The following is a 71,684-nucleotide window of genomic DNA, read 5'->3' as shown; positions in this document are numbered from 1 at the left end:
TGACAAGAAAACCATCTGAGAAAGAGCTGAAAGCATTCATGAGTAATGCCCACAATAAACAATCCTTGACTTGCAGCCCGTCTGCCTAAGCTTGGATTCTCTCAGTCTCTCCAAGAAAAGGAATCATTGGATTCTCTCAGTCTCTCCAAGAAAAGGAATCATTCTCCAAGAAAAGTAATCATTCTCCAAGAAAAGGAATCATTGGATTCTCTCAGTCTCTCCAGGAAAAGGAAATGGAGAAGCAGCACAAAGGTCATTGAATTGACAACTGAATGAGGTTTGAAATTGAGACCAGACATCTTGGCTGCCCACCTACACCTCACCCACCATTTGCCCTTCCACCCCATTTACCTCTCCCTCCAGCATACAGGGATTTAAATTGTTGCTCATCTAATTATTTCATAGCCTGAGGTAAAGGAAAGACTTTACTGCCTTCATCTGCATGTGCTGTATAATGAAGGCAATTAGCACTAGGTGATGACGCTGATATACACACTCTGATGCTAGAGAAAGGACCACATGGGTAACAATTCCCTACTTTTGCAGTTAGCAGATTACTGTGTCCTGATATCTTTGGTGAGACAAAGCAATCATCACCAGAAACAGTTAGAATAGAATCATAGAAAGAGTTAGAACAGAATCATAGAATCATGGGATCAAGCAGGTTGGAAGAGACCCCCCAGCCCAACCTAGCACAACCTGCCCTGGCACAGCCTAAGACTGTGTCCCCTTCTTCTGTTGTTGGTTGCCTGGCAGAAAAGCCCAACCCCACCTGGCTACAGCCTCCCTTCAGGTAATCGTAAACAGCAGTGAGGTCTGCCCTGAGCCTCCTCTTCTGCAGGCTGCACACCCCCAGCTCCCTCAGCCTCTCCTCATAGAGCTGTGCTCCAGGACCTTCACCAGCTTCATTGCTTTTCTCTGGACACCTTCCAGCACCTCAACATCTCTCTTGAATTGAGGAGCCCAGAACTGGACATAGTACTCAAGGTGTGGCCTGAACAGTGCTGACTACAAGGGAAGCATAACTTCCCTTGTCCTGCTGCCCACACTGCTCCTGAGCCAGCCCAGGATGCCATTGGCTCTGCTGCCCACCTGGGCACTGCTGGCTCATGTTCAGCTACTCTCTACCAGCATCCTCAGCTCCCTCTCTGCCTGGCTGCTCTCAGCCACTCTGTCCCCAGCCTGTAGTGCTGCTTGGGGTTGTTGTGGCCAAAGGGCAGAACCCTGCACTTGGCCTTGGCCTTTAGTCTCATCCCATTGGCCTCTGCCCACCCATCCAGCCTGGCCAGGTCCCTCTGCAGGGCTCTCCTACCCTCCAACAGCTCCACAGCTGCTCCTAGCTTGGTGTCATCTGCAAACTTCCTGATACTGGACTCAATCCTCTCATCCAGATCATCAGTAAAGATATTGAACCAGACCGGGCCCAGCTCTGATCCCTGGGAGGCAGCACTAGTGACTGGGTTGCTCCACTAGTCCTATATTCACAGGGTGAATGGTCCTGTCTATCCCACTCCTCAGCAATCAAGGAAGAAGTGATCATGCTCAGTGAGAAACTGCTTCAAGACCTGCTGAAATCCCATTTGTTTCTCAGTGCATTCTTTAAATTACTGTACTGTTTGCTGAGCTGTTTGGATTCAGTCATCTAGCAGTCCAAAATACTTCAAGCAAGCATCTTTAATGATGAGAAAAGGGTGGTAACATGGGAAATACTATCAACATGATTTCAGCCTTTGATAGAGGCAAAATGTGGGCATTGACAAGATGTCTCTAAGTCATCAATTCGCATTTATTCCTTTGAAATACAATTAATACTTTTTAAGCTCACTAAATTAGTCTTGCAACCTGGAGCAGTTTGAGACTGTAAAAAGCAATCTGAAAACTTCCATTTGTGCCTTAGAAAATTGCCATTGAGCCTTTTAATGACTAATGATTTCTTGTAATGTCTGACATTAATGGAGCTGCCAGTTAGAACCATAAAAATACATGTGACCAATTAAATCTTTCTTTGCACCAGCAAAGTCTGAATCCCAATGAAATTACCTACTGAATGCTGAGGAAGTGTGGTGATATAAACAAGGTTGTTAAAGGCTGTTGAAATATTCAGCCCTGTAGTTCTTGTATGTGTAAGAGGAAGCATTTGGGTGTGTGGATGCTATTCACTTTTTGCCCACCATCTAGAAGGCTCAACAAGCCTGTGTGCAGGCATTAGACAAATTAAACATCCATTGGCTTTTGGACAGTGGGACCACTGCATACATAGCCTGAAACTTAAGTGCAAGTGGTGCTAATTGTCTAAGTTTACCTTTCAGTGTGCCCAGGTGGCCAAGAGAGCCAATGGCATCCTGGCCTGGCTCAGGAGCAGTGTGGCCAGTAGGACAAGGGAGATTATTCTGCCCCTGTGCTCAACATTGGTCAGGCCACACCTTGAGTGCTGTGTCCAGTTCTGGGCTCCTCAATTCAAGAGAAATGTTGAGATACTGGAATGTGTCCAGAGAAGGGCAACAAAGCTGGTGAGGGGCCTGGAGCACAGCCCTGTGAGGAGAGGCTGAGGGAGCTGGGGGTGTGCAGCCTGCAGAAGAGGAGGCTCAGGGCAGAGCTCATTGCTGTCTACAGCTACCTGAAGGGAGGCTGTAGCCAGGTGGGGGGTGGACTCTTCTGCCAGGCACCCAGCAACAGAACAAGGGGACACAGTCTCAAGTTGTGCCAAGAGAAGTATAGGCTGGATGTTAGGAGGAAGTTCTTCACAGAGAGAGTGATTGGCATTGGAATGGGCTGCCCAGGGAGGTGGTGGAGTCACCGTCCCTGGAGGTCTTCAAGAAGAGACTGGATGAGGCACTTAGTGCCATGGTCTGGTTCACTGGCTAGGGCTGGGTGCTAGGTTGGACTGGATGATCTTGGAGGTCTCTTCCAACCTGGTTGATTCTATGATTCCCCTGGCACAACTTGAGTCTGTGTCCCCTTGTTCTGTTGCTGGTTGCCTGGCAGAAGAGACAAACCCCCAAGAGAAATGGAATGTGAGACATCTGTGATGAGGTTAAGAGTAAATTAGCACTTTCCAGTTAAGTGTGAAGAGAGAGGTGAGGAACATTGTTAATTCCCTGTCTCTCTAAAAAAGTCCTAAGGAAGCTACTCTGGGATCTTGCAACTTAACATCTCACAATACTGCTTAAGATTCAGCTCAGTGAGGGGGAGCCAGCTCTGGCTACTGTGCTGTACTTACTAAAGCTAACAGAGCATTGCAGGGCAAGATTTATGGTTAGTGGCAAGGAAGGAGGGAAAGTTTCCAACGAGAAGGAAAAGAAAATAACTCACAGTGCAAATGTTGCTTTTATTTAGTTTGCAGATACACTTTACTGTTTGCCTAGTGCCCCTCACTCAAAATATAAGTGTCCCTGAACAAAGGGAACCCTTTCATTAATGAAACACATGGACAAGACTTAGCACAAATAAAGTTCTGTATCACTGACAAATCATATCAGGATGGAAGACACTTCCATAGATTTAAACACTTGAGAATATGAACTTCTCTAAGCTACAGGGAGTAATTGCCCTACAGCTGGTGAAGCTGTTTAGTGTCCACATCTGCATGAGGGAGATTTGTGTTGCCTCTAAATCCCTGTGTATTCAGGTGATGCTGTTGACTGTTACATGATAGTTTGCTCACTTTCAGGATAAAGGAGGAGGAAGCATGGACCTATTGAACAATGACATTTCTTTAGGGATGTATCCTGCATATTGGGCTTTGTCAAAAAGGCATTCATCAAAAAACAGCATCTTTAGTTCTCCAGAATAATTGTGTATTGAGGTGTTACAGAAGGCAAGGGTTATGCTTGTGCATGATAACATTAAAAAGGGACAATCTGGGTGGTTTGTGCATTGGAGGAAGCAAGAGAGGTGTTGAGGTTCTGGAACATGTCCAGAGAAGGACAATGAAGCTGTTGAGGGGCCTGGTGCACAGCCCTGTGAGGAGAGGCTGAAGTTGCTGAGGGTGTGCAGCCTGCAGAAGAGGAGGCTCAGGGGTGACCTCAAAGCCTTCTCCAGGCTGCAGAGCCCCAGCTCTTGTAGCCTGTCTTCATAGCAGAGCTGCTGCAGCCCTCTAAGTATCTTGATGGCCTCCTCTGGACTGGCTCCAACAGTTTACTGTCCTTCTTGTGCTGGGGGCTCCAGAACTGCACATAGTGCTCCTGGTGGGGTCTGATGAGTGCAGAGTAAAGGAGGTGAATCACCTAACTTGCCCTGCTGGCCAAGAAGAACAATAAGAGAATAAATACCTATTTATTATGTGAAGGGTGCTATGTGGTGCACAAGCACAGTTAAGAGAAGGAAAGGCTGCATGAGCATCCATTTATTCACTCTTGAATGCACTGCAGTTTAAAGTACTTTTCCTGATACCATATGCAATATGCAGGTATATTTATATGTCTGTCCTACATGTCTGCATGTTCCTTATGTGGGCTGGGGGCTTCATGAAGAGAGGAAAATAAAGGGGATGGAATCTTGAAATTCCAACAAAACCTGGTTTGTGAGCAAATGTGCACTACCAGCCCTAAATGTCACTTGAGATTTCCAGGCGTCCAGTGCACTGTCTGCACGTAGGGAGCACTTCCCAGGAAATGAAACTTAAGGGCAACAGCAAAATCAATCACAGATCCTATCTTGGTGCAGGGTAGTTGCTTCTCTACTCTCTAAATCTTGACTTCATAGATACATCAAGGTTGGAAAAGACCTATAGGAACACTGAATCCAACCATTAACCTAATATCACCACTAAAGCATGTCCCCAAGCACCACATCTACATGTTCTTTGAATGTGGTTGGGTCTTTTGCTTTTGTGCTGTCCTTGTATTTTGTTTTTTTTTTCTTAAAGGAAGCAGATAAGTAGGCTTTCTACTCCTAGGTTACACCAGGAGCCTGCTGAATTTCCTGGTACACATTTCATGAATGTGCTGATGTTTTACAGAGGCAGTTCTTTAACTCAGCTTCACAGAGTTACAGGATCATAGAATCAAACAGATTGGAAGAGACCTCCAAGATCAGCCAGGCCAACCTAGCACCCAGCCCTGTCCAGCCAACCAGACCATGGCACTAAGTGCCTCATCCAGGCTTTGCTTGAACACCTTCAGGGATGGTGACTCCACCACCTCCCTGGGCAGCCCATTCCAATGTCAATCACTCTCTCTGCCAACAACTTCCTAACAACATCCAGCCTATACTTTCCTTGGCACAACTTGAAACTGTGTCCCCTTCTTCTGTTGCTGCTTGCCTGGCAGAAGAGACCAACCCCACCTGGCTACAGCCTCCCTTCAGGTAGTTGTAGACAGCAATAAGCTCTGCCCTGAGCCTCCTCTGCTGCAGGCTGCACACCCCCAGCTCCCTCAGCCTCTCCTCACAGGGCTGTGCTCCAGGCCCCTCCCCAGCCTTGCTGCCCTTTTCTGGACACCTTCCAGCACCTCAACATCTCTCTTGAATTGAAGAGCCCAGAACTGGACACTGTACTCAAGGTGTGGCCTGACCACTGTTGAGTAGAGGAGCAGAATAACCTCCCTTGTCCTGCTGGCCACACTGTTTACTGTATACACTATTTACTATATACACTGTTTACACACAGTTTACTATATACATCTTGACATACTTGAAATCAGGATGCCTGAGCAGTGGGCACTGTGCATTTGTGCCATGAGATGTCCACCACCACACTCTTCCTACTTTAAATGCAAATGTTGAACAAAGAGGGCATTACCTCTTTCTTTACCTTAGAAACTCAGAAGGCTCTGTTGGGTTTTGGGTTTTTATTTCCTCAGGACAATTTTCTGAGGACAACTGCAGCAGAGTCCAAAAGTTATCTCTTGATTTAATGCCAGTCTGTGCCAGCTATCATGAAAGTCCTGTCAGCAGCACTCCAATTTTCTTGTTATTCTTGACCTTCCTGTTTCTCTTTTCTGGCACAGCCTAAATGTCACAAATTGTAGATCTCACAGCTAGGCTGGACTACCCTACACAGAACTGTCTGTACTGATAGTAAGACTTTAGCCTGGGTCCGTGCAGTGGGTAGTCTGAGGAGGCAGCAAACTGAAATATATGTGAGAGGTTCTAATACTCCATGCTACTGGTTGGAGGAGCAAGATAATAGTAGCTAATGAGCAGAGCTTTTGAGTCCACAGAAAAGTTGCAGCAATATGTGGGGCTTTCAGCAACCTTTCCTTTATCATGCACACTTTCAATTGTTAGAGCAGCAAGCATCACATCTGTACTGACCCTGGCTAGGAGACACCAGCTTGTAAACTGCAGCCAAACTGGAAGTTGTCTTGATAGGTTTCTTGGTGTCCCAGATTGTTGGAATGAAGTTTCATAGTCCTGCCCCTATTTTCAGCAGGTTTTATCTCCCACAGGGAGAAATTGCCAGACCACGACAGAGATTTCCTTCCTGCAGTTTATGTCTACATTCAAGCTGGGAAGCTGAAGTCTTCCAAGGAAGCAGCCAAGTGAGTTTTATCTTCTCCTCAGTGTCTACAGCAGCTTCTCTAGAAAGCTTTATCTGTTTAAGGGATTTAGAGATTAACACCATGGCCAAAGTGTGTGCTGTCTCTGGACACAGGGATTAAGTGGGAGGAAATATTGGCTCTCCTGCAATTTTTTATCTTTCCAGCTCTAGATCTGTGATGAATAAAGGAGGGGGAGGAGGGCACACAGGCGAGTGAAATGAGAGACTGGTGCTGCAGTGCGAGCTAGCTAGGTTATTGTGACACTAACCAGTCATCAGGGACAGGGTTGCAGATAGTGATGGAAGGTTTATTACTTACTGACAGAGCCTTTCTCTTTACCCTTCTGCTCTGGACGGCCATCAGTGAACAAGTAAAGCCTCAACACTGTGAAAAATAACAAAGTGTCCTTCTGAATTTTAAGAGGCCCATGTGCTAGTTCAGAAGGAAATAATCCCAGCTGCCAGCATTTCTAGGAGTCCCAGATATCTCCTGCAATGCAATTATGCAGGCTCAGTAGAAAACTAGTCTGCACATTTGGAGCTAAAGGACAATATAATAAATGACTGCAGTGAACTACATTGCTATTGCACCAGATTGCATCTGAATCCACCACTACTGGGTTTGCTGGTGCTGGAAATCTGCCCTTCAGGATCTCATTGTCCTCCTGTTTGTTTGCTTACATCCTCCTCGATATTGCAATACCAGTACGAGTCCAAGGTAGATTAGAAGCAGCTGCTTTGTAGCAAACAAACAAAAGCCTTTGTCTGTTAGCCTTTATCACCTCTTTTCCAGCGGGGGAAGGAGAAAAAAAGCCAGCTGTCTGTTTGCAGACAAATGAAACTTCATCAAATGATTGAACTTTCTGCAAACAGAAAATCTGGAGCTTGATCCAAGTGTGATTTCAGGGAGAGGGGGGAATTCTTTTAGTGGAGCTCCATTTACTGCAGGAACAACGCTAATTCCTGCAGTTGATGATACACCCTGTAGCTCAAAAGTCTCTGAATATTGCCACGAAAATATTTCAGTGTTATTGTGCTACTGTTCACCTTGGAGTGTGTCAAAGACTTCTACAAGCCTGACAGTAATATATTGAAAGCATCACTTCAATAAATAAGCAGCATAACATAGTAGGACTAAAGCTTGAAAGGGAGAAACAAAAACTGAAAAATGAGGTGCAAAACTGTCTAGCAGGGTGGTGGAGAACTAGAATGCAAAACAAGTAAGTCTTGGCCTAAAAGTATTTTTTAGTCTATTGAAAAGCTCCTCCTAATGCTCCTGCTGATTGTAACCCACTGATCTCTGGCTGCAGAGGAACTGTTGTGGATCTCCCAGTCTCGCTCGCAGCAGATGCACTGAAAAATGCAAATGGGATTTGGGCACCCAGGCTTTAATTGACTTCTGCAGCTCTAATGACTGCCTGCAAAAGGTACTGTTGGTGTCTTCTCTGAAGAGTAAGTGAGAGTGATTTCCCATTGGAATGGGCTGCCCAGGGAGGTGGTGGAGGCACCGTCCCTTGAGGTCTTCAAGAAAAGCCTGGATGAGGCACTCGGTGCCATGGTCTGGTTGACTGGATAGGGCTGGGTGCTAGGTTGGACTGGATGATCTTGGAGGTCTCTTCCAACCTGGTTGATTCTATAATATGATGGTAATATCATAATCTTAATCTGCCTTTTGCATTTTCTTGTATTGTAATTAAAAGAGAGAGGAATGCTAAAAGAAAATGTAGGACATTCTTCTTCACTACAGGGTATCATCCCACCACAAGCTCTAATTAAAACAGTCAATTATCAAAGTCAGGACAATTTGTATTGCTGAACATTGCTCTTGAATGTACAGCTTCAGGGATCTGAACAAAGTCTTGAAGTGCACTCAACTCTGTCCTGAAAGGAGGTTGTAGCCAGGCAGGGGTTGGGCATCTCCTAGGCACCCAGGGACATAACAAGAGGACACAGCCTCAAGTCGCACCAAGGCAGGTTTAGGCTGGACACTAGGAAGAAGTTCTTCATGGAAAGAGTAATTGGCATTGGAAAGGGCTGCCCAGGGAGGTGGTGGAGTCACCATCCCTGGAGGTGTTTAAGAGGAGGCTGGATGAGGCACTCAGTGCCATGATTTACTTAATTAGAAGGGTTAGGTGACAGGTTGGACTCAATGATCTTAGAGGTCTCTTCCAGCCTGGTTAATTCTGTGGTTCTCTGTGCAGTTTGGTATAGATTTGCTTTTACAAATAAAGGTGTTCCAGGCCTCCAGGTGAGAAGCCTGGAGCACAGCCCTATGAGGAGAGGCTGAGGGAGCTGGGGGTGTGCAGCCTGCAGAAGAGGAGGCTCAGGGCAGACCTCATTGCTGTCTACAACTACCTGAAGGGAGGCTGTAGCCAGGTGGGGTTGGGCTCTTCTGCCAGGTAACCAGCAATAGAACAAGGGGATGCAGTCTCAAACTGTGCCAGGGCAGGTCTAGGCTGGATGTTAGGAGGAAGTTGTTGGCAGAAAGAGTGATTGGCATTGGAATGGGCTGCCCAGGGAGGTGGTGGAGTCCCTGGAGGTGTTCAAGAAAACCCTGGATGGGACACTTAGTGCCATGGTCTGGTTGATTGTCTAGGGCTGGATGCTAGGTTGGACTGGATGAGCTTGGAGGCTTCTTCCTACCTGGTTGACTCTATGATTCCATGTAGGCATCAGTTTTAGCACTGTTAGGGAAGAAGACTTACTGGGTTACTTTCCTAAATGCGCTATAGGACTAGAGCTAGGGATCCTGTCCTCCAACTCAAAATCCTCCACTTGGAGGTTACAGGTGCACACTACAAACTGATGATGTGGAACCATGGCTGTAGTTTAGCTACACTCAACAAGACAAAGAAATTATTTGAGCAAAATATTAACACATCACTTTGGCTGCATCTTCTTCCAGCCCTGTCATCATGCAGAACAAGATGACTGCTATAAACCTGGAGTTCATTCTGCAGCTTTGAACTGTGGCTTATACTTGAGAAGCAGTTCACTGCTTCAGGCTACTGCTATAATTCTGGAGTTCCTTCTGTTTCTTTGAACTTTGGGTTATACTTTAGAAGCAGTTGACTACTTCAGGCTTCATGCTGTTTCAGCCTTAATGACCAGTGAGGACATGATGTGCGTGTGCAGGCCAGATGAAGGAGGTTCTAATTTAACCTAATTAAAAGCCCAGAACATTACTGGTGTAAATATAGAGCCTGCAAAGATGTTTGCTTCAAAACTTCTCTGCAAGAAAAAAAAAAAAAACATAAACAAATTGAATATAGCAAAAGAAAAATTTCACTAATAAATAAATAAATAAATTGTAGGCTTCTTAATAGCTCCTTCCACAGGAGCTAATTAGCCTCTTAGCTTTGGACAACTGCTCATGGAATGTTCTGGTTAGCATGGAAGAGATTTTTTTTCTTGATTTCTTTGTAGTCCTGAACTCTTTTGGCTAGGCTTTATTTTTTCTTTCCTTTGGCATATCGAGGGGTGTTGGGGTTTGGGCAGCACTGGGTGATTTGAAATGAGAGAGAAAGAGGGGTAACATTAGGACACAGAGAAGGATATGAGATAAGGAGTGTGGCTTCAGGGAAAACAACCTTGGCAAGTTGGCAGAGAAGCTGCAGAGTTAGCTGTGCAAGAGGACTAAAGGGGGCTGGTTAGTCAGATTTGCTCCTAGGGTGTGTGGACAGCCCATACTCTGTTGTGCAACCTACCAGAATTATACACATTATATGAGCTTTCCATATAAGCACAGATTTAGCTGCACTAAAGGTTCAACTTACACATCATATTGGTGTCTCAGCGTCATTCCTGCCCCTGCAAGGTCTAGGAAGCCCTGGCAGAGGGGGGGGGGGGGGGGGGGGGGTTGCCTTTCTTTTCCCCTTGGTCTTTGGGTTTGTCTGATCTAACATTAAAATATTACTAATAGTTTAGTTCCTCATTCTGACCACGAAACAGATGAATACTTGTGTTCTTCTGATGTCATTAAACCACTTTAGATAACCACTGATGCTTATCCAGTGCACTGGAAATCCCGTAGTAAAATAATGCTAAGGGAGTGCCACTTCCCCCCCTGTTGTTAAGGATGCAGACAGATGAATGAAGGGCAGCACCATCCTTCTCGATCTCTGCCTGGCATCACCAGTACCTGACAGCCTAAAAAGTCCCTCCTTAGCTTTCTTGTAGACCCCTTCAGATACTGAAAGGCCACAATAAGGTCACCTGAGAGAGGTCTCCATGTCTGGAGAGGAGAATCAGTAAGTTTGCAGATGACACCAAGCTAGGAGCAGGTGTTGATCTGTTCAAAGGTAGGAGAGCCCTGCAGAGGGACCTTGCCTGGCTGGATAGGTGGGCAGAGGCCAATGGGTTTAGACTGAACAAGGCCAAGTGCAGGGTTCTACGCTTTGGCCATAACAACCCCAAGCAGTGCTACAGACTGGGGCCAGAGTGGCTGAGAGCAGCCAGGAAGAAAGAGACCTGGGGGTACTGGTAGAGAGTAGCTGAAGATGAGGCAGCAGTGTGCCCAGGTGGGCAGGAGAGCCAATGGCATCCTGGGCTGGCTCAGGAGCAGTGTGGGCAGCAGGACAAGGGAGGTTCTTGTGCCCCTGTACTCAGCACTATTCAGGCCACACTTTGAGTGCTGTGTCCAGTTCTGGGCTCCTCAAGTCAAGAGAGATGTTGAGATGCTGGAAGGTGTCCAGAGAAGGACAAGAAATCTGGTGAGGGGCCTGGAACACAAACCCTATGAGGAGAGGCTGAGGGACTTGGGGTTATTTAGGCTGGAGAGAGGAGGCTCAGGGGTGACCTCATTGCTGTCTACAACTACCTGAAGGGAGGCTGTAGCCGGGTGGGGTTGGGCTCTTCTGCCAGGCAAGCAGCAATAGAACAAGAGGATGCAGTCTCAAGTTGTGCCAGGGCAGGTCTAGGCTGGATGTTAGGAGGAAGTTTTTGGCAGAGAGAGTGATTGGCTTTGGAATGGGCTGCCCAGGGAGGTGGTGGAGCCACCATCCCTGGAGGTGTTGAAGCAAAGCCTTGCTGGGACACTTAATGCCATGGTCTGGTTGACTGGACAGGGCTGGATGCTAGGTTGGACTGGATGAGCTCGGAGGTCTCTTCCAACCTGCTTGATTCTATGATTCAATGTGAGGATGTGTCAACAGAACAGTTACTGTGTTCAGAAGTTTAGGTGGAAAAGTGTGGTAGTCCTTGGAATGCTACTGCTCAAGTCAGTAGCTGTCACTTAGAGTGTCTGTATTTAGCAGCCTGAGAGAAGCTCTTGGAAGCCCTCTCCTCTAACCCTAGCTAACCTGTGGGTTATGTTAAGGTCTTAACTACAGCTTGTTAGATGATCTGACTCATATTTCTCATGAACCTTCACCTAAGAGTGAGTGCTTGCAGATTTAAGGCTGCAGTTCCTCCTGACAAATCTGCTGTCATGCTTTAACAGCCTAATTATTAAGAGCCTAATAATCATCACAGTAAGAGTTAAGCTGCTTTAGTAAACAGGACTTCTGCAAACAATAACAGCTTCTAAGATTCCCTAACTGCACAACTACAAGCTGCAAACTTGTTTATGCCAAGCAAAACAAAGCATCATATGGGTGCAAAAATTAGAACATCCTGCAGAAGCCAGACCTTCAGGTGTGCTGAGACTTCTCTTTACATGGAGCTGGGTTTAGTAGCTTTACAGGGGAATGTTTTCAGCTCGTGTAGGGGCAGAATTCTGTTGGCTAAAGGAGTTAATGGGCAAGATAAGAAAGACTATAAAATGCAGCTGCTTTGGGAAATAAGGGACTTCTGTTAGGGACACTCTGAGATTCTGTTATAGGGACTGCTGGCTTCTTCTGGGCTCCTCAATTTGAGAGAGATTTGAGATGCTGGAATGTGTCCAGAGAAGGGCAGCAAGGCTGGGGAGGGGCCTGGAGCACAGCCCTGTGAGGAGAGGCTGAGGGAGCTGGGGGTGTGCAGCCTGCAGCAGAGGAGGCTCAGGGCAGAGCTCATTGCTGTCTACAACTACCTGAAGGGAGGCTGTAGCCAGGTGGGGTTGGGCTCTTCTGCCAGGCAAGCAGCAACAGAAGAAGGGGACACAGTCTCAAGTTGTGCCAAGGAGGGTCTAGGCTGGATGTTAGGAGGAAGTTGTTGGCAGAGAGAGTGATTGGCATTGGAATGGGCTGCCCAGGGAGGTGGTGGAGTCGCCGTGCCTGGAGGTGTTGAAGCAAAGCTTGGCTGGGGCACTCAGTGCCATGGTCTGGTTGACTGGATAGGGCTGGGTGCTAGGTTGGCCTGGCTGATCTTGGAGGTCTCTTCCAACCTGTTTGATTCTATGATTCTGAGATTCTATGTCTCCTACAATTTTACAGACAGACAGAGCAGGAATAAAGAGATAGGAATAAACCATGGAGAAATTTTCCAATGACTAATAAAGCTGCTGTTAAATCTGTGGGTGACATTTGCTAATAGCACAGTCTGAAGTGACCAAGGGAAGGGAGAACTGATGAAAAGGGAAAAATAGAGCAAGATGGAGAGAAGGAAGTGCATGTGGCAGGCAGTGAAGTGAAGCTGAAGTGACTGTAAACAACCATTCGCTAAAACAAAAACAATGTTTAAAGTAAAACTACAGGAGGAAAAGAGCATATGCTGGTATCATTAGTGGGTGCCTAATAATCCTTGCAGAAGCTGCTTCAGTAGCTTCAGGTGCCAGCTTTGAGGCTCAGACAGAAGAATGTGTTGCCTGTTACAACGAACTTGGTTTTGTGCGAGGTGAGCCATATGTGTACTTTCAAGATGCTTTATCTTCACCTGCCTTCAAATGCAAATGAAAGGTGGTGTCAACTTCTCTGTCAGCTTGAAATTACTCCTACTGATAATTTTTTATTAGTCCTTTCCAGATAAGAGTTAAAAAAACCATCCAAACAACCAAACCCAAACAAAACCCCCAAACACACCACAGTCATTACTAGAATTCTGTGTATATACAGTTAAGTCTAGGATTTACTAGTTACTTCTCTGGCTTAAAGGAAACAGTATTCTTCTCCCCAAACATCAACGAGATTAAGACAGACAACTCACAGCACAGGCCAACAGCAATAAACAAACAAACAAATAAATAAGAGATTTTATGCAGATAACTTTGCTAGGAGGTAAGTCTTTTGAAATACTGTCAAGTTCATCGATCTGGTGGACTTACTAAGGGGGCTGCATGGGAAGATGTTTGACACCCTGGGTGTCTTATCTGAACTAACACATTCTCTTCTCTGGACTTAGAATCATAGAATCAGCCAGGTTGGAAGAGACCTCCAAAATCATCCAGTCCAACCTAGCACCCAGCCCTGTCCAGTCAACCAGACCATGGCACTAACTGCCCCATCCAGGCTTTGCTTGAACACCTCTGGGAACAGCAACTCCACCACCTCCCTGGGCAGCCCATTCCAATGCCAATCACTCTCTCTGCCAACAACTTCCTTCTAACATCCAGCCTAGACCTCCCCTGGCACAACTTGAGACTGTGTCCCCTTGTTCTGTTGCTGATTGTCTGGCAGAAGAGCCCAACCCCACCTGGCTACAGCCTCCCTCAGGTAGTTGTAGGCAGTAATGAGGTGTGCCCTGAGCCTCCTCTTCTCCACCCAGCACACCCCCAGCTCCTTCAGCCTCTCCTCACAGAAGATCCAGCTCATCTCATATGCAGGCCAAGTGCTCCTGCAGGTTTTTTTTTTCTGGATCATTACTTCACCTTTAGCTTGCCAAGCTCATGTAGCACTGAGCTAGGACTCTTTTGCACATCATGCATTTTCGACAGCAACGTTGAAATGAAGCCCCTGATGCCAGTGGTTGGTGATTTGCTCTGCTGCCATGAATAATTTGCATGACAATGGGCAGCCACTTGTTTGTGCAAGTGATTGAAAGCAGATAGATATCTGGGTTGATTGGAGTAGCATTTAACCGGAAAAGATAATTACTGTTGTCTTCTTTGTTATGAAACTAAAATCTATGGAAAGAGTATCACATCTCTCAATAACATACAACTGGGTAGTAGAAACTGGGTTGAATTACACAGTCAAAAATAATTTTGGGAGGAGGAGTGGAGGAAAGCTGTGCATCATGTTCAGTGCTGACCTGTCTGTATGAGAGAGAACTTGACTGGGTCCAGTAAGGACCTGCACTCAGCATGTATGGCTGCAATTAGTGTGGGAGGGTTAGAAGTTGCTGATTGTTCACAGGCTCTGTGAAGTGTCTGATCATATAAGCAGGAATGCCTGTCTCAGTAGCTACAAACCAGATTTCCTCATCATCTTTTCCAGCATTCCATTGCCAACAACTACAAATAAAAAGAAGGATGGGATATACAGGGCATCTGAGGTTTCACTGAAGTTGGCTTGGGCTTGACTTGCAAGTAGAAACCAAGAAGGTTGTCGGCTAAGATGCTGTGGATGCTTTATTTATTTATATAAATCTATAAATGAAGATTGTGTTCCTCCTTGAAGTGTTCCTTTTGTATGCATGCTCATGGCTTCTGAGAGGTGAACAGTCATAGAATCAACCAGAGAAGAGACCTCCAAGATCAGCCAGTCCAACCTAGCACCCAGCCCTGGCCAGTCAACCAGACCATGGCACTAAGTGCCTCATCCAGGCTTTTCTTGAACACCTCCAGGCACAGCCACTCCACCACCTCCCTGGGCAGCCCATTCCAATGCCAATCACTCTCTCTGCCAGGAACTTCCTCCTAACATCCAGCCTAGACCTACCCCGGCACAACTTGAGACTGTATCCCCTTGTTCTGTTGCTGATTGCCTGGCAGAAGAGCCCAACCCCCACCTGGCTACAGCCTCCCTTCAAGTAGTTGTAGACAGCAATGAGCTCTGCCCTGAGCCTCCTCTGCTGCAGGCTGCACACCCCCAGCTCCCTCAGCCTCTCCTCACAGGGCTGTGTTCCAGGCCCCTCCCCAGCCTTGCTGCCCTTCTCTGGACACCTTCCAGCACCTCAACATCTCTCTTGAATTGAGGGCCCCAGAACTGGACACAGTACTCACGGTGTCACATCCCTCACAGGTTCAAACTGCAACTAGTCAAATTTACTGAAGACTAATACACTGAGGATTATTAAGCTTAATGATACCATCTCTAGTACAGGGTGTCCCTGGGGCAGAATAGAGAGTTGTAAACCATTCATGCTCGTCGCTTTTTATGGCTGGACTCAAGGTCTTTTCCAACTCAAATGACTCTTGGGAAAAAAAGAAAGGAATGATAAGAAATAGAGTAGTCCCCATAGCAATCACCAGTCATGGTGCAAGAACTCTGGTCTGATCCAACACGTTTCGCACAGAATGCCAGGAGTTGGAAGGGACTTCAAAAGCTCATCCAGTCCAGCCCCCTGCCAGAGCAGGATCATCAGGAACACATCCAGGCAGGGATGCAGTATCTCCAGAGAGGGTGACACCACAACCTCCGTGGGCAGACTGTTCCAGTGCTCTGTCACCCTCACAGGGAAAAATTCCTCCTCACGTTTCCATGAAACTTCCTTATGCCTCAACTTCTGCCGACTGCCAAGGGGCAGTGCCCTGGCATTGGGCATCACCCAGCAGAGCCTGGCTCCAGCCTCCTGGCACTCACCCTGCACATATTGATAAACACTGATGAGGTCACCTCCCAGTCTCCTCCAAGCTAAAGAGCCTCAGCTCCCTCAGTAAGACAGATGCTCCATTCCCCCAGCCATCTTCGTGGCTCACGGTGTAGTTCACCAGCTCATCTTTGTTCTCACGGTGTAGGCACGCAGCCCTAGCTAGCTCTTGTTCACCTCGGGCACGGCAATGTTTTGTTTATCCCCGCAGATCAGCTGCTCTAGCAGAAGTGAGGCAGCAAGCGCTTCTGCCAGCCCGCAACAGGCACTGCACAGTTCAAGCTGGATCTGGGATGTTGCGCCGTGAATCCCGCTTGCTTTTTGACGCTCGCTTCGACAACGCACAGCAGTCGGTAAGGGCGACAGGAAAACGGTGCCAGCCTCTGCTGAAAGGCAGGCGGCGGCGATTGAACAGAAAGAGGCACACGGAACTTCGATGGCGTCCGTGATTTCGGATGCCACGCATCCACGACAGTTAGGTTTTTCGCTCCCGCGGTAGTTTTTCGGCGTCACTAATGAAACACAGATTCGGAGGTCAGACGCCGGCTGCCGAGGTGTCTCCAGACTGGATTTCACACACAGTCGCACTCCCATACATTGGGTTACTTTGCGTGTGAGCCGGGAGTCAAGGCTGCTCTGCCGCCGTAGTGACGGAAAGATTCGCCCCCGCCTCCCCCGTCTGAAAGATTACTTCTCGGAGGACACCTCCCCGGCTCAGCTGCGGCGGCGCGGCCCCGGAGGACGGGCCGGTTCACCGAGCCCAGCCCCGCTGAGCCGCCGGCGGCGGCGGATGCTGGGATGGGGCGGGCCGAGCACTGCCGGGGGCGGGCCGAAACCTGGAGACGGAGGAGGAGGAAGCGGAGACAGCGGTGGGGCGGGGCCGCGCCGGAGCGTGGCGGCTCGGGCCCTCCCCGGCCGTCTGGGGGCCGCTGCTCCGCCCCGCCGCCCGCCCGGCCCGCGGCTGCCGGGAGCGGCTCCATGCGCTCGGGCCGCCAGTGCGCAGCCGCGGCGGAGCTCGGCCGGGGAGGAGGAAGCGGCGCGGCGCGAGGGGAAGGAGGCCGAGGCCGGCGGAGGTGACGGCGGCGGCTCATGGCTCCACGGGCAGGCGGATGAGGCGCGAGTGTGCGGGCCGCTAGCGCTCCCCAAGGCGGCGTCTCCGGTTGGCGAGGCTGCGGCGGCAGCTCCGGCTCCGTGTCAGGGGGCGCGGCGGTCGCAGGTCCGGCTCCTCGTCGCCTCCCTGCGGGCTGGTGTTATGGCCCCCTGGGGGAGCGCAGAAGGCTCTCCGGCTTGGAGGTCAGCGCAGCTTCTGTTTCTCGTCGTCTCCTGTTGCGGTAGGTACCGTGGAGTTACGCCACCCGTCCGCCTCCGTCTCCCGAGCCGGGAGGCAGCCGCCCGCCGCGGGCGAGGGGGAACAAAGCGGCCTTTCTCCCTGCCGGCCTCCGGCGGCGCGACCGCCCCGGCCACTGGTGGGACCCCTCTGTCCACCTCGGGCCCTGGCGCCTCCTGGGACCTCCGCTACCTTCCCCGCGGTGGCCCTTCTGGTGTCCCCGCACTTGCCCTTCCTCACCTGGAGCCCCGTCCTCCCCTCCGAGCTCGGCTGCTCCAGGACTCTCTCTGGGTCTTTTTCGTATCTGGGGGGTGGGCGGAAATCTCCTCAGGGAAGTTCTTAAAACAGGCTGGAATTTGGCCCAGCTGCCCTCGGCTTTCTGTCGGGCAGATGTAGGTTGCCGGGAACTCTGGAGTTGGCGTGGGGCCGCGCAAACAAACCAACCCCAAATCCTCTGAGTCACGAATAATCGCTGGCTGGGGATAATAGGGATGCTTGGGAGATGTTCCACGTCCGGCCGGGCAGGGACTGCCGCGGCCTGCTCTGTGTGGCCAGGACGAGCCCCTCGGAGGGCCCTGAGCCTGCGGTGTGTGTGTGGAGGGGGAGTTGGCACTGTGTGATGAGTTTGTGACACATCAGCAAAGGCCTTGAAGCCCTTCCAGGGACCTTTGCATCTGCTCAGTCTGCTTTCAGTTCCTACCCGGGCAGCACGTTGTTGGTGGCTCTAAACCCGTCTTTGAACAGAACCCCTAGTACAGAGCCTCAGGTCAGCGTGTTAGGGAATGCACTTGGGTTGTTCTTACAGCATGTCGGTGGCCCAGTAATACATGATGGAGCAAAATGCAGACAGCTGACAGCAGGAGTCATGGCATGTTTTCTCACAGTTGTTTGTCTTACTAACTGGAGCGTAGGTGGTGTCTGTGGGCCTCCAGCGTGGGAATCGGCCTTTGGCACGGAGCTGGACATGTGCCTTGTTCTGGGGACTGCAACAGGGGCCCTGATTTAGCAGTTTCTTGAGTAGGTGCCTTTGCTCTACACGCATGATTGAACATGTGAAGTATTTCAGGTTTGTCTGTGCTGAGGGCTTTGTCCAGCCCATGCCTGTGCTGTGAAGATCAGTGCAGGCTCTTCTGTGTGAATGCACTATAGAAACCTGCAAGGACATGGGGGGGGTTGGACTCGATGATCTCTTTGGGTCCCTTCCAACCCCTAACACCCTGTAGTCCTAGGACCATTTCACATTTACATGAGTGAAAGTAAGGTAGGCTTCTTCAAAGAGTTGTGCCAGTACCTGTAACTGAGTAGTTAACACTGGTAGAAGTTAATTTTTTGAGGGGACCTAATTGCACCAAGGGAGGTACTAGCCAATTCTTTAACGTACACCAAATCAAGGAAAAGAGTTTTGATGTCTACATAGGCCGTTTAAAGTTTTGATACATCAAAAGATACAGTAAAAGCACTGTGCCATGTGACAGAGGAGGAACTGGCAGGGAAAATCTCAGGTCTGGATATATTAAGCTGTCCTTACGTTTGTGTGTTTAGTGCACTTGAGAAATCTCACTTTTGTGCAAAGGTGTTTAACAAACTCTTTATTTATATTCATGGCAGAATTGAAGTGAAAAAAAGTTATAATTGCCATGATAAACCTCATCAGCCTGACTTCAGAAGATAGATTGTGATGTTGTAACTCAGGCAGCACTATCATTTCCACAATAAAAAAAAAAAGAAACACAGGCACAGTCTTCAGCTAGAGAAGAAAACAACCAAATAAAATTCTTGCTGAATATCATTTTGTGTAGACCTTTAATCAGGGCTTTCCAAAGTTCACTCAAGAATGAAGGCTCTGTAAGTTTCTTTTCCTTGCTGAGAACCATATCGCCATCTGTTATCACTACTGCTGGGAAGGAGAAGCTGCTTCCGATTTTGATCAATGTGCTGCCTCATCCTCATGAGGAATTAGTTTTCTGCTAGCAGTTTTTGTTACAAATGTCTGAAGTTCTGACCAGGAGCTTTCTCCTCTCCAGGCTACAGCATCCAAAACAAAAGCAAGCTTTCACTGTGTAGTGTAGGCCTTTCTGGAGCTGTCATTATGATTTCTCCTGTTTGTTTCTTTTGGGAGTAGAAAGTGGGAACTATTCCCTATTACAGCATTTTACCTTCCTGTACAATTGCTTTTAGTTCTTCCAAACCCAACTAATTTAATATCAGCATGAATCTAATCAAGGCACTGCTGATAGCAGAGCGCTGGACTGTGATGTTGATCCTGAGCAGAACCTTGTAGATGTCATTACGTTACTGTGTGTTTGAATTCAGTAGGTGGTACTCAAGGTAAATGCACACTTGGAAGAATAGTAGTGCACCTCTTTGGTTGCCTTCCATCATGCAGTCACACAGCCATGATATCTAGAATTTTCCACTGATTAAAATCCTCAGCTCACGAAGGTTGATATGTGGGCATCAAGCTCTCCAGAAAATGTTTCCATGTTTGTCTGTAGTCAGTGGATTTTTCAAACCAGCCTTCTGATGATGACTATAATTATAAAACTTTGAGAAGGAGGAATACTGATGAGTGAAATATTGGAATAGCACTGACTAAGGAGAGTTATAGCTTAGTGGGATGATGGGCAATGGTATTTGGTCTTAATGTGTCTGACCTTTCTTGTTGGCTTGAAGGTTTTATAGCCAAGAAATAAGTGCTTTTGTGTGTCTGTAATCCTGGTGTGGTTTTTACTGGGACGAGCATGATGATGTTTCTGCATGTGTCAAAGGCCTTTGCAGTTTATCCGAGTTGAAAACACAACTGTGTTTGTTGCAGAGGAGTTTCTTTAGGGAAAAATCTCATTGGAGAAATCTGTGCACTTCTGAAGGGCAGCATTTTTCAGACTAAAGTTCTGATGGGTGATTGTCTGGAAATTAAATGAATGTTACCTTTTGCTAAAACAGAAACTTAGACTAGAGAACTGAATTCCTTACGTTACCATGTTTAACACTCGGTGAGATGATGATTTATATCTTAATGGTACTGTGATATAAGATGAGCTGCCCAGGGAGGTGGTGGAGTCACCATCCTTGGGTGTGTTCAACAAAAGACTGGCTGAGGCACTTGGTGCCATGGTCTAGTTGACTGGATAGGGCTGAGTGCTAGGTTGGACTGGCTGATCTTGGGGGTCTCTTCCAAACTGGTTGATTCTATGATTTTTAGGACCAGTGGGTGAGATTGATGCTCTGGAGTAGAGGTTGAGTTATGAAAAGTCTCTGAGGTGGTGTAGTGCAAAAGCTAGGACATGCTTTCCATTGGAACAAAGTGCAGGAGCATGGGTACTTGGCGGCTTCAGGTTTCTGGAAAGTCATATTTTTTTATAGTCTTAACTCTCCTATGTACCCAGATATATTCTTTAAAATTCCTGTCCCACTGAACAGAAGACTGCAGGGAACTTTTGTAGTACTCTGTACAGTTGGTAGTAGTCAGCGCAGAAGTCCCGTTGGTAAATTTCCCTGCTTTTGGCTTCACCAAGTGTGACGAGTATCAAGGAAAAGTATTTGAAATAGTAGGACAGTGAGACTGAAGTGTTCAGAGGTAGAAGGGCAGGCCCGTAAGTAGAATCATGGCTGATCTCTATTTCTGAGATGGGTTTGGCTTCAGTGAGTACTTTTGAGGCACTTATGCTGGAGAAACTTTAGCCGAGGTGAGAAAAGAATTATTCACCATAGTCATAGAATCAACCAGGTTGGAAGAGACCTCCAAGATCATCCAGTCCAACCTAGCACCCAGCCCTGTCCAATCAACCAGACCATGGCACTAAGTGCCTCATCCAGTCTTTTCCTGAACACCTCCAGGGGCGGTGCCTCCACCACCTCCCTGGGCAGCCCATTCCAATGGGAAATCACTCTCTCTGGGAAGAACTTCTTCCTAACATCCAGCCTATGCTTCCCCCGGCACAATCAGAGTTGAGATGATATGTTACCGCTGAGCCTGAAGTGCACTTGATAATTGTTCTGGTTGTTTAAAGAAAGGCATTTTACACTTACTTAAGCTTTAAAACAGTTTTAAGTTAGAGCAAGTCTAGATTTCTGTGCTACAAATGTTGTTTGAGGTTCCAAGGCTGTATGTATGTGTATATGTATATGGTTTTAAGATAAGACAGATAAAGCTGTCATAAAAGGTCACTGATCAGGATGCAGATTTTGGTTGCATGTCTATTTGCTAATGATGATGTGAGGAAAAAGAAAGGTTTGTTCACCTTGTTTGAAAGAATAGCCTGAATCATGTAGGCAGACCAGCTTATTTAATTTTCTAAAGTTGCTGAACCTGTAAGCCAGAACAGACTGTCCTAAAGGAATGCCCTAGCTTAATAAATTATTGTACCTTCAACTCTTCAGTAGCACTCTTTAGCGATACTTCTGTGATACACTGAGCAGGAAATCACATTATGGGTAAAACTACTGTGTTTATTAGAATAGCTTTGCAGTCCTTGAAGTGAAAATCTCCTCATTTTGATGCCATAGGAATTTCTATTGTCTAATAAGTTGATCGTGTGTTAAATTGTACAAGTGTGTATATATATCCTCAGCTGGCTGTTCAGAGCCACAGTTAGGTCTTAGGTCCAAGTATCTACGAGATCATGTGGACAATATTTAAAGCACTTGTTCATTCAAAGGGAAGAAAAAACCTACTGTATGCTCGACAGCCTCATAGCAAGAAGAGCTTGAAAATTTAATGTGAGGCATTTGTTATGATTGTTATTGTGCGCTGAAGGAAGCAACCATCAGAAAGAGCAGAGAGGTACTTGTAACTGGAATCAGGACAGAAGCCACCTGACTCCATTCCTGTCATCAGAGCAAAGCATATAATTAACATGACTTTTTCAGCTCTTTCTGTCTTTGCTAGGAGAGGAGGAGTTCTGCTGGATTAGTGTTGGAAGAGCTCTACAGGTGAATCTGTTTTGTCTCCTTGGCTTTAGTCACTCCTGTTTCAGTATCAGATAGACAGAAGCTCTATGAGGCTGATAGTCAACTGGGCCATAAATACATTGCTTCATGTTTGTCCTGGCCAAAGCTTATAATTTTGTTCATTCTTGTGGTTCATTAACAGATCTCAAATTTTCAAACACAGTGTCTATGGTATGTCATGTATATCCCTTCGCATATCATTTACCTTTCACTGTGTGCCTCAGTTCCCCAAGCTGCAGGCATTACTTTCATGCTTGTTAAGTAAAATTCATTAGTTTCCTCAGTTTTTAAAAGAATCATGAGTGCTGCTTGTACTATATAAATACTGTGGTGGCCTCCTCCAGATGTCTTTTCATTTTCCAAGTTTAGTGTTCCATTTATATTGTCCTAGATATTTAATGATGGTGTTAAATACTGGATCAGCTGAGGCATTAATTGAAGGAGTGTGATTTGGCCAAGAACCAGGCATTTTTTTGCCTTGCATGCATCTCAGAATTCCTAGCTGTAACATTTTGCAGTGCATTGTTACGGAGAGTCAGTTGGTCAGCCAGATTCAGCCTACTTGGTTAACATGGTTGTACCAATGCATGTGGAAATATTGCAGAGCCAGGTTCCTCTGTTTATCTCCTTAGCAGAAATAAATGCTCCAAGGAGTATATAGCATACTCTGTGATACCATACTCTCCAGAACTGTGTTCTTCTGGCTCTTTTCTTGGTGTGCTTTCTACACCTGATTTTTTGCTGCAGTTGGTACTTTCCTAATGCTTTATTACTTGAAGGTTTACAGTTGCATTGAAATATGTAGTATTGATTCCTGTATCTAGTTGAAAATTACTAAATTTGGCATAATTGACAGATCAGTGCAAATACAAAAACATTTTTTCTCTAAACAGATGCTTTGAATTTGGATCCATTATAACTTTTGCTGTATGTGTTGATGATGTCTTTTTAACAAAGCAAGCATATTTAGTAGCTATCTCCTAGATATTGTTTTTCTGCTGTTCTATTTCACACTTGAATTTTAGGTTATGAGGCGGTTCCTGTATATTTTTTTATAATCTGTTTTGCCATGAGCATCTTTCTGTAACTAGTCAGGAAAAAAAAAGTTTTTTTTTTTTCCCCTTTAACTTGTGACTGGATAAAAACCAAGCTAGCAAACAAGAATAAGAGCCCTAAAAAATGTGAAAGCCTATATGTGGGGTGTATTTTGAAGGGGGGGGGGGAAAAGAAGCCACACAAAAAAGATCTGTTTTAGTAACTTGGGTTGCCATAAGATGCTCTCTCTTTTCATTTAAGCATCATGCATCTTGTCAGTACTTTCCTAGGCACCTTTAGCTATTTGTGGAATTTTTTGATGTGCAAGAAAGCTGAACCTGTTCACTCATATAGTGAACTCAGAATTTTCTGCGGAGCCTATGACTAGCTCTGTGTAAGTGCAGCAGACTTTTAAAGGCAGAAAACAGTAGAATGCCTCTAACAAGCAGAATGAGCACACTTTGACATCAGTAGAAATCTGTAAAGAAGTCCCTTGTGTTTAAAAGTTAGGGAAAAAAATACACTGGAGGCTCCTATAACTTAGTTTTATTACCCTAGCTCTGTATGAACCTATTGGGAGAAGCAGATAGGTCATTTTGAAAGTACAGGTTATGAGAATAGTTCTTTCGCTGGGAAAAAACAGAGGCATTTTGGTTTTCACAGTATCACCAAGGTTGGAAGAGACCTCACAGATCATCAAGTCCAACCCTTTACCACAGAGCTCAAGGCCAGACCATGGCACCAAGTGCCACGTCCAATCCTGCCTTGAACAGCTCCAGGGACGGCGACTCCACTACCTCCCCGGGCAGCCCATTCCAGTGTCCAATGACTCTCTCAGTGAAGAACTTTCTCCTCACCTCCAGCCTAAATTTCCCCTGGCACAGCCTGAGGCTGTGTCCTCTTGTTCTGGTGCTGGCCACCTGAGAGAAGAGAGCAACCTCCTCCTGGCTACAACCTCCTCTCAGGTAGTTGTAGACAGCAATAAGGTCACCCCTGAGCCTCCTCTTCTCCAGGCTAACCAATCCCAGCTCCCTCATCCTCTCCTCATAGGGCTGTGCTCAAGGCCTCTCACCAGCCTCGTCGCCCTTCTCTGGGCATGCTCAAGCACCTCAATGTCCTTCTTATATTGAGGGGCCCAGAACTGAACACAGTACTCAAGGTTTGGTCTAACCAGCGCAGAGTACAGGGGCAGAATGACCTCCCTGCTCCTGCTGACCACACCATTCCTGATGCAGGCCAGGATGCCACTGGCTCTCTTGGCCACCTGGGCACACTGCTGGCTCATGTTACCCTAATTTATACAGTGTTAATGCCAACAAGTTTGTTCTGGTTAGTAATGTCTCTTCAAAATGTAGTGATTTTAATCATATAGGGATCTGCTCCTTAAGAAAGGACTTTTTAGCAATTGAAGGTAAGCAGTTTAAAACAGAAAATGGAAGTCTTGTGGGAAAAGGCATGCACTTACACTCATGTGCTCTGGCTTCTAGATTTTAGCTGTATATGAATTTTTATAAGACTTGTTAGTGCCACATTACAAAACATATTAGAATCCAATGGATTAGTGTAGCCTGGGAAGGTGTTTTCCTTCTGTGAAATTGTATTTCGAGTATCTCAAGTGAAAGTAAAAGCTTCGGTTAGGAATATTGTAGTAACTGGGACTGAGACAGATAATGAATAGGTCACACGCAGTAAACAAATCCATGTATATTTGTTCCTCTTATCACATAGTTTTAAGTGGAGACTTTAACTCTTCCCTCCTCCTTCTGCACATGATGCTCAACAATGTAATTTCCAAAGAGGCAATGATTCTAAAGTCCTAATTAACATGCCGGTCTATCCGTAATATTGTTATATTTACTCCAGTCTGCTCTTCATACTACTAAGTAATTACATTTTTCCATTTGCTCTCTGGTAAAGAAGTACTCAGAGGGAATGCACAGAGATTTAGCTCAAAGTGTATGTCTGAACCATGTGGAAATATCTCTAACTGGACTTGGGAGTGCTAATTTTTTGTAAGCATGGAGAATGAACTTTTCCCCTGTTGAAGGTGTAAATACCAGTTTAAAGATCCTGAAAGACATCGGTGCCTGTCAGAGAAGCAAGCAATAACATCATCAGTTCCATAGAAAGGAGGGACTGTTTAGAGGGAGAGGGATGTTAACAGAACCATTAGATTCTTACATTTACCTGTGCTTTACAAAATAAGTGCAGCAACAAGCAGATTTTTACACATTGTGTAACTCTGTAACCTTGCATAGCTTTCATAAGTGTTTTGAAACGTCCTTTTTTGTGGTCCTGCTGTGTGTTCCTGGCCTGTATCAGAAGAAGTGTGGCCAGCAAGTGTAGGGAAGCAGTTGTGCCCCAGTATGTGGCCTTTGGGAGGCCACACCTCAAATATAGTGTTTGGTTTTGGGCCACTCACTACAAGGAAGGATTGAGTTGTGTGTTCAGAGAAAGGCAGCAGAGCTGGCGAAGGATCTAGAGAACAGGTTTCGAGGAGCAGCAGAGGGAACCAGTGTTTTAGTCTGGAGAAGAGGAGGCTAAGGGCAGACCTTCTCACTCTGCACCACTACCTGAAAGGAGATTGTATTGAGGGTGTCATTCTCTTAAGTAACTAGCAGTAGGATGAGAGGAAGTGGCCTCAGGTTGCACCAGGGAAGGTTAAGACTGGAGTTTAGGAAATGTTTCTGTACCGAAAGAGTGGTCAGGTGTTGGAATGAGCTGCCCAGGGAGATGGTGGAGTCACCATCCATGGAAGTGTTAAAAAAATGTGTAGACATGGCCCTCTAGGACATGGTTTAGTGGGCCTGGTGATGTTGGGATGATGGTTGGACTTTATGATCTTAGAGGTCTTGTCCAAGCTTAATAATTGCTCTTTCTGGCTGGTTCTGTCATTTGGCAGTTGTGTGCTTTTTTGCAGCTTTAGGGCTGGCTGGCTGACAGCTGTATGTTTTCTAGAATGGGGTTAGTACTGACCTCACTGCTGCTGATGATCCAGCTGATGCTGTTTCCAGTGCCTATTGCCTAGATGTTATCTAGATTGTCTCACTCCAGTCCCTGATTTCAGGGTGTCTGTTGTGTCTGTAGACTGTGCACACTAACAAACTTCAGTGGTATCACAGTTCTCTTATAAATGACAATCCAATATGCCAAAGCTGAATGATAATGTTCCTAATCTCCTGTGAAGTCCACAAGGTTCCTGTTTTTCTTCATTGTGACAATCTGGGATGGTACAGTCTGCAAACAGCCCTTTTATCTTCACACTGTAAATGAGTGAGGCTTAGGAGAAGGACTACATTTTTATCCTCTTGCCTTAGTGAGCACAGTTTGCTTTCCTTTGTTTGTTGGAACTACATAGCTTGTGTGTGTGATGCTTTTGTGGTTCATGAGGAATTTTCCTGGAACAAGAGACCTTGTGTTCTAAAGGTACAGATTAGGAGGAGCAAGCAGTGTTGCAAACTGTCCTATCCAGTGGTATCTCCTAGGGATGACTCTTGCAAGTTGCATGTGCCCAGAGTGAAACGTTACGGCCATGGCTTGGGGGGCTGAGAGACACCCCTTCCTCTCCTCTCCTAGCTAACAGAAAGTCCTGGTAGTGCTTGATAGTGACTTTTTTTGGAAGGAGTATCTGTGTATTTGCCTTAATATAGTCACTGAAAGCATAGAAGGCAGGAAGATGTATGTAGGTTATACATTTACTCTCCTGCTCTGGTTTTATAGAAATATTCCTAATTTGTGGCATTACAAATGCAGTGGATCTGAACTCTGGATATAGCCATCCACAGCATTGCACGTGAAGGAACTTGGCATAAAATGCAACAGCTTTCAGTAATTGTTAATGATCAAAATACAACTAAAGTTAAATTTTTAATCTGAGACCCCACTTGCTGACCATACCACAGATTCAGGAGCCAGTGAAGTGCTCAGAGGACCTAATCTGAAGCAAGCATGCACAGTATCACAGTATCACCAAGGTTGGAAGAGACCTCACAGATCATCAAGTCCAACCCTTTACCACAGAGCTCAAGGCCAGACCATGGCACCAAGTGCCACGTCCAGTCCTGCCTTGAACAGCTCCAGGGACGGCGACTCCACCACCTCCCCGGGCAGCCCATTCCAATGCCAGTGACTCCCTCAGTGAAGAACTTTCTCCTCACCTCAAGCCTAAAATTCCCCCGGTGTAGCTTGAGGCTGTGTCCTCTTGTTCTGGTGCTGGCCACCTGAGAGAAGAGAGCAACCTCCTCCTGGCCACAACCACCCTTCAGGTAGTTGTAGACAGCAACAAGGTCTCCCCTGAGCCTCCTCCTCTCCAGGCTAAACAACCCCAGCTCCCTCAGCCTCTCCTCATAGGGCTGTGCTCAAGGCCTCTCCTCAGCCTCGTCGCCCTTCCCTGGGCACCTTCCAGCATCTCAATGTCCTTCTTATATTGAGGGGCGCAGAACTGGGCACAGTTTCTCAGTCGTGTGTGTGTCATTCAAGTAAAGCAATCACATCAATTTTTTTTCAAAGGAGATGAGTTACTCTCAATGGAAAGGAGATCTGAACTAGCTTTAAGCTTGTGAGTTGTTGAAGACAGTTTATAAGTTATTGCTGTGAAGGTAAGGATCATGGCATCAGGTTCTTATTTAAGCAACTCCTTCAGGCCTGTACTGAAATGCTCTCTACTTCAATGTATTTTTTAAGTGACTGAAGATAATTTATTTAGACATGCAATCACAGTTCATGTTCTGCATTTTATGGGACTCCATTGTTCTGGGTCTCCTTTTGAAATCTGCTATTAAGCAGGAAGGACATGTGCTTAAATGAATGATCCACTTCCTTAGATGGATGCAGATAAATAGAAATTTGAACACAGAGGCATTATCTCTGACATTGATCTTGTACTTGTCACCGTGCTGTGTCACACTTCTTGATCTTTTAAACTTCAGTGCCTGTCTTTAAAAAGCAGGTAGGAGCAAGTGCTGAATTTTATTAGCAGGCTGGCTTTTAACAGGGGGGAATATCTGCTTGACTATGTGATTTTTTTTTACCCTTTCAGTTAGTGCATTTTTACCCATTTTCTTCTTCAAGCAGTATTTGGTAAATAGGAAACAACCTTACAACCTTTCTCTAGCAGAATGAAGCATCCCCGTTGAAGCATGGTCATGATTATTGTAAAAACTCACAAACCAGCAGTACTGTATTCTTCAGGAGACTTTCCATACGTTCATGGGTAAAGGATAAGCTAAGAACTTCTGTCATTGATCTACAACTTTGTTTCCTAAACAGAGACCTAACTTCCTCTGTCTTTAAGGTTGTCTGTTGTTGGTTTTGTTGACTGTTGCCTTAGCCTTTCTGAGCAAAGTTAGTAATTGACTTCATAATGTTGTGTCAGCAGAAACTGACAAAACTTACATAAATCTTTGGGTTTCCAACTTGCATTTGATATTGTGTAAGTACTGCTAAGTCGTAGAATCATAGAATCAACCAGGTTGGAAGAGACCTCCAAGCTCATCCAGTCCAACCTAGCACCCAGCCCTGTCCAGTCAACCAGACCATGGCACTAAGTGCCTCATCCAGGCTTTTCTTGAACACCTCCAGGGATGGCAACTCCACCACCTCCCTGGGCAGCCCATATGTATATACATATTTGGAAGGGGGAATTTATAGAATTTTAATCCCTTTTCAGCCTGAACTTTGCTGTGCCCTGTGATCAGTTTAAATTTTACTGCTGCCATCACTTAAGATCAAAGTCAAATCAAAATTAACTACTTTTTAAAAAGTAATAAAATTATTACCTGGAGTTTGATAATTATAAACCAATGAAATTAACTTTAGACAGGAGGAACTTTCAGTGGTGTGTTTATTCAAAACTACCATTACCAAAAGCTGCATTTTAAAGTTTTACCCACCTAGGATTGTCATAGGATATTTATCTATCATAGGTGGTCCACATTAGAAACCTATATAGTTTGTTTTGCTTTGAGAGAGCAAAGGCCAACAGTAGTACCATCTGTACCATCATTTTTAGCTGCAGCAAGCTTAACAGTTCCCTTTTGTAGACTCAACAGGCTAAAATACTTCGAGTGAAATTGTGATTTCTCAAGAGATCTGTGTAATGTTGGTGCCTCAAAACTGGCAATGTCTGATTCCATGTAGAAGTTGTCTTGTAATGTTGGTGCTGAGCCTTTGAGTAGTTGTGCTGGAGATCCAGGAAGGAAAATCAAGTAACTAGTCAAGTGGGTAACGATGAGTGGTGAAGTATAAACAGAGGAAGAATTTTCAAGCATTATCTGCACAGCATCTGTGTTATCACAAAAAAAGTACTGTTCTTCAGTTTTGCAGTGTAATCAGCTTGAGAGTACCTCCTAATTTTAGAAAGTAGTGCTATCAATAAAAGATGAGGAATGGAAAGCTCAGATGCCATGAAATAGTCCAGACATCCTTGCTATTTCTTTCACAGAACAGTACCTCTTGTATTGGTATCACTTTCCCTTTTGAATAGCCAACACACAGCGAAACAAATGCCCTTAAACTGTGGCTTCTTATTATTCATTAGGCTGAGTTGCCAATAAAGAATTGTAAGGGATGTAATCTGCTTTCATCAATGCCCAAGTGTAACATTGCTTTTCATGGAAATTGAAAAGGAGCTACATCCAAAAGAATAAGACTGCTTGGCAAGTTTGGTAAATGATATTAACATAAAATAGAATCTTTTCCACTTAGCTGTTTTTTTCCAAAGCATTCTTCATCCTTTAAAATAAAAGTTTCATTCATACATAAGTTGAATCTGAGTCCCAACAAATAGTTGCTGTTGACTTTCTTTCTCTAATTGGCTGTTACATGTGGAATCTCTTTTAAAAAGGGCACTTCTGTATGAAGGGATTGCTTGCTGGTACTGAGCTTTCTTCTTAAAAAGAGATTTATACTAAAAGAATATTACTGACCTAACTCACATTTAAATTTACTGTGCTTTACTGATGTGGCATGTTTGGAATCAAACTTTCAACAACTATTTTTCTTTTAAAATACTCCTGGCATAGTTTCTCAAAAGCTCTTTGTTGTCTGAGATTTCAAGTATTAAGATAGAGTAATAAACCCTCACATGGACAATATTCCTGTAAAGAATCACTGTTTGCAAGGTAGAAGCTGAAGCACGGACTATAAATGGCTGCTTCATGGTTGTGCATGAATAGTTTGTTAAAACACATTTCTGGTCCTCTGCTGATTTTGTCTGAGTGTAAAATGGGAAGTTGTTTTGAACTTGTGGGAGAATTAGTGTGGGGAAAGGCAGGGTTGTTAAAGGGATGAGAGGCAGCAGGAACTTACAGATATTTACAGATCCAAACTGTTCTTCAGAGAAGTCTCAATTCTCAGTGCAAGCAAACTGGTCTGGCCCTCAGAGGGGATATAAAGAGTGGACCTAAAGCATTTAGATACAAACATCTTTTGGGAAAGATGTAGTTGCTGAGTTTTTCCTGTGGAACTGGGAATAGGCTACTTTGAGAGCCATACGTCTGTTCTGCTTCATTTAAAACTCCAACTCATGTACTTGTCTGCGTTTGTAGATGTGGCTACTAGCTAATTCCTCTCATCCTCAAAATGCCAATCCTTTTCTCAGAAGCACAGTCTATTGTATATTTCAGCAGTTAAGAGAGTGGATACAGACTGCTTTAAAAGGTTTAGTGATGATCTGCTGCTGCCACTTAGAGCTCCTCTAGACCAGCCTGCTTTTATTTGAAGCAGACAAGTACAACATTTTTTTGTCACAGATTATTGCATTCTTTCTAGAGTCTATTGTATTTGATAACAAGGAAACCTTTACACTGGAACACAAGTAGAAGCATTCATTTTTTCTTCTTGAAGTTTCTAACTCCATTATTAGATCTGTTACATCTCAACCAAATGTGATAGAAATAGTCCAGAGTATTTAGAAGTTGTGAGGAGTGTATTGATGGGCACAATTACTCTCATGCTTTGGAAGCTAGGCTCAAATTGGTATTGAGCGTGGCAGGTAACTGTGTATGTTGAAACTGAACAACTCAGCTGGCTTTTGAGGTTGTGAACTGGATGGGCAAAGGGGTGGGCAGTACTGATGTGACTTGACTTTCAGTCATCTGGTGTTTATCTGAATGATTCTTAGCAGGGATCTATCCTATATATATTTATTAAGCTGGGTTTTTTTAGGAAGCTGCAGTGAATGTAGGAAAAAAGGTTGTCAAAACTGTTCACAGGAAGGAAGTTAATGACTCATGTAAATGTGTAGTGGGAATATTTTTTGATCAAGAAAGAAATAGATGAGAAGAAGAGCTTCTGTCAAGACACAAGTGGAGATAAGGTAAAATGTACCAAGTGCTGGATTGAGCATACTGGAAGGTAATTACAAACTTGAATGTCAGGGTAAATGGTGATAAGGATCATTCTCTTCTCCAAGTTGTTTATTCCTCTTAAGCTTCCTTTTTCTGCTTATGCTTTTATCATAGAATCTCTGTCCTAGAGAGAGCACATGTGTGGCTACATGCTTGCTCACAAGGACCTGCTTTCCTCTCCCTGGGGGAGCTGATGATTTGGTAAGGTTTTTCAGCACACTGCAGTGTGAGGCTGTGTTTTCTTGGTGAACGTTCCAGGACCTGCAGGGACTGGGGAGCATACAGCTTTGTGAAACTCCTTTCCTAGTTCTGCTGGTGGGCCTGACATCTGGGTAAGCCTGAGAGTAGGAGAAATGGGCAGCCTCGCAGCAGCTCTGTCCTAGCTGCAAAGGATGGCAGTCCCAGATATGGCCCTGTTTTGGTGAAGGGAGGCAGCTTCTTTGTCATTCATTTCCATAGACTGTTTTTATTTAGTTAGTAAGGTTCTGTGGAAGCAAATGGGCCAATTCACACCTCTGTAAATGTGCCTATTTCATCTATCTGACTTCCTGGAAATGTATTTGCTCTTTTGAGTTGCCACGGATGTGCATCTAAACCAAGAAGGTTCCAAGTGTGATGAGTCACCAAGTTTGACTTATTTCACCCGTTGATAAAAACAAATCAAGCATATATCATTAATTTTATAGACTTTTTTTAATTTCTTGCAACGTGCTCCAGTTGAAATGTGGATTCTGCTGCATTGGGATACATCCGTGTAGTAGAAGAGTGTCAGAGTGGGAGTGTGTTTGGGAGGGAAGGCAGGATGTGGTTCAGTTCTGTGTTACAAAGGGTGAGATAAATATGAAAGGTGCAGGACTTCTCTTGCATGCTTAGAGCTACTGCAACATCATGAAACTTGCTATTTTGTGACCCATACAATGTGAGACTTACTGACTCTGGTGAGAGTAGGCACAGAAAGTGCGTTTAGGGTTGTACAAACAGCTTTTATTGTACACTATGGCATCTACAAGTCATTGTGATCTTTTAACTTCTGTAACAAATGCTTCCCTGTGCTAGTTTGAAGCTAGCTAGAATGTTTTGATGAGATAACTAGATTACAGGCTGTGAAAGGGAAACTATGGTGATGTCTACTTCACTCATAGGCTTGCTGAGAGGTATAAGAGCAAGAATCCAGATATTGATAAGGTAGTTGCTCTCTGGGCTGTGGACTGCATTTCTCTAACCTCACCTACTGTCTCTCTGATTAATTCAATTGCTTCCTAACCCCCCCTGCACGACCTCCATTCTTCCTTGGGCACCAGGCCAAGTCTGGGGTAAGGTAGAGGGGCGGGAGAAGGTGGAAGGTCAGTTGGGAGCCCCTCCTGTGGACTCAGGTTTCTGGGAGGGCTGCTGTGTTTCTGCATTACCTTTTACCTTGTATAGTTCTGTATATAACTGTATATACTATAACTATCTGCTTGTATATTGTGCTCAGCTGGAAATATAAGCTTCATTTAATTTCCAGAGCTGGCTGAGTCTAGTCTGGGTGATTTACAAAGTGTATGGGGGGAGTGGGTAACACCTAAACCATCCCACCTTGCAAAAAGCCAAACCTAGAATCCATCCAGCAAGTTAGCTGTGTCTCTAACACATGTAATATTTTGCAGTGATAATTTGTGTGTCTCAGGGATGTAGTTTGACAGCAGGGAAATAATATGCCTGGTTTTGAAACAAACTTTGGTCTGCCCTCTTTGCTGCTATGGGTGTCTTGAAAGCATGCTGTACTCTTGGGTTGCAGCTGCCTAAAGTGGCTGTCAAGTCAAATGCTTATTCATCTCTACAGAAAGGATTTCATTGCTTTAATTTGTAATTGGGGAGTCATAGTATCCAACAGTCTTTCTTGTTCCTTGCTCCTGATAGTAGATTATGTTCCTGCAGAGGAGGCTCTGGTACCCTGCAGTACTGTGCAATGTGAAAAATAGTGCTCTGGCTGTTAGATGTTCACTTCTTCTCAATAGATAAAAAGGTGGCAGTGGTCACTGTCTTTGTATTGCAATTACTGGCTTATAACAGTTTTCACCTGATCTATCCTGTCTCTGTGGCTACCTCCAACACAGATACAGATTTTCCCCAATACCTCCCAAGGTGCAAATACCTTTACCTTTGGTGCTCACAATTTTAAACTCTACTCTGAGGGGTTTGGGATAGAAAGGGAAGGTGAAGCGCAACAGTCATTGGCACAGGATAGCTGTAAGTCAGAGTTCTCTTTCACGTGTTTTGGATAGCCTGCTAATCTTCAGTGGTTTTTTTAGTGCTGACAGCTTTATCCCTTATTAACATTACTCAAGTTTAGCCATTCTTTCCTTTGTGCTTCCCACCACCTGGGTAGATCTGTCCATGGGAGAAACAAAGCCGTCCTATTTGCTTTCTTGAAAAGCTCTTGATTCTACTGTGCTTCCTATAAAGCACTGCCATGTGATTATGCTTTGGCACCTGCTGGGCAGGAATTTCCCATTATTTTATACACTGTGCTTTTTTCCTTGTCCTTTCCTTTACCTGCTAAAACTGTAACATGGGCAATTCTCACAAAGCTGTGAGCTCTGTTGAGCAAGTGTTGTTTGTGCGGTTCCTGACAGAATAAAGCTGTAGTTATGATGAAAGCTTATTTGTGGTGTTATGAAAAATTATACTAGTATGTTAGTGTGTTTTGCAGACCTCATGAGCAGAGTGAAGAAGACACAAGTTTAGTTTGAAGACACTGCATAGTGTTTGAAAGAAGACATTAAACTTCTGTACAGGTGTGCCCATGTTAATGTGCAAGGTACAGCACCAGCATCATTCTTGCAGGACAAGAATTGTGGGATTAGTAACAGATAACATGGATAGGAGGGGAAAAAAAGTGTCTGCTTCACAAAGAGAAGGAAAGGCTTGTGTCTTAGGGATTCATATGTGTGTGTATATGTGTTTTTGTGTGTGTGCCCATGTTAATGTGCAAGGTACAGCACCAGCATCATTCTTGCAGGACAAGAATTGTGGGATTAGTAACAGATAACATGGATAGGAGGGGGAAAAAAAGTGTCTGCTTCACAAAGAGAAGGAAAGGCTTGTGTCTTAGGGATTCATATGTGTGTGTATATGTGTTTTTGTGTGTGTGCCCATGTTAATGTGCAAGGTACAGCACCAGCATCATTCTTGCAGGACAAGAATTGTGGGATTAGTAACAGATAACATGGATAGGAGGGGCAAAAAAGTGTCTGCTTCACAAAGAGAAGGAAAGGCTTGTGTCTTAGGGATTCATATGTGTGTGTATATGTGTTTTTGTGTGTGTGTTTAGAGCAAGCAAGAGAGGCAGGTTATTCCAGACTTAAAAAATCCAGAAGGTTTCCTATTTTAGAATCAAAAACTTGAATCAGAGCAGTAGCTGTATCAGAGCTTTCTCATAGTGTGCATAGGTTTTGCATGAAACAATGCAAAGGAAAATAAATTTGACTGGATGTTTCTTTATCACTTGTTTGCTTTGATAAATGAATCTGTTTGAACAAAGGAATACAAAAGTACCAAGGCTGCCATGTGCAGGTTTCTTAATTGGGTGCTCAGCACACTCATGCAAGTACGTGTGGACACATGTTCATACCAGAAGTATGCCTTGGCTATTTCAGGATTTGGTTCTTAATTAAAGAAGTTACTAATCTGAGTAAAATCACTTTCACATTTTTTCAGGCAATCTGTCTTCTGTTAATGTCTGTCTTATGAACAGAAGCAATTCATGGTGCATTTTGAGGAATGCAGTATTTTATGACTGGCAAGTTATAGCAGGTTCATCTCTTACTCTTTTTAAGTCCTTGAGGATATTTAATAAAGAGCATAGTTCAGGCAAGTCTAGAAAATTAGTGTAGCTAATTAATGGCCTTTGCTATCACAGTGATTGAGATTTTGAAGCTGACAGCAGTAGAGAGTGCTGTGTGGATTTGAATGTCTTTTTAATAGTGAGAATGGAAGTGTCTGAATTTTGTGGTCCCCTCAGAACTCAGTGACATCTTCACTCCCATCTGCTATAGCTAGACCAGGTCAACTTATTCAGAATAAGTAGTAAAATTAATTTTACCCCTAAGTGTTTGCATGAAATAAAGCATTGCTCTACAAATGCTGAAGGCTCAGGCAAGAAGTTCCCTGCCTTAGGAGCCTTACCCTCCTTGGGCTGTGCTTTTTACTGTGTTGTTGCAGTCCGTGTGAATGATGCTGTACTGAGTTATGCTGTGCTAGTTGCTTTTGCACCGTAGTTCAGTGAAGCATTAACAAGGCACAGAGACTCTGCCCTAGATTACTGGAAGATAGCTGGGCAGAATGACATTTTGTGCAAGTCTGGTTTTGGTTTGAATAGGTGCTAGGAGTCTAAAACCTCCAGTTGCCAGACTTTGCATAAACAAATCTGCACAAGTGCTTGCAAGATAAATGGTTTCTGAGACCTTTTTCGGTAAATTAAGGAGGAAAAAGCTTTTTGGGGAACTCTGGAGTGCTTTTAGGTTCTACCAGAAAGTAACCAAAGCACATTAAAGAGTGTAAGAAATTGTCAGTCACAGTTTTATTTCTAGTAATAAGTAGTGAGAAGGGAAGAAGACATAGCTTTATCTTGCAAATGAGGATATATTTGCTGTGCTTTTATATTTGATGTATGTGCCATACATGCATGCATGTGTGCTGCTACTTCACCACCCTTTCTAGTAAACAGCTTGCATTCAGTTCAGTTATGTTGTTACAGTGAATGTAACTGGAGTGCTTTGCAGTTAATTCTAACTTCTTGTCGTTACCTTCATGAGAGCAGAGTTGAAGCTCAGCAGGTTTATACTTTTGACTCTCAGGCTATGGTCTTCATGGGAGATTTCAGCCATCTGGGTATCCATCCGATGGAAGGACAGCACAGCAGGGCACCAGCAATCTAAGAGGATCCTGGAGTGCATTGATGATAATTTTATCCTCCAGTTGCTACAGGAATCCACAAGAGAAGTTGTTATGCTGGACCATGTCCTCACCAGCAAGGAGGGGCTTGTGAGTCATGTGAAACTTGAGGGCAATCTTGGCTACCACAACCATGAAATGATTTCAGGATTCTTAGGGTGTCAGAGGGTGCAAAGCAAACTCACTACTCTGGACTTTAAGAGAGCAGACTTCATCCTCTTCAGGGGTCTACTTGGCAGAGTATCATAAGATAAAGCCCTGGAGGGAAGAGGGGCCCTAGAAAGCTGGTCAGTATTGAAGGACCATCTCCTCTAGGCTCAGGGGTAGTACATCCCAAGAAAGAAAGCAGCAGGCAAGAGTTCCAGGAGACTGTCATGGATGAACAAGGTGCTCCGGGATTTACTTGGGCAAAAAGGGAGAGTCTGTAGGGGTTGGAGGCAAGAATGAGCCATATGGCAGGACTACAAAGAAGTTGTTGGAGCAGCCAGAGATCAGGTTAGGAAAGCAAAAGCACAGAGAGAATTAAACTTGGCTAGGGACATAAAGGGGAATAACAATAATTTCTTCAGGTACATCAGGGACAGAAAGGCAATTAGGGAAAGTGTAGGACCTCTCTGAAAGGAGAGTGGAGACCTGGACATGACTGATATGGAAAAGGCTGAGGCCCTCAGTGACTGCTTTGCCACAGTCTTCAATAGCAAGGGCTCTAGCTGCACTTCCCGAGCTCCAGGTGGCAAAGGTAGGGCATGGGGAAAGGAAGATCTGCCCACTGTAGGCGAAGATCAGGTTCAGGACCATTTCAAGAAGGTGCACATGCCTATAGGCCCTGACAAGATCCACCCACAGATCCTGAGGGAACTGGCAGGTAAAGCTGCCAAACAGCTCTCCATTGTGTTTGAAAGGCCATGGCAATCTGATGAAGCCCTGCTGACTTGACAAGGGGAAATTATCCCCTGTCTTTAAGAAGGGAAAAAGGAAGACCCCAGTCAGTCACACCTCCAGAGCAGGGCCAGAAAACTGGTCAGAGGACCGGAGCACCTCTCCGCTGTGGGAACAGGCTGCAAGAGTTGGAGATGTTCAGTGTGGAGAAAGGAAGGCTCCTGGAATACCTTACAGCAGCCTTTCAGTACCTGCAGGAAAGCCATGAAGGACTCTGAGCCCCTTCTTCCAAGGGCTTGTAGTGATAGAACAAAAAGGAATGGCTCGAGGAAGGGAAATTAGGAGTGAAGATTAGGAACAAAGAGTGAGGGTGGTGAGACACTGGCACAGGTTACTCAGGGAGGTTGTGGATGCCCCTTTCCTGGAGGTATTCAAGGACAGATTGAACAGGGCCTTGAGCAACTTGGTCTAGTGGAAGGTGCCCCTGGCTGTGGCAGTGGGCTTGGAGCTAGATGATCTTTAAGGTCCCTTCCAGCCCAAATCATTCCACAGTTTTATGATAGGATGACTCTGGTGTTCCCTGATTTGCTCAAACCAATGAAAGAATCTAGCAAATCTGGAAATTATAGGTCAATTTCTTAATCCCCCTGCTTTCATTCCAGTCAGAAGTAGGACATTTCCTCCTAGATTTCTGCCTGAATTGTAACCCTTCTGTTGCTTAAAATGTTAAAGTAGCTTCTGTAATTCTATTTGGTGAATCCAAGGAGTATTCCAGAGTTTGAAACCACTATTCTCTAGGTGTATTTCAGACCATGATTTTAAAATCTGTATGTAAATGTTTTTTGTTGTTTTCCCCTCTAACAGCTAGTGGGTTTTGTTTTCTGTGATGCTTTGGGTGTTACCTTCCCCCCCCACACTTAAGAAAATCACCCAGACTAGACTCATTCGATCTGGAAATTGAAGAATGAATCTATGTTTACAGCTTAGCACAATATCCAAGCAGATATTTACAATCTATGTACAGCTATAGACAGAAATATACAACTTAAAAAGGTAATACAGAAACACAGCAGCCCTCCCAGAATCTGGAGTCCCCAGGGGGGGCTCTCAACCACCCTTCCACCTTCTACCCCTCACCTTACCCCAGACTGTGCCTTGCATTCAAAGGTGAGTTTGAAGGGTTGGTCAGTGTGGTTAGGAAGCAGAAGGATTAGTTAGCAAGTTAGGGAGAGAAGTGCCTGCAGCCAGAGACTGAGCCTGGAGAGAGACTCTGTTGTCTGTGTTTATGTTTTTGTTCTTGTACAGAATATTCAGAGCAGGCCACGAAGATGCTCAGAGGGCTGCAGCAGCTCTGCTATGAGGACAGGCTGAGAGAGCTGTGGCTCCGCAGCCTGGAGAAGAGAAGGCTTCCAGGAGACCTTGGAGTGGCCTTCCAGGAGACCTTGAAATGGCCTTCTAGTATCTGAAGTGGGCTACAGGAAGGCTGGGGAGGGACTACTGACAAGGTCTTGCAATGACAGGATGAGGAGGAATGGGTTTGAACTGGCAGTGGGGAGATTGAAACTGGATGTTAGGAAAGGGCTCTTTGCAGTGAGGGTGGTGAGACACTGGCACAGGTTGCCCAGGGAGGCTGTGGATCACAGAATCACAAAATGTGATCTTTGATCTGTTATGTTTGTGTTCTTGTTTTTAATACATCTCAGCAAGCCTGTGAGTGCAGTAGCCATCACCACTGTTTCCTTTTCACAGCCTATCATCTAATTCTTCTCACCAAAATATCCCAGCTAGGCTCAAACTAGCACATTTTCTGTTTCAAGTTGCTGATCACATGAGATGTAGGCTCCATAATAAAGATGCAGCAGAGTTGTGTCTTCATTCTTTTCAAATATCCCTGTGATTTTCTTCCATCCCCCAGTATCAAGTACTCCTACTCTCCTTAAGTCTTTTTTGGGGGAGAAAAAGTAATAATTGTAAGTCTGAGTCATATTTTTTTTTCTGCAACTAGAAGCTTAGATGATTGGAGGGTTCTTGGTTGATGCTTTCACAGGGTAATTGCAGATATTTTCATTTCTGCAAGCTTACAGAAGATTTTTGATGGCTGCAGTTATTTATTCGTTTAAGAATAACAATTTGATTTCTTCTGTTACTGCTTTTTGAAGATAGAATGGACTCAATTTGGTGAGAACAGGATGAGCAGCAGTGTTACATCTCAAAAATGCAACTGGAAGCCCTGTTTTTTACCATGTAAGTTCTGATAGAGGCCTGGAATCTTAAGATTCACAACATTAGCCAGGTTGGAAAGGAGCTCTTGGATCATCGAGTCCAACCTGTCACCTAACCCTTCTAATTAACTAAGCCATGGCTCACTGTGAACTGTGGTTCACTGTAAATGTTTATTACTGGGATTATTCATTGGTATTTTTATGTGTGCTTTTATTTAAGTACAATATTCCAGCTGTATGTAGTCATTGCTTACTGCCATTCATTTCTGTAGTTATAAGCAATTAAGATCAGAAGTCAGTCTAAACCTGCATGGAGCAAAAATAAAACCAGGTTTTTTTACTGCAACAGTCACTTAAAGAAACTCATAGATAAAAGTACAAAGCATGTGAAGACCATGAATCAAAGCTGAGGTGCTTTTCCCTCTCTGCATAAGCACTGTGCAGCCCACACATCAAAATTTTCCTCTAGTCTGGCACTTCTAAAACGTGGAATATTTTCAGTATCTGAAACAGAGTTTCAGAAGAAAATAGCAGTTAACTGCAGTCAAACATGTACAGAGTCTCTGGTCAGTCCTTTGCTAACTTTACAGGTTTATTATTTTAAACATAGCTGTTTAACTAACAAGAAACTTGGTCTTTTTGTAAGTAATATTTTCAGGTGTGAGGGCAAGTTATGTTCATGCTCATCATAGGGTCTAATCACTTAAGAATAGGCACCTACACCTTATAAAAGAGGTAGTTCATTGAATATTTAAGCTTGGGTAGGCAGTAGTTTCTTGCTTCCCTGCCCCTGTCACTCCCTACAGATTTCTGCTCTACTCCCCTTTCTTCTGATCTCCTTATCTCTTTTTTAGTTTTTGTTTGTGGTGTTGAGTTTTGTTGTTTGTTTTTTTTCCTTTCTTTCTTTTAAGATACTTCCACTGTAATTTTAGAAGATTCTCTTTGTTGTTTGAACTGTTGAATTGGTTTCAGTAATCTGTTTGTTTTTTTTCTGCCCTCTATCTAATCTGAAATGCTGCAATAGATTGACACCTGAGAACATGGACAACTTGCACTGGCCAGGCAACTGATTTCCTTTATACCTGGCTGGGCAGAAGCAGAGGGTTTGACATGAATAGAATTACTTAATGTGCTTAAAATCAGGAATCGTCTTGAAGCTGAGCCAGTGTCTCTGCTAGATTTCCACTTTCCACTGCTTGTTGCCAAGTATATTAGAGCTGTCTATAAATAGTTTGTAGAATTTTCGAGTGAGAACTAAAAAAAACAGTCATGTTATTTTCTGTTCCCACCTTCCTGAACTTTAAGGTTGGGTTTTTTCCTCTCCATTGAAACTGTTACACAAAAATCCTTCTTTTAAGGTCCTTTTTTATGACAATAGACTCATTTAAAATTGTCTTGTGGAGTTTACACATGAGCAAATGTTTTGGATTTTTTTCTACCTGCAGCATTAAATTAGTTACTACTCCAGCTTGTTTTCTGCAACCTAGGGTAAGGGAGCCTCAGGTTATTTTGCTGGTTTGGTGGGCAAAGATCTTCCTAAAGTGTGGCCTGTTCTCTCTCTCTTGTGACTCTCTTCTGCAGGTACAGCCAGGAAAGGGTTTGTACTGTATTAAAACAGTCAAGTACAGAACTGATGATTGCTTAGTGTGTTTGGCTAGAAAGGAGAGCTGTTCTTTTCTGTAGAAATGAGAAGGGAGAGTGGAAAGTGACTTGAGAAAGCCACACCTATAGAGCAGGAAGGTGAGAGCTGCTAAGGTTTGTGTAATGTATCCCAGTGCTTTTGGGGACTGTGAAATCTCCAGCATTGGCTGACTTGGCAGCATCTGTGTCAAATTTACATGATGCTAAGCTCTCTTTATGGTGTGTGTGTGTTGGACTATTATAAACGTGTGTGTGTTACAACAGCATTCACAATTGCTGTGTATTAGTGAATTGTGTGCAGTGCTTAGTGAATCCAGCAAGAGAATTTGAGTCACTCCTACTAAATGACCACAGAGATTCCAGAGCTTCTGCCTGAAGTCGAGGGACAGCCTCCCTGACAGCACTGGAGCTGTGATGAACTGAGAGCACACCCTGAGTTTTGGGTAGCTGTGTGTTGTTACGTTCCACAGCCAGGCAGCAGCAGATCTGTGGAGCAAAACAAGTTATGCTGCAGATCTGTTGTTTGTGCTGTATAAGTTTCTGAAGGGTTTTCCTTGGACTGGCTGAAGTGTGGCCTAGAGGACTGATGCCAGCATGGCACCAGTAGGCATGTGCAATCTAAAAGGAGCCCAGTTTGATGGTGCTAAGGCCACAATATAATGTGAACCAAAAGCAGATCAGGAGATTGAGAAACATGCTCCTTATCTGAAATAAAGTACTATTGTAGTCAAACCTCAAGCTGACACCATAAATTTAATCAGGAATAGAGGCTGTGTCATGTTTTGATAGAGAAGCTAATTCAAAGTATTTACTCAGGTAATGAACTTTGATTTTTAGAGTACCTGTTCAGTAGTCACTTTTTGAAGAGTAAACAGCCTTGGTTTTGGTGAGGGGAATAATGTTACAGTGCTGAAGAAGTAGAATGTTTTTCTGTGGAGATTTTGAAGTCAGTGTTAATAAGACTGTAGGAGCAACAGTATGAGCTGTTCATTCAAGTACTGATTGACTTCAGGTTTAAGCTCTGTATGGTGTAAATTTGGAAATTCTGTGGCTGTCTTTTATTCACCAAGTGATGGGCAACGAAGCTGGTGAAGGGCCTGGAACACAAACCCTGTGAGGAGAGGCTGAGGGAGCTGGGGTTGTTTAGCCTGGAGAAGAGGAGGCTCAGGGCAGAGCTCATTGCTGTCTACAACTACCTGAAGGGACATTGTAGCCAGGTGGGGTTGGGCTCTTCTCCCAGGCAACCAGCAGTAGAACAAGGGGACACAGTCTCCAGTTGTGCCAGGGCAGGTCTAGGCTGGATGTTAGGAGGAAGTTGTTGTCAGAGAGAGTGATTGGCATTGGAATGGGCTGCCCAGGGAGGTGGTGGAGTTGCTCTACCTGAAGGTGTTCAAGAAAAGCCTGGCTGAGGCACTTAGTGCCATGGTCTGGTTGACTGGATAGGGCTGGGAGCTAGGTTGGCCTGGATGATCTTGGAGCTCTCTTCCAACCTGCTTGATTCTATGATTCTATGATGTAGCTACATGTTATTTAAAGCCCCTCTGTTAGAAGCAAAGGACAGGAGAAGACTGAGAAGGTGATATGAAAATGCAGTGTTGCACAAGTTTTAAACGTACAGTAGAGTTTCATCAGCACCATACCCACTGGTTATTGTGAAACTGAGACATGTACAATCTGCATCAACCAATTGATTCTCTAACTCTTCTCTTAGTTTTCTAACAAAAACAACCTCACAGTTGGTCTAAAATAAAAATGGTGCTACATAAAATAACAGCATGGAGTAATGTAAACAAATCCTGTGCTTTATCTGTTCTTACAGTGAATTTTTATGTGTTTGTTTCCTGCTTTTGTGTCATAAACACAATTAAACAAGCCACTATTTCAGTATAGTTTCATCTGTTAGTCATTTTTATTCTTTCCTTAATTAAAAAGAATTAATTATGCCATTGTAGTATTCGAGTATACAACACTTTCTCATTTAATGTGAGCATTCACTTTCACTGTTTGACATTTCAGATATATTTACTGTATCTTCTTTGTAGCAGATGTTCTTCTGTTACAGGGATTTGGAATAAATCTTGCCACTCTGTTGCTCACTCGCTTTTAGTAGAGAATTCTGAGTGATGTCTGCACAGCAGTAAGGCTTTCTCTGGTGTTTCTATTTATTGCATGTGTAATTTTTTAGTAAAAGAAATGGTTATTTAAGCCTTTCCCTACCTAAAGGATAACTTGTATCTTGCTGCACAGGTTAATGCTGGTTTACAAATCATAGAGTCAGCCAGGTTGGAAGAGACCTCCAAGATCATCCAGTCCAACCTATCCCCCAGCCCTATCCAATCAACCAGACCATGGCACTAAGTGCCTCATCCAGGCTTGGCTTCAACACCTCCAGGGACAGTGACTCCACCACCTCCCTGGGCAGCCCATTCCAGTGCCAATCACTCTCTCTGCCAACAACTTCCTCCTAACATCCAGCCTATGCTTCCCTCAGCACAACTTGAGACTGTGTCCCCTTGTTCTACTGCTGGTTGCCTGGCAGAAGAGACCAACCCCACCTGGCTACAGCCTCCCTTCAGGTAGTTGTAGACAGCAAAGAGGTCCCCCCTGGGCCTCCTCTTCTCCAGGCTGCACAACCCCAACTCCCTCAGCCTCTCCTCATAGGGTTTGTGTTCCAGCCTGAAATTCCTGCCACTGGTACTTGACCTTAAGGAAATGTGGGGGGAAAAAAAACCTGCACTTAACAGGTTGATACCAAACTGTTGATTTAAAAATAAGAATGAAAAAAAATTGTCATTAGCTCTTGCAAAGATTTTTCAGCTAAATGAGAGATGCTGTCACTTCTCTTGAAGCTTTTCTGGTCACCTTTTGCCATGGAATGTATAAATTATGCAAAAACGTGGGTTTTTTTTCTTTGTCAAGGAAGCAGCAGTTGAGAAAAACCTATGGTCAGAGTGTAGTGCAGTATCAGCAACAAAAATAAAGGCATGAAAATATGTGCTTGCTGTGGATCTTGAGTACCCAAATACAATCTGGTGCAAAAATGTCTTCATTTGATTTCATGCCTATCTCTAATCAAAAGGATGCAGTGGCAATCTAAGCCCTCTGAAGACAGGAAATAATAAAATGGTGTCAAGTGTAAAAGCTGTGGCTGGTTTCTGTAGGAATCTCTGAATACCACAACTGCTTTTCTTCGTTACTGAATGGAGAGAATACACAGATGCTGCTTGGCTTCAGTGGACTCTGTACTCTGAGCATTGCCACACCTCACTTTGAAGCATTCCTTGTAGCAATAAGGCTGTTTACTCGATGAACTGCTCTGGGAGGAGAAGTTTCAAATGCTTAGCCTGCTTTTGTTCGGTTTTATTTCGTTCTCCTTGCACTGCTTTCAGTTCCTTGTCTCTTGCAGTGCTGAAGTTGTGCACAGAGCTCGGTTCCTGTCTTCTTGACTGTAATACGGTTTGGCAGTGGTATGAGACATGTTTTGCATATAGAAGGGAAAGTAGAGAAGAAAAACCATATTCTCAGAGACATTTCTAACTTGTAAAGTATGAAAAGAAACCCAAGTCTGGTCCCTTTGATACTCTCACTCCTCGTATTTTCAATGGCCATTTGAGATTATAAAAAGTGGTCTTTTTCTCAGGTGCATAACCTCAGTTTACTGTTTACTGCTTCTGCAGTACAGGAGAGTTTGGGAGCAGTGAATGCATTTAATTCCAAGTGTACACTAGTTTAACAAATATAGGTGTTAAGTGTTGAAGAGATGAGGAGGTTGTAAACAATGAGCTAAAAGACCTAGGAGGATCTTAATTTTTGTGGCTCATTGACTCCAGCTGAACTGCATGTGAATAATCCTATAATGCAGTGTTTTGTGTTGTGTATGGAACAGATGTTTTTGTCATAGATGGTTTGAGTTGGAAAGTACCTTTCAAGATGATCTGGAGGAAGATAGCAGTGCTTGTTTTTCTGATGGTCTCTTGCATGCCCTGCTCTTAGCTTAGATTAATCATAGATATGATGGGTAAGCAGTCAGTCTTAGCAGTTTTCTTCCACTGATTCGGCAGAAGAGCATGAGTGTGGTTCAGCCTGACCAGTGGGGTCTTCAGATGGAGCTTGTTTCAGCACAGATCTGCTTGGGTGTTTGCGGGCGAGGTGATGAGATGGACTCATGGTCTTTGTCTGGAACTGCCAGAAAAGGTGCTAGCAAAAGGGGGCTTTTCCAAGCAGCATACAGTAATGTCACAGAGGCATCATGGATGTTTCCAGCTCCCATATCTACATCAAGAAGGATATTGCTATTTTTTGATTAGACATCAGAGGATTATTCCCAAGTAGCTTTTTAGTGGGGTTATACATATGACAGAACCATTTTTGTTCAAGGAAGTTCTTATTTCAGTGGTATCATAGAATCAGCCAGGTTGGAAGACACCTGCAGGATCATCCAGTCCAACCTAGCACCCAGCTCTGTCCAGTCAACTAGACCATGGCACTAAGTGCCTCATCCAGGCTTTTTTTGAACACCTCTAGGAACGGCAACTCCACCACCTCCCTGGGCAGCCCATTCCAGTGCCAATCACTCTCTCTGACAACAACTTCCTCCTAACATCCAGCCTAGACCTCCTCTAGCACAACTTGAGACTGTGTCCCCTTGTTCTATTGGTGGGTGCCTGGCAGCAGAGCCCAACCCCACCTGGCTACAGCCTCCCTGCAGGCAGCTGCAGACAGCAATGAGTTCTGCCCTGAGCCTCCTCTGCTGCAGGCTGCACACCCCCAGCTCCCTCAGCCTCTCCTCACAGGGCTGTGCTCCAGGCCTCTCACCAGCCTTGCTGCCCTTCTCTGGACACCTTCCAGCACCTCAACATCTCTCTTGAATTGAGGGGCCCAGAATGGGACACAGCACTCAAGGTGCGGCCTGAGCAGTGCTGAGTACAGGGGCAGAAGAACCTCCCTTGTCCTGCTGCCCACACTGCTCCTGATGCAGCCCAGGATGCCATTGGCTCTGCTGCCCACCTGGGCACACTGCTAGCTCCTGTTCAGCTACTATCTACCAGCACCCCCAGAAAAAAATGGTGCAGATTACTTCAACGCAACTTCAGCTTGACAAGAGGCAGTGTAAACAAGTTAAGCCTGCTTATTGCAAGGTACAAAGTGGACAGACATTTTGGCAGTAGGATCAAGAAAGGAAGTTTGGTCATGAAGTATATTGTCTGCAGCAAAGCAAGTTGAACAGGTACTATGATAAAGGGTGTTGGGAAATGCAATTGTGTACAGGAAGTGCTGTTGATCTCTTGTTGCTGATAATTTGTGGTTCAAGAGAAACAGCCTGTCCAGTCTGCTTGTATATCAGTCCTGATGTACAACAGCACTTTTTAATGCAAGATAATTTAGAAAAGCCTCTCTTTGTAGCCATTCACTTAAAGCTGCTCCTCAATTGACACAATTGTGTTTGTAGGGGAGGTTAATTTGTTTGTTAAAGCTACTCCCAAATGTGCATGATTTCTTTTGTGGACAGTAACTACTTGGTCTAACAGGAAGAATAGAAATAACTTATATGTGGTGTTTGCCATTCTGGATTTTTTTTTGTTTGGTTTGTTTTTCATTTCAACAGTCAACATCTCTCTAAAACACAATCTGCATTTAACTTGAGTCCCAAGATACATGAGTCTTCCAAACTGAAGTTAGGAAGTTCAGATTTACAGTCCTGATAGGCAAAGTTGCATGTACCTTTTTTTTTGTCTTTTTCAGAAGCCTTCAAGTTCATGTATCTGGAATGCAGAAGCTTGTCTTGTTAAATCTGAATGCTTAGACTGAGAGGGACACTACATGCGGGGGCTGGGAAGTGTCTGTCTGTGTGTTTAGAATCATAGAATCAGTCAGGGTTGGAAGGGACCACAAGGATCATCTAGTTCCAACCTTCCCCCACCGTCATGGGCAGGGACATCCAACCCTAGAGCGGGCTGGCCAGAGCCTCTTCCAGCCTGGCCTTAAACATCTCCAGCCATGGGGCCTCAAGCACCTCCCTGGGCAACCCATTCCAGCCTCTCGCCACTCTCATGCTCAACAACTTCCTCCTCACCTCCACTCTGAATCTCCCCACCTCCAGCTTTGCTCCATTCCCTCTGGCCCTGTCACTCCCTGAGAGCCTAAAAAGTCCCTTCCCAGCTTTTTCGTAGCCCCCCCTTCAGATACGGGAAAACCCCAAGGAGGTCACCTGGGAGCCTCCTCTTCTCCAGAAGAAACCTGCATGAATTTGAGTAAAATCTCAAGGAGCAGCTCATTTCAGGACTCTGGGCTTGGTTTTATTCTCTGTAGTTCCATGCAGATAATCCTTTGGTCTCATTTTGAGAGCAGGCTGTGCTGTGTAGGTTATGGTAAAGGAGGGCTATAGTAGGGGTAACATTCTAAAGTGATATCTGGTGTGTTGTGGTTAACTCTCCACATTAGTCTGCACATCACTGCTGTTGTCTGGTTTTCAAATATGTAGGACTTAGCAGCTGTTTTTTCCAAACATATCTTGTATTTCAAGTCTGAATGTCTTGTTTTTTTCCTTCTTCCTCCCCCTCTGCAGTTTGGTTGAAGTGTTTGCTGCTGTGATGTCTTCCTTACTGCCAATCCTGTCCACTTGGCCTATGTTTATTTTCCTATCCATGATGAAACTCTGAAGATACTACTGAGTTACCTTCCAAGACTGTGGATTTTATCTTTTCTGGAGTTTTGTTCTCCTCTCCAGATTCCCTATAGGAATATAGGCCTTGTGGCTCCTGGACCAGGATGTTGGGAAGTGATGTCGTATGGATGCTGGGCAGGGTATTTTTTAATGTAGTTTCATGTAGACTGATAGGAGTGAAATGCCCCAAATGTGGGAAAACCTGAAGGCAAGCCTAGTGTTGTCTTGCCTGAGTCTGTGGTCACTCAGCTGTGAGACACAAATCAAAACGAATAATTCAAGTGTTTGTGCAACTGCTTGTCTGTTTCTGGCTTCTCCAAGACAAGACAGCATCTCAAGCCAGAGGATTTGAGTGGGATAGAAAAAATGGAGAAAGGGCAAAGGGCCTGGCTTTGTGCTGTAAAAATCAAACTTTCATCTTGAGACTCGGAGTTAGTGACCAACTTTTACCCTTGGTATGCTTTCAACATATAAGACATTTTAAAAGTTATTCAAGATAGAAATGCCCTTCAGAAACTGGAGATTGTTTCATACTGTAACCACACTCTCTAAAGAGTAACTCATTAAGAAAAAACAGCCAATTCATTAACTATTGTTAGGAATCTTTAGAGAGGTATCAGCAGTGCTAGCAGAAAATTGATGTGCACTTAAAGAGACAGCCACTAAAAGGACTTTTCTATACTTTGCATTATCCTATAGGTTACCAGTAGCTTAATAGAGAGTGATTGGCATTGGAATGGGCTGCCCAGGGAGGTGGCCATGGTCTGGTTGATTGGATAGGGCTGGGTGCTAGGTTGGACTGGATGAGCTTGAAGGTCTCTTCCAGCCTGCTTGGCCCTGTAGGCCCCCTTCAGATACTGATAGGTTTCTGATAGGGAAGATCTCTCTCTTCTCCAAGCTGCAGAACCCCAGCTCTGGTAGCCTGTCCTCATAGCAGAGCTGCTGCAGCCCTTTGATCATTTTCATGGCCTCCTCTGGTCTCACTCTAACAGTCCATGTCCTTCTTGTATTGGGGGCTCCAGAAGTGTGCACCCTATCTGGCATCACTTTATATTGAAATCAGTTGTTAGGTCATAAAGCATATTCAGATGGAAACTACTTAAGTGTTCCGTTTTATGGATGCTGATTTAAGTTTTCTTCCTAATTTAACCCACTAAGTCAAGGGATTGGATGTGTGTTCCCATTTTAGTATGTTTTTCACCATTGCTGGTCTATAGTTTATATCAGGTTTTTATATATACCTTGCTTTAGCCTCCATCACTTTAACATTATGTCAGTATTTTCACATTTTCCTCTTGTATTTTTATCAGAACTGATGTCATAAAACTTCTGGCTTTGTTTTCCTGTTTTTTTATGTATAGGCAGCTTGTCTGTAACTCAGATCCTGGGGGCATCAGTGGAATGTCTTGAACACAATTACTTTGGAGGTTCTCCTGTTTCAAAAATGCTTCTGAATTCCTTCATTGTTGTCATGTTATTCATTTCCAGTGTTCAGTAACAACTCCAGATGTAGTTGTGTGTGCTAATAACCCCTTTTTGAACACACAAAACCCGTGAACAATCCTTACTGTAATTTGAAAGATGAAATACCAGGAAGCTGTTTTTAGTTTAAAACAAGATGTCTTGAACTGTATTAATTAATTTGTCGTTACATTGATGGAAATACCAAACCCCACAATGATTAGAAATGTCCTTCTGTGGAATTAGTTACAAGTAAAAATCCACTTTCCAGTAAAGATAGTGCTTATTTAGTAAATTTGGAGCTGTCACTGAAGACATGAGCTCAGAGCTGCAAACGCACCTGTATGCAGAATAGATTTGGAGAACAGCTTTTGAAAACTTGATATGTTTTGCTATTAAAAATAATTGGAAAATAATTGCTCTCTAGTGGGGTATTTTAAATTGGTTTTGTTTTAACTCCTGCCTTTTGAATATCAAGGAGAACTGTTACAGTATAGACTTACTGTGGGGTTTTTTCTCAAATGAGATAAAGCAGCTTGCAATGTAAATGATGGAATCATAGGATCAACCAGGTTGGAAGAGGCCTCCAAGCTCAGCCAGTCCAACCTAGCATTCAGCCCTGTCTAATCAACTAGACCATGACACTAAGTGCCAGGAGGTATTTCCTTTCCCACTTTTAATGTACTAGTTTAACTTGGAGGAGAGGAGGCTCAGGAGTGATCTTGTTGCTGCCTACAACTACCTGAAGGGAGGCTGTAGCCAGGTGGAGTTGGGCTCTTCTGCCAGGCAACCAGCAACAGAACAAGGGGACACAGACTCAAGTTGTGCCAGGAGAGGTCTAGGCTGGATGCTAGGAGGAAGTTGTTGTCAGAGAGAGTGATTGGCATTGGAATGGGCTGCCCAGGGAGGTGGTGGAGTTGCTGTCCTTGGAGGTTGAGTACAGGGGAAGGATAACCTCCCTCATCCTACTGGCCACCCTGTTCCTGATACAGCCCAGGATGCCACTGTCTCTTTTGGCCACCTGGGCACACTGCTGGCTCATCTTCAGCCTACTATCTACCAGTACCTCGAGGTCCCTTTCTTCCTGGCTGCTTTCTAGCAAGGTGTTCAAGAAGAGCCTGGATGAGGCACTTAGTGCCATGGTTTAGTTGACTGGACAGGGCTGGGTGCTAGGTTGGGCTGGATGGTCTTGGAGGTTTCTTCCAACCTGGCTGATTCTATGAAACATTTCTTGTAAGGGTTACAAGGAAAGATGCTGAATAAAGGAGAGGAGAATGAGATGTGCTGATGGTAAAAGTGTTTACAAATACAGTTTGATCTGTCGCAACAAGTAATAGGGTTACCACTTGTCTGCAAGCATTCATGTTAGCAGATTTCTTCAGAGGAATACATTTTTGTTTCTAATCATGAGGAGCACAAGGGTCTGGTTGTTCAACTTCACTTTTGAAGGCAGCAAGTTCCTGGCTATATCTGAAACATCTTTCTGGATAAAGGCTGTATCCTGCAATTCATTGTGAAATAGATGGATGCCTTCCCCTGGATGTCCTTATTTGCCTAGCATTTACTTACAAATCCTGATCTAAGAGGAGGTGGGGAAAGATGCCTTGAAATAAAGCTTTCTTGAAAAGAAAATAGCATTTTATGCAAAGTCTACCATCTGAAATATTTGCCTGAAGTTTCTCACAGCTCCTTGCTACCATCAGTCTGTCATTCCTTAACTTCCCAGTGTATTTAATTGCTCCTAGAACACTAATGATGCTTAGGATTTCTTTTTATTGGAGGGTAACTTTCTCCTCTAGTTTTTCTCTTAACTTTTATCATAAAATGAACCCAGGATTTCTAATGCTTTTAATTAAAGTAACTTCAGTTTTGTTCTTTCTGTTCTGTGAAAAGGGTATCTGAAGAAATTTTTACAAATTTTATCTTGGAAATTAGCTTATTCATTATGTTTAATTTTAGGAAATGGTGCTCTTGCAGAACATTCTGAAAATGTGCATATTTCAGGAGTGTCAACGGGTAAGTCATTTTTTGTAATGTTTAAATTTCATGCATGACTTAAATAGTAAATATTGAAAGCCACCTGGTATCTTATGAAGAGATATTTGGCTATAAAAATTATTACTGCCTTTTGCAGCATGTAATAAGGAATGAAGCAACTGGAACATGGAAAAATTCTCATAAGATAAAATTGATACCTGCATGCTCATGAACAGATTATGCCTTTCTAAGTGGACTGCTTAATTATTTTTCCATACAAACATTGAACTAAGAGAAAAGTTGGCTTAAGTTGAATTGATATTTTCTTTCCACAGTAAAGTTTGGGTGGGTTTTTTTTTTTGTGAAATGAAATTTATTGAAATGTAATTTTGGTCACTGCTGCTATCAAATAATATAAATCCAGGAGTTATGCATTTCACCTGATTAGATTGAAGCAGTAACTGAAACCACTGTACACTTCACTGCACAGTTTCCTTAATACAAGGAATTTTAGCACTCAGGAAACTGAAAAACTGATGAGATGCTGGGGAGGGTATGGGATATAAAAGCAGCACACATTGGCTCAAAGGTTGCTACATTCTTTTCCAGTAAGCCAGGCTTCTTCAGTGCAGTAGCCATGGCTGGGATTATTGTGCTGGTGATGTGACTGCATGTCCCTTAAGGCATTAGGCCATACCAGTTATAGTCTTTGTTCTTAGTTTTTAAGCAAGTCTCACTTGCTTACATTCAGAGTATGTGCAAATGGGGGAGGGTAAGTGCTCTTCTTCAGTGCATATTAAAATACAAGCTTGTTTCTTTTAATGGGGAAGCAACTTCTAAACCCTGGAAATCAAACTGATTTTCACAGCCTTCTCCTGAAATAAGAATCAGAATGCAAACTCATCCTTTCTGAGAACAGCTTGAACATCTCACTGTAGTATTCTTGTGTCCTTGCGGTATCGCTTCAGATGTTACATTGCTGCTTGTGCACATGGTTGAGGTTTTTGGGTAAATGTATGCCCAGTGGATGGTCTTTGTTACACCGTAGTACCTTCTCTTTCTCTTCCATTGTTTGCTGCTCAAAGACTGTCAGAAGATCTGTGTTATCTGTTCTTGTACATTGTGAAGAGTGTTGTTGCTTTACGACAGTAGTAATGCACCAGGTAAAGCAGAGGCTACAGACACGAGCAAAGCAAGGAATTCATTTACCACTTTCCATCAGCAGGCAGGTGTTCAGCCATCTCCAGGAAAGCAGGGCTCCAGCATGGGTCACGGTTACGATTGCCATCACTCCATCCTTCCTTCCTCCTTCTTCCCCAGCTTTATATGCCCAGCGTAATGTCATATGGTATGAAAACAGCCCTTTGGTCAGCTGGAGTCAGATGTCCCAGCTCTGTTGCCTCCCAGCTTCTTGGCACCCTCAGCCTACTCTGTGGTAGGGTGGTGTGAGAATCACAGAATCAACCGGGTTGGAAGACACCTCTAAGCTCATCCAGTCCAACCTAGCACCCAGCCCTGTCCAGTCAACTAGACCATGGCACTAAGTGCCTCATCAAAGGCCTTGACTCTGTAAGCACTGTTTTGCAGTTTCCTGAACGTCCCTGTGTTACCAACACTGTTCTCAGCCCCAAACTAGGTACTATGCAGAAAATAAACTGTATCCCAGCCAACCCCACCCCTTATTCCATGCCATTTATCTCCTGCTTAGGTCACACACAACTCAATACACACATACAGCATGTTTGTGCCATACTGTAAATAGTAAACAACACTACAGCTACTTGCCACTGCTGCAACTGAGTTGCATGAGATACACAGCCTAAAATCTAGCTATGAAGCTTTCAACCTTCACCTCTTTGTTTACTGCCAACAGCTGTGTCACAGGGCACTGTACAGACAGAAAAGCATCTGCTGGGCAAGAGGTGAATGGAATGTTTGACTCTGCTTTCAGTACTTTGGCCAGCATGCTTGAATAGACAGTGCCAAGGCAAGGAGAACACAATGTACATTCTATACAAGCTAGCAGCAGCTGGTAGTGGATCTGAGGAGAAAGATCCTGTGAGGACTTCCATTTAAAAATCAACATTTAAAGAAATGAAGAAAAATAATAATGAAAAAAATATATAAGCAGCTTTGGCAATCATCTGTTCCAAATGAGCCTGGGGGGGAAAAAAAAATATACTCTTACAGTTTCAATATTAATATAAAATGAACGTTTTTCACTAGAGAATTTTGAGCTAAGGGGGTGGGGTGTTAATGAAAACCTAAAGAAAATGTGTAGACAGAGCCAGTGATGTTCTCTATACAGTTCCATTTTTTAATGTGCATCTTAATTGTTTAGGTGTGTGGCCTAGTGTCAAAGATGGGGATGGATGTAGATTACTTCTTAGTTCCATTGAAACAGTCTGGATCTGCCAAATATGTTTTTGTATTTCCAGGTTATATATTTCATCAAGTATACCTGGACAGCTTTATACTTAGCAGAACAGTTTTGAGTAGAGTTTCTGTAAAATAGAACCAAAGACATCTGGCCTTTAATCTTTCTAAGTCCAACTTCAGCTTGGTGCTAAAGCAAGTAAGCAATTTTTTTTTGGACAGTTGCTACTGAGAAGGGATTTGAAATGAAATGATTGTCTTGATGGTAGATTTCCTGTCATGCTGCTGCTGTAAGGCTACATGACCAACCTTACTAAATTATGTTTTAATACTACAAACCTCTGTGGTCTTTGGTATTTATGCTTCTGCTGTATGTAATAGCTGTCAAGTTACAGGTACACCTCTAATAGATGAGTGCACTTTTTCTACCGACAGCACTAATGGAATCTTGTCTCCTCTGTATAAGCTATCACTAGAGAACAAGTGTTTATGCCTTTAAAAGCTGAAAAATGAGAAATATTTGCAGGTCTGTCTCTGGGGTATGTTGCACCATAATTGTCACAACTGCAGAATCAGTCCTCTTGCCCCACTTTAAAGAATTTCTACACTGCCGAAAACGCTTCCTCACAATGATTTTAAATAAAGAAATGATAATGATTCCTTTCTACTGAGTGGTTCTCTCTATGGCAGAGCAAAGGGCATTTTAAATTAAAGCTTTCCAGCCTGACCTGAAGGCAAGCATTCCTATGACTTCTTCCCCTGTAGTTCTCCAAACAAGACTTTCAGTGGCTCCTGAGAGTTGCAAATGCAATAATTATCCTCCCTGTTCACAGTTTAGACTTTAGCACAACATTATTCTCTTTTTTTTTTCACTCTAAGCTGTTTTAAACACCTTTAGATCATTTATCCAGCTGCATTCATGTCCTTACCATGTCCAACATAATGCATGCCTTATCATCTTGTGGCTCCATATTGAAAGCTAATTCTTTTATCTTTTCAACTAATCTCCTGGCATTACTGTGAAGATAATTCCCTAATCTCCCTCTCTCTGCTTTTCTGAAGTGACTTTTTCCTTGACATGTTTTTCACTGTTACTACAGGTACTTCTCTAGATCTCGCTACAGAATTCTTGCATAGGTTCCTTAATTATTTTCTTGTTACAACTTGCAAGTTGAATTCAGTGCTGTAAAGCTTTCACAGGCTCTCTTCTGTTTACCAGTCAACATCTCGGAGGTAGTTTGCAGCCATCTTCTGTGATGTGGGCTGGTGAGCACGTTTCCCTCTTCAATTCTTGGGGCAGAGTGGTTCATGTGTTTATAAAAACTCTGCAAGATACCCCACAGAAAACCATGTGTGCAGCCTGTCCTCCCAGCAGCTTTTTTGACCATTATTTTGCATTTCGGTCTGGGAAACCTCTTCAGACCTAATTACAGTCTGGCAATCCACTGAACACAGTTGCAAATAGATTGTTAATAAAATGAAGGCTCGTGAAAGAAAGGGTTTGAGACAGGTAGATGATAGATGAGCAGAACTGTACCAAAGAAGACAGAGGAACTGAGAAGAATGTAGGTAGGATTGTTGTTGTGCAGAAAGGCTGCTTTTCCCACCTAAAAATCTTGCAGCCACCAGGAAAAGGTTTGGAAAGATCTTGGGTATGCATCATCCTGTGTATTTGCTTCTCTACCAGGCAGCTTATCCATTTGCTTTGTGCTTCTGTCTTGGCTGCAAATTCATCTCCTTTTTAATTCTTCTAATTTTCATTCTTCTGTTTTCTTCTCTATTTTTAATATTTCTATTAAATTATTCCAACCCTAGCCAGTTGTCCTGTACTTCCAAGTTCCTACAGACATAACTGACCTGTATGACAAATGCCTGCAGGGACACTACAACTTGAATTGAGAAATGAGAATTCTTCACAACTTAGTACAGAGATGTTTGTCTCTCTTAGAATCATAGAATCAAGCAGGTTGGAAGAGACCTCCAAGCTCAGCCAGTCCAGCCTAACACCCAGCCCTATCCAGTCAACCAGACCATGGCACTAAGTGCCCCATCCAGTATTTTCTTGAACACCTCCAGGGGTGGCGACTCCACCACCTCCTTGGGCAGCCCATTCCTAGTTTACATGCTGTCACTTAATTGTGGTGGTTGTTTTTATTCTCATGGCCTCTGTCACTCACATTCTGCATGTTCATAAACACAGGAATAGTTAGATTTCAGAAGCTGTAGAGGAACCACCACCCTGGTTAAGCAGAGGGTTGAGTTGGATTTTAAAAGGCTCGTTAATATCTTTCATAAAGTGGATTTCCCTTTCAACCTTCATTGCTGATTTCAGATATCTCTCTTGAGAATTTTTCTCTCAAAATGACAGCCCTCCTGAAGTGAATCTTCTTTATGGTTGATCTTGACCTTTTTGCACCTTTTCAGGCAAATGGGAGAGGTCTGTTCTGAGTTAGAATGAGGAGACTTCAGTGCGTGGATATATACCAAGGATGCAAATACATTTAGCTTATTTAGTTAAAATGAAGGAAGCTGAAACTCCCTTTTCAAGTCCATTCCCTTCAAGTTTTGAACATTTATGTTGTCATATGAACCTTTTCTTCAGTTTGATTTTTCTCTTTCCTGCAGCAGAAGCACAGTGCTGTTCACCCCACCTTGTGTTTTAGTGCCTGTGGTCATTCTTGATTCCTCATGCTCTCCTTAATCTGCTTCTCTCTTCCCATATTGCTAGTGCTACAAATGATCATATTTTTCCCCTCAGTTTACTGTTAGCTTTAGTGGAAGCAGGAAAAAAGCCCACATCTTAAGCAAAACAATGTGGAAAATATAGGAATATGGCTGCTATTATGAACAAAGTGTAAGAAAAGTGAATTTGAGTAAAACTGGAAGATTTTTGGGTGCTCTGAAAATCCCTTGGTTATACAGGGTGGCTGCGTTGGCCTGTTACACAAGTCTGAATAGAAGTTACTGCTTGTGCTGCTGCAAGGGCTTGGATTGAGTAAATTATAGTTGTCAAGGTACACCGTGCCCAGGACAGGAAGTTGCAAAGCTAATTGCATAGTAATTTGCAGTTCCTAGCAGTGTTTGGAGGTTTCTATTCAAGAGACAAACACTGCACCTACATATTTATAGCATGCTTAAGTATTTGGAGGTTTTTGGAAGGAACATATGTTGGATGGATTGGTTTTTATCTTCTAGCATGAGGTGTTTCTTTGCCAGGCAAATTGAAAAGCTTCCTCAGAAGTTTGTGAATATCTAAAATCAGATGAATGTAGGAATAGTATAAATTTCACCCAAAGGCAGCTTATTTTAGTTAGGCACTATTTCAGAAGGAACCAAGGAGTGCATGGAATTGCTTGCCCACGTCTGCAAGCCTGATGCATTTGTTTTACACATGCTCCTACTTTTGTGCATGAGGGGTTTTTAATACCTGTTAGAAATACTGTTTTACTTGAACATTTAAATGCAGATAACAGCTTTATTTTTTTTCTTTTCCAGTCATTCCATTCCTTGTCTGAACAGTTGTAAAGTATATCCAATACTCAGGAATAGTGTTCCAAAATACCATAGTGTTAGAGCACCACCTATAGGGTTTGTTCAAAATTAAACCAGGAAAGATTCAGGGAGCAGTGGATGGAATATTCAAATAAAATATTATTTTTCTTTGTTTTTAGATTTATTTTCCTCCTTAGACATTTGGGCAGGTCCTGTGTTCTATACCCAGAGTATGATTAATACTTAGCAATGCAGCATGGATGAAGCTCTAATAAGAAACATGTCAGAAACTGTAATGTTTTGTTACAGCTGTATGTGAAAACAGTTCACTGGGTTTTGTTTCTAGATTTCTATAGTCGAGCTAATACAGATAATGTCAGCATATGCCAGCATTTTTGTCTTTCAACCCTTTAAAATCCAGTTGAAGAAATTTATTTGTTATGCCATACAGAAATAATTGCAGTGAGTGATTTAAGAATGTATGGCTTTATTGTATTAGAGCTAGCCATTAATTTCAGGTCTACATGAAGAATGATCTTAGAAGTGGATAAAAGTAGAGGAAAAAAAACCCACAACCCACAAAACTGTTTGCAATTCATAAAATCATAGAATTAGTCAGGGTTGGAAGGGACCACAAGGATCAGCCAGTTCCAGCCCCCCTGACCTTGGGCAGGGACGCCCTGCTCTAGATCGGGCTGCCCACAGCCTCAGCCAGCCTGGCCTTAAAACACCTCCAGTCATGGGGCCTCAACCACCTCCCTGGGCAGCCCATTCCAGCCTCTCACCACTCTCATGTTCAACAACTTCCTCCTCACAGCCACTCTGACTCTCCCCACCTCCAGCTTTGCTCCATTCCCCCCAGTCCTGTCATACCTGATAGCCTAAAAAGTCCCTCCCCAGCTTTTTTGGAGCCTCCCTTCAGATCCTGGAAGGCCACAAGAAGGTCACCTGGGAGCCTCCTCTGCTCCAGCCTGCACAGCCCCAACTCTTTCAGTCTGTGCTCACAGCAGAGCTGCTGCAGCCTCTGAGCATCCTCCTGGCCCTGCTCTGGACATATTCCAGCATCTCCACATCCCTCTTGTCCCAGGGGCTCCAGAGCTGGATGCAGTACTCCAGCTGGGAATACTGCACACAATTTTTGCACATATTTAGAAATTGAGACATTCTAAAAACTTATGACCATCACAATATTGAAAATACCTCTTCATTTGTAATATTCCATATGTTTAAACTACTGTGTGTGGCCAGTTGTGCTAGCAGTAAACCTCAAGACCCCTCAATTTTTGGACTAGCAGTGATGAAATTGTAAAATTAAATGACAGAAAGCAGTTATTTTAGATATGTCTTCCGACCTCTGAAACTTCCTCATCATTTTCTGCCTGTGTAGCAAGAGTGTTCTGGCCTTCCTGTTTATATGGAGGTTGTGAATATGACAGATGTTCAGTATAAGGTGGCTAAGGGGAAATAAACCAACAGTGAAACAAACCCACAAAATTAATAAGTACATTGCTTGAAATAAAATCAGTAGAGCTGAGAACACTCTAGTGAAAGGAACAAGCAATTGAGTTAAGGTCACTACAGAAAGCTACACCTATAATAAAGCAAGAATACAAATGGCTGAGTTAGTTTGGTTGCATAGAATTAGTCCTATAAATACAAGCTTTCTAGTCTATTATCAGCAGTGTAGTTTTGCAAGTCTCCTTTAAGAATAATCTCTTGTAAACCTAACCTTTAATATATATAAATCATGTGCTGCAGTAAGTTCTTTTTGCCTTCAAATCATGTATATGAAGATAATTTCAGTGCCAAAGGCTGGGAGCAGGTATTTTAATGATGACCAGGCACTGAGTCTTCTTATGACAGCAAATTTCAACTACATGATTATTTTGCTTCAATTTATGTTTCACCTTCTAATGCATGTGTCAGTATAAAGTGTAAATGAATGGTTAAATTGAACTGAGTCTTTGTGGAGGCTGAAAATGAGATTAGGAAACACAAAAATCTTTCATATTAATAAAAGTTGTCAAAGCCTATGTAGAGTATTTTTTTCTGTTACTTCACTGTGGTGCTAATTTACAGCAGTATAAGCATCTGTGCTGGCAACAGTGGAAGACATCTTTTGGCTGGCATGTTGTGACCTGTGTCCATTACAAACTCCCATAGGTATTGTTTTTATTGCTACCTCATCTAACTCTATGATAAGTGTTGATTGATTTTTGCCCTGCTGGCTTGCTGAAAAAAGGTGTTAACCCAGTTGCTTTCAATATCTGTGTCTGTGGTTTTTAGCTTGTGGAGATATTCCAGAACAAATTCGATCACCAAGCGGGACAATCACAAGTCCAGGGTGGCCCTCTGAGTATCCTGCCCGAATCAACTGTAGCTGGTACATCCATGCAAAGCCAGGGGAGATCATTACTATAAGGTAAAAGAGTGCTCTTGTGTTAACCAAGTGGATTGCAGAAGTGCTGACTAGACACTTTTAGCTGCCAATTGTGTATGTACCAAATTCCTCTTCCTTCCTGTAAAAGTGTGATTTCTGTTCTGCTTTCTGCCTTACCTTTTTATCTGAACTGCTCTTACAGAGCCACGTAGCATTTGTTTTCACCTGCAGAGCTGGCAACTACAGAAAGCTCCAGTGTGCTCATTTATTTGTTCTCTTTTTTAACAGGTCTGAAATATAAGAGTTGTGCATTAAAGAAATAAAAGTTGTGATGGTTTGGGAGTTACCTCCCCCCACACACATTTGAGAGATCACCCAGACTAGACTTTGGAAGTTAAGGACTGAAGCTATATTTACAGCTTAGCACAATATACAAGCAGATATTTACAATATATTACAAATATATACAGCTATGTACAGAAGTTAAAAGTAATACAGAAACACAACACTCCTCCCAGAAAACAGTCAGACTGTCAGGAGGCTCCCGACCCAAACCTCCTCTCCCTTCTTTCCTCCCTTCAGAAATAACCAGATCAATCCCCGTATATCTCACGTGATAAAGCTGGAGAGACATGAGGTGAGATGTCAAAAAGATGACAAGAAGGTTAGGGGAAATAAAGGGTTAGGTCAGATTAGAGTTGAGGCAGAGACAACCACACACAGGACTGCCATAGAGAAGGAGAACTGAGAACTAACTGAGAAGTGTGTGAGAAATGAGTGTCTTAGTTATGTTTTGACTAGTAGTGTTTCTCAGCAGAAGAATGAGTGATATTGAGTACTGTTGGGGTTTTTTTCTTTCTTCTCACAGCTAAGGATTTAATTTCTCTCAATAAAATATTCCAACTAGCCTCAAACCAGCGCAAAAGTGCTGGGGAAATTCTGTAATGCTTCTTCTTGTGGTGTGCTTAGAAATGACAGGGTATACATAAACAGTGAATCAACAGATATGGCTGGTTTGGAAGTGTTGAGTTGGTGCTCCTCACAGTTTGATTATTCAGATATAACGTTAAAAAAAATGGTGCCACAGGCTCAGGTTCTCATCAGTTCATTCCCCATTACAGTCACAAGGGAAATCAAGGTACAAATTAGTACTGCTTCACAGGCTGATCAGGAAGATGCATTGACTGCAGATTTACTTCAGTTTCCAGTCCAGACCTGCTGACCTAAGAAGCAGGCAGTGAAGACATTATGAAATAATTGCTTTGACACCAGTTACTCTGTTGAAGTACTATTTTTTGGTTTAAAGTCTCTCTACTAAATATTAAACTGGCAGAAATGCAATGTAAGAATGGGTAGAGCTGTTCATCTACTGAGAATGCTTTCTGAAGTTCTTCATACACTTTATTTTTCATAAAAGTCTTTTATTCTTTCACATTATTTTCTTCCACTCATCTGCATTTCACATTTCATTTCTGGTTTTCTGCTGTGTTTGCTGTACTGACCTATTTTGCCCAGGCTGTCTCTCCTTCACACTTCATTACCATGACAGCAAGTCTTGATATATCTGTAGCCACACCATGGCATTTCATGATATACTCATTGCATAAACGAGTAGTGTGCAAAGTGGGCGCAAATCTTACCTGAAACCATGCTTTTGAACAATTCAGCTGTATTTACAATAGCAAGTGATAGCCTTGCTTAAGTGTAGAATCAGGGAATCAGTAAGGCTTGGAAGGGACCACCAGGATCATTAGCATTAGCTAAAGTTCTGATGCTGTTTGGGTTAAATAGAAGCACCTAATAATATATGAATATCATTAAATGAGACTCATGAAGACAAGTGCATGAACAGAATTGTTTCATTGCTTTTAGGTGAAGGTTTAATGTGATTTTTATAGCAAAACTGAACAATATTTTGGTGAACAGAATCAACTCTTGCTGTCTTCTTAACATAAAAGTCTAGTGACCACAAGGTTAAACCCTGTTCTTACATAGGTGAAGAAGCTGCTCTTTGGTTTCAGACCAGAGAAGGTCTTACAGCTGATTTCCATTTTGGTGTGCTAGCAGTTCATCCTCTTAGCTGTGTAATATCCAGTTCAGCAGCAATTTTGATGGGGGTTTTGTTGCTTATTCTCTCCAGCTTTCAAGATTTTGATGTTGAGGGATCCCGACGATGCAGCTCAGATTGGTTAACAATTGGAAGCTACAAGAATATCGACGGCTATAGAGCATGTGGCTCCTCCATTCCTTCGCCGTACATCTCCACACAGGACCACGTTCTGATCAGATTTCATTCAGACGACAGCATCTCCAGGAAAGGCTTCAGATTAGCCTACTTTGCTGGTATGTTTCAAATGATACAACTTTGTGGTTGCATCTCCTGAAAGCAGGGCAGCAATGCTGGTTTTTTGCACAGCTTTTTTGGAGTGTCAACCACAGCAGTTCGGTTTGGAGCCAGTTACAACCTATAGCTTGGTTTATGGAAATTGCAGTGATTTAAAATGGTACAGTGGTGTTTGAGCCAAAGCTCAAACAGCTTCTTGAAGAGACTGAGGGGTGACTTCATTCACGTTTAGACATATGTAAAGGGGGAGTGCCAAGAGGATGGAGTCAGGCACTGCCCAGTGACAGGACAAGGGGCAATGGGTGGAAGCTGAGGCATATTTCCTTATGTTTCTATGGAAACATAAGGAAAAATTATTTCACTGTAAGGGTGACTGTTGCAAATTATGCAAAATTAATATTGATATTAGATTTTATATCCAGGTGAAGGTTATTAGTGACTATGAAAATTGTTTCTTGATATTAAGTCTCACCATAAAACTTTTATACAGTGTTTGAACACATGGTTGGGATATTTACATACAGGGAAAACAGGCAATTTAGAACAATTAAGGAAACCAGCAAAATGAAACACTTTAAACAGTTGGAAATACCTTTATTGATGATCTGGACCACAGGATTGAGTTTAGCATCAGTAAATTTGCAGATGACACCAAGCTAGGAGCAGGTGTGGAGCTGTTGGAGGGCAGTAGAGCACTGCAGAGGGATTTTGGCAGGCTGGATGGGTAGGCAGAGGCCAGTGGGAGGAGACTGAATAAGGCCAAGTGCAGGGAGCTGGGAGTGCTGGTAGATAATAGCTGAAGATGAGCCAGCAGTGTGCCCAGGTAGCCAGGAGAGCCAGTGGCATCCTGGACTGTCTCAGGAGCAGTGTGGCCAGCAGGACAAGGGAGGTTCTTGTGCCCTTGTACTCAGCACTGCTCAGGCCACACCTTGAGTGCTGTGTCCAGTTCTGGGCTCCTCAATTCAAGAGAGATGTTGAGGTGCTGGAGGGTGTCCAGAGAAGGGTGACAAAGCTGGTGAGGGGCCTGGAACACAAACCCTGTGAGGGGAGGCTGAGGGATCTGGGGGTGTGCAGCCTGCAGCAGAGGAGGCTCAGGGCAGAGCTCATTGCTGTCTGCATCTCCCTGCAGGGAGGCTGTAGCCAGGTGGGGTTGGGCTCTGCTGCCAGGCAGTCAGGGACAGAAGAAGGGGACACAGCCTCAAGCTGTGCCAGAGCAGGTCTAGGCTGAATGTTAGGCGGAAGTTGTTGGCAGAGAGGATGATTGGCATTGGATTGGGCTGCCCAGGGGGGTTGTGGAGTCTCCTTCTCTGGAGATATTCAAAACCCACCTGGACCTGTTCCTGTGTGATCTGTAGGTGATCCTGCTCTGGCAGGGGGGTTAGAGTTGGAGGATCTTTCAAGGTCACTTCCAAACTCTAACGTTCTGTGACAATTATTATTTATCTTCCCTTTCAGGGAAATCTGATGAACCAAACTGTGACTGTGACCAGTTTCATTGCGCTAATGGGAAGTGCATTCCAGAGAGCTGGAAATGTAATAATATGAATGAATGTGGAGACAACTCAGATGAAGAAATCTGTGCCAAAGCTACTCCTCCAACAGCTGCTTCCTTTCAGCCTTGTCCAAGCACTCAGTTCCGCTGTCTGTCTCGCTTCACCAAGCTTTACACTTGCCTTCCAGAATCTTTAAAATGTGATGGCAACATCGATTGTCTCGACCTAGTGGATGAAATAGACTGTGCTGTGCCAACCTGTGGGCAGAAGTTAAATTACTTTTATGGTACTTTCAATTCTCCCAACTATCCTGACTTCTATCCACCTGGAAGCAACTGCACCTGGCTGATAGACACCGGTGACCACCGCAAGGTAATTTTGCGGTTCACCGATTTTAAACTCGATGGTACAGGTTATGGAGACTATGTCAAAATCTATGATGGATTAGAAGAGAACCCACGCAGGCTCCTCCGTGTGCTGACAGCATTTGACTCCCATGCTCCCCTCACAGTTGTCTCATCCTCGGGACAGATAAGAGTGCACTTCTGTGCTGACAAAGTGAACGCCGCAAGAGGATTCAATGCCACCTATCAAGTCGATGGCTTCTGCCTGCCCTGGGAAATCCCATGCGGAGGAAACTGGGGTTGCTACACCGAGCAGCAGCGCTGCGATGGCTACTGGCACTGCCCAAACGGAAGGGACGAAACCAACTGCACCATGTGCCAAAGAGATGAGTTTCCCTGCTCTCGGAATGGCGTTTGCTATCCTCGTTCGGATCGCTGCAACTACCAGAACCATTGCCCTAACGGCTCAGACGAAAAGAATTGTTTCTTCTGTCAGCCGGGCAATTTCCACTGTAAAAACAACCGCTGCGTGTTCGAGAGCTGGGTTTGTGATTCTCAAGATGACTGTGGCGATGGCAGCGACGAAGAGAATTGCCCAGTCATTGTGCCTACCAGAGTGATAACTGCAGCTGTCATTGGGAGCCTTATTTGTGGCTTACTGCTCGTCATCGCGCTGGGATGTACCTGTAAACTCTACTCACTCAGGATGTTTGAGCGAAGGTAAGAACGGATGGCCTCGAGAACTTCATTTTTTAGGGTAGTTTCTTTTAACTTCAAACATTTCTGTTGACATCTAATTGTTGCTGCATGTGATTTCTAAAGGCATTGTTCCTTTTGTAAAAAGAGGGCAGTTAAAAGGGAGTAGAAGTGTTCTAATCACTTAACTATAGAGTGCTGAGCTTTCAGATCACAGAGTCATAGAATTAACCAGGTTGGAAGAGACCTCTAGGATCATCGAGTCCAGCCTATCACCTAACCCTTCTAACTAACTAAACCATGGCACTAAGTGCCTCATCCAGTCCCCTTTTAAACATCTCCAGGATGTTTAACTCCACCACCTCCCTGGGCAGCCCATTCCAGTGGGCAATTACTCTTTCCATGAAGAGTTTCTTCCTAATGTCCAGACTAAACCTCCCCTGGTGCAGTTTGAGACTGTGTCCCCTTGGCTGGTTGCCTGGCAGAAGAGCCCAAACCCACCTGGCTACAGCCTCCCTTCAGGTAGTTGTAGACAGCAATGAGGTCTGCCTTGAGCCCTCCGCTTCTCCAGGCTGAAACACCCCCAGCTCCCTCAGCCTCTCCTCACAGGGCTGTGCTCCAGGCCCCTCACTAGCCTTGGTGCCCTCTTCTGGACACCTTCCAGCACCTCAACATCTTCCTTAAATTGTTACCAGAATGAAGTGTGGAGAAGCTGCCTTTTCTGCACTCAAATTAGTTCGCTGTTTAACAGCATGGATATTCTGCTCAAGACTATTTCATACCAAGATTACACAATCTTCAGTCTCAAGAAGTATGTGTATTCTAATGGTTTGGTTTATATGTAGCCCATGCTTTCTATTTTAGGGGTTTCTTGTTGGATTGATTTGTTCTTGTCTCAGCTGGGCATGCCCTCAGGAATGACTTCGAGGATTTATTGCATTATTTTTGTCTATCAAATGTCAACTAAAATGAGAAAACTTCATTTGAAATTTGTAATTTCAGATTAATAGTCTGATGTAGTTTTAAATACATGTATACAGCATAGTCTTACATATTATGGCATTTCTTTTCTCTTCAAAAGATCATTTGAAACCCATTTGTCAAGGGTTGAAGCTGAACTGTTAAGAAGGGAAGCTCCTCCATCCTATGGACAGTTAATTGCCCAGGGTTTAATTCCACCAGTTGAAGATTTCCCTGTTTGTTCACCAAATCAGGTGAGATTGCAAACTTTCAGGCAGCCCACTTCAATATTAAGAAGCCTGAAATAAAGATGCTTCAGTTTTCATTTACATTGCCTTTTCTGCCTTTCAGGTTTTTAGGATTGAACTACTTAGCTGAGGCAGTTTCTGTGAACTTCAGTAAGGGACCCCCAAGTCAAAAGCATTAATATGTTTGTACTACCTTACAAGTTCACAGTTATGTAAGGTTTTAAGCAGAAACATTCAGGCATGCATTGTTCTGTAACTGATTGACACATAAAATATTTCAGCAAAGCAGTTTGGAACTGGAATTATCTAATTGCACTTGAGTGGGAAAAAGTCAAACCATTAAAGAGGGTATTTAACTTAGTCTCTATTCTAGGCAGCCTACTGTAGGGTGGACTATAAAGTGGAGAAGGAAAGGTCACCTCTGTTATATCTTCCTGGAAGATTTTGTCTTTTAAATCCTAAAGTTTTTGAGTCATGTTTCTGCATACTTTACTCTGAAGTCCACAGCTGACAGCATTTTGTTTTCTTGGTCAGATTGTATATAACAGATCTTGCATGCCTGCTGTACTGGGCCTGTACTGGATCTGTGGATGTGCTTAGAATCATAGAATGATTTAGGTTGGAAGGGGCCTCAAGGGTCATCCACTTCCAACTGCCTGCCATAGGCAGGGACACCTCCCACTAGGACAAGTCACTCAAGACCTCATCCAACCTGGCCTTGAACACCTCCAGGAAGGGACCAGCCACAACCTCCCTGGGCAACCTGTGCCAGTGTCTCACCACCCTCACTGTAGAGAATGCTTTCCTATGTCTAGTTTGAATCTCCACTCTTCAAGTTTAAACCCATTACCCCTTGACCTGTCATTACAAAACCTTTTAAACAGTCCCTCCTCAGCCTTCCTGTAGTTCCCCTTCAGATACTGAAAGGCCACCATAAGACCTCCTCAAAGCCTTCTCTTCTCCAGACTGAAGAGCCCCTACTTTCATAGCCTGTCCTCAGAGCAGAGCTGCTGCAGCCCTCTCAGCATCTTGATGGCCTCTTCTGGACTGGCTCCAACAGTTCCATGTCCTGCTTGTGCTGGGGGCTGCAGAACTGCACACAGTACTCCAGGTGGGGTCTGAGGAGAGTACAGCAAAGGGGCAGAATCCCCTGCTATGCCCAGCTGGCCATGCTGCTCTTGCTGCAGCCCAGCACAGGGTTGCTGTCTGGGCTGCATGTGCACACTGCTGACTCATGTTGAGCTGCATCGACCCAAGACTCCCAGGTCCTTTTCCTCAGAGCTGCTCTCAGCCCTTTGCCACCCAGCCTGGAGCTGTGCTTGGGATTGAATTTGTCTATAATCAGTGTTCCATATCCAGGTTGTAGAGCCTTGCTGTTGACTTTGCTTTTATTTAGAGGTCCCTGATTTGTGCAGAAACATACCTTATATTCTTCATTGCTATCACGTTGATGTTCAGGTTGGGGAAATGACCTGCAGGATCACCAAGTCCAACCTCCTTCTCTTCTCCCACCATATATTTTCATTTAGTCTCTCTGCTCATAATGTTTCTTCCTGGTTTTTTTTTTCATGCCTGCTTTGCTTTTAAAATATTGTTGCTGTATGCACCAGATCATTGCTGTTGCAGACACAACACTTATTACCCTTCAAAACTCTACATTGAACTTGGTGGGTCTCTGCCAGTCTGCACAATAGCCATTCTTCTGTTGTGCAAGTGCCACCACACTGTCAGTAGTTGACCATTGCTTGTCTTCCCATTTAGGCTTCAGTCCTGGAAAACCTGAGACTGGCAGTGCGATCTCAGCTGGGATTTACCTCAATCAGACTCCCCATTGCTGGCAGATCAAGTAACATTTGGAACCGGATTTTCAACTTTGCGAGGTCACGTCACTCTGGGTCCTTGGCTTTGGTCTCAGCCGACGGGGACGATGTCGCCAGCCAAAGTACTAGCAGAGAGGGCGAGCGAAGCAGCGCTCACAGAAGTCTGTTTTCAGTCGAGTCGGATGACACAGACACAGAAAACGAGCGAAGAGACACGGCAGGAGCAGTTGGTGGTGTTGCTACCACCTTGCCTCAGAAAGTCCCACCTACGACAGCAATAGAAGCGGCAGTGGGAGCGTGTGGGAGTTCCTCTGCTCAGAGCAGCAGCAGCGGTAACGCGGACGGCGGAAGAGACGCGGCGAGCGCAGAGCTCCCGAGCACCAGTCCCGCCCGGCACCAGCTCAGCAGCGCGCTGAGCCGCGTGACCCAAGGCCTGCGCTGGGTACGCTTCACCCTGGGGAGATCGAGCTCAGTGAATCAGAACCAAAGTCCCTTGAGACAGCTCGATAATGGGGTAAGTGGAAGAGAAGAGGATGATGATGTTGAAATGTTAATTCCAGTCTCTGATGTAGCATCAGACTTTGACGTGAATGACTGTTCAAGACCTCTACTTGATCTCAGCTCAGATCAAGGACCAGGGCTTAGACAGCCTTACAGTGCAACACATCACGGTGTAAGGTCGTGCAGTCGAGATGGCCCCTGTGAGAGCTGTGGCATCGTACACACTGCCCAGATACCTGACACTTGCTTAGAAGCAACAGTGAAAAACGAAACTAGTGACGATGAGGCATTATTACTCTGCTAGGTACGGATTGTTTAGGAAAGATTGTGTACAAGTTGGAGCAATATCTGTCATTGTTTTGTACTTCACAGGTAAAACTAGTTTTTAGTTTCAAAAAAAAAAATCCAGGACAACTTTGTTTCAAACTATTTTAGCCTATGTGGTTGATTAAAACATTTCTTATACTGGATGAGATGATGGAACGATCAGAATGAACACTTTAATGGCTCTGAGTGCACGATGTGCGTGTCCAGTACAATCTGATTGCTCTTTCCAGTGAGGTTATGCCACTTAGTTTCAAATTTAGTTCATCCTGATTCTGTAGTCCAATCCAGAAACACGGCTGCTCGAGACTCACTTGGCTGCCAGTTTAACCCCCTATTAACAGGTGAATTTGTACAGAATTCTTTTCCTTTAGGAACCAACTCTGTTGTATTATTGCCAACATACTTGTAACTTAATATACTAAATACTGGTAAGGATTGTTAATGTAAAATATGTACTTTTTTCTTTGAGTTTATACAATACTTTGTCTAAATAGTCTCGAATTTCATCATAACGTGAACTTATTTAAAGGGAGGAGAATCTTTCTCTAGGAGCATTCTTTTTCTTTTCCAAAGTACAAAATGCGATGATTTGTGAAACTTAGATAGAATAGAGAAACTGATGGCAAAAGCTTTTATTAGCACTGACTTTCCTAAACTGCAATCTGATGTGGTACAGCCAAATAGTTTGTAAAACCCCCAGTCATGAGTGGTTTTGAGTTGAAGTCAAAAACAAAAGGGCCGAAGATATGACAATGTGTTAGTTCTTGAAATATCTGATACGTACAAATACACTACAGAGTAAGTTCCAACTGGTAATAGATCTTTCCCTAATACTGTAGGGTATAAAGCTTGTTTGGACTCAAGGGATTTGCACTAAAATCATATTAAGGTCTCTAATGAGCTTAGTGCACAAGCACTATCACTTTAAGTACTATTATTGTCTACTATTGCAATGGCTATATATTTCCATGGCTCTTTTCTTGGGGTGTTGCATTTTTGTTGCAATCGAATTTGCTTTACTAATTCCCTATTTATTCGTTGTATTTAAAAGCTGGTTTACTTGGTTGCAGACTGGTTCCTTCAAAATAAAAAGTAAATCCCTTTCAGTGTATTTTTTTTGTTGTTGCTGTTCATGGTATTACTTACTGGAGCAAGACAAATTGGTCCCAAAAAAAAAAAAAACCAAGCTCATAACTTCCAATTTTGTGAGAAGAGGTTTAATATGTGGCTCTACTCGCGTGATGAGCTCCACCTTTGAAAAACAAAGAAGTGTCAACTGCTGTTTTATTTATTCTTTGCCAGTCTGTTTTTAAGTAGGCTTAAAGATCCAGTATGAACTGTATTTGTGTGTGATTGTATGCTATTTATTAAATTTGAAACACTTTGTTGAATGTCATTTTAAAGCATGTTTAAAGTCTTGTGCATTTCTGTCGTGTTATGCTGTCGGGCAGAACTGACTAAAATGTTTTAATATGTATGGAAATTCAATTGATTTTGGGTTTGTTTGGTTTTTTTTTCCTTTGGTTATGTTTTTGAGGTACTTTTTAAGGATAAATCCAAGATCTGTCTGGCTTTTTATTTTACTTCTTTAAAAATCCTCAGCTCTGAAGTACAAATCACATGCAAAAGAAATAATTGAATGGATTCCAAAGTGTATGTATCTTCTCCCTCTTCTCTTCATTCACAGACACTGGGATGAGACAAATGAACAATTTTACCATCTGGTTGATTTTATTCGTGAGAGTTAGCAGGTAAATTCTGAGTTCAGGACACAGTTAATGTAGATTTGTGCTTTTGAGGAACCTTATGTGCAATACAGTTGTAAAAAATTTGAATCTAACGACCCATGTGGTTTCAGGTTTCACATTACATTGGTACCAGCTCAGGTACAGATTGGCCCATAATTACACATACCCCAGTAAAAGTCATCAATGGCCATTTTTATTCACATTGAATAATATCTAAATCTGTGGGTAATCTTCAGTCCAATTTCAGTGGCATTGCTTATACAGCAGGCAACTTTGCAATATGAACGTGGTATCACATCCCGAAATCTATGTGAACAGTATGTCCTGGTATAAAATACTGGGTTTTTAAACCTTCCTGACTAATTGTCATTAGCAAACATCATCAGAATTGTTGGTGTGTGTGTGCCCCCCCCCCCAAGGCAAATGCATTTTGAAGAAAGAGTCTTCACAGAATACCTTTGGTGTTAAAACACAGACGTAGTGATCTCAATTTGTTCCATTAGGTGACCCAAACAGCATGTACCTATGGACTCCATATTGCAGATGTAAAAAGAACACAATGTTGGGTTTGTTTTAAAGGAGAAATGCTACACATTTAACTGAGAAGTTGGATTTGATTGAGAATTTGGAGAACTGTAAATAAAATTCATATTTGTATGAGGCTAATTTGTTGCAGTGGCTCTTTTTTTCCCATGGTGATGGTGACAGAAGCGATCCCCTATGAGGAGAGGCTGAGGGAGCTGGGGTTGTTTAGCCTAGAAGGGGAGGCTCGGGGGTGACCTCATTGCTGTCTACAACTACCTGAAGGGACATTGTAGCCAGGTGGGGGTTGGCCTCTTCTCCCAGGCAACCAGCAACAGAACAAGGGGACACAGTCTCAAGTTGTGTCGGGGGAGGTCTAGGCTGGATGTTAGGAGGAAGTTGTTGGCAGAGAGAGTGATTGGCATTGGAATGGGCTGCCCAGGGAGGTGGTGGACTCGCTGTCCCTGGAGGTGTTGAAGCAAAGCCTGGATGAGGCACTTAGTGCCATGGTGTAGATGACTGGCTAGGGCTGAGGGATACGTTGGACTGGATGATCTTGGAGGTCTCTTCCAACCTGGTTGATTCTATGATTCTTTTGATTAATATGTTGGTGCTAGGGGTTGGAGTTTTGTTTTGCTTTGTTTTTTCCTGAGGTTTCTGTCATATTACTTCATTTCTTTTTACTGCAGGGAGCTCGAATCAGTGTTTTCTGTAAAGGTTTCTTGATTTAGCTGTGCTGCATTGCTAGGGCATTTTGAACAAAAGTCAGAATGATTCAGTATGGAAGTTTCTTCTGTTCTGTAATAGATCTCTTCCACTGGAAAGCTTTGGAGAGTGTAGGTTATTCTAAGGCAAGTTTTCTCCTCACATAAAGCTTTCTAATGTGGACAGAGTTTGCCATTGTTCC

General features: G+C 43.8%; 1 protein-coding gene across 1 annotated transcript; it reads left to right on the top strand.

Annotated features, from left to right (window-relative positions):
- Positions 1–17,069: 17,069 nt before the first annotated feature.
- LRP12 (LDL receptor related protein 12) lies at positions 17,070–70,921 on the top strand. Its single transcript, XM_064154126.1, has 7 exons — positions 17,070–17,418; positions 51,509–51,565; positions 59,681–59,816; positions 61,915–62,117; positions 63,574–64,675; positions 65,733–65,865; positions 67,621–70,921. Exons 1-7 carry the CDS (start codon positions 17,340–17,342, stop codon positions 68,482–68,484), a joined length of 2,574 nt encoding a protein of 857 aa, XP_064010196.1. The 5' UTR covers positions 17,070–17,339; the 3' UTR covers positions 68,485–70,921.
- Positions 70,922–71,684: the final 763 nt, after the last annotated feature.

Source organism: Pogoniulus pusillus, chromosome 14, assembly GCF_015220805.1.
Source record: "Pogoniulus pusillus isolate bPogPus1 chromosome 14, bPogPus1.pri, whole genome shotgun sequence".
NCBI classification, from domain to species: Eukaryota; Metazoa; Chordata; class Aves; order Piciformes; family Lybiidae; genus Pogoniulus; species Pogoniulus pusillus.
The sequence above is the reverse complement of the archived record's forward strand: the minus strand, read 5'-3'. Positions and strand labels throughout refer to the sequence as shown.

What these genes read in the sequence shown, in the direction of transcription:
- LRP12 (XM_064154126.1), top strand. Translation starts at nt 17,340, where the DNA reads ATGGCCCCCTGGGGGAGCGCAGAAGGCTCTCCGGCTTGGAGGTCAGCG. An exon ending in CAGATTAGCCTACTTTGCTG is followed by an intron (nt 62,118 to 63,573) that starts GTATGTTTCAAA and finishes CTTCCCTTTCAG; the next exon opens with GGAAATCTGATGAACCAAAC. An exon ending in CTCAGGATGTTTGAGCGAAG is followed by an intron (nt 64,676 to 65,732) that starts GTAAGAACGGAT and finishes TCTCTTCAAAAG; the next exon opens with ATCATTTGAAACCCATTTGT.